Here is a 72,089-nt window from a genome sequence, read left to right as displayed (position 1 = left end):
TGAACCTCCAAATCAGCTCCTGGCCGGAATACATTATCTGCAAATTATTCATGTCCTCCCTGTGTCTTCATAGATTTTCATTAGACCTTTGGTTTATTCTCACATCCCAAAGACATGCTGCTAGGCTTAAATGGTGACCCTGCAAACTGCCCCTACGTGTGGCTGTGGTATGAGAATGTGTGCACCCTGTGTTGGTTACCAGTTCATCTAGAATTAGTTTGACTGCTTATATCGCTTGCCTAGCAGGATAGGCAGCATATTTCCTGTAGCCCTGAAGAAGATAAATTAGATAATGAAAAATGAATGACAGTAAACTTTAAATAACCAGTGAACAAGGTATTCACACAAGTACTTCAAAGCAATCCTCTCTAGCTATGAGGCATGTACTTTGCTCATAACACATAAGTCAGGTATATGAGCTGATATCAAATGCACATTTCAGAGATGTTTTACTTGCTGTTTTGTTAGCCCATGGTTTGCTCCCATACATTTATATGCAATGGTTAGATAGCAATTTTGTGTTCCACATTTGTTTATTTGGTATCTGGTATTTGAAAAGCAGAAACAGTATTTGTTACCTAACTACAGTTTCCATTGTATTATTTAGCAGAAACATATCTGCTATTAGAAAGGAGAAACATACAGTTTGTTTATTTGGTATCTGAAAAACAGAAACAGTGTTCGTTGCAAACTCTAATATGCATTTCATCTAACTACAGTTCTAACTGGTTTATAAGCAGAAACATACTTGGTATTTGTAAGCAGAAACATACAGTTGTTTGTTTGGTATTTGAAAAGCTGAAACACAGCATTTGTCACACATTCTAACCAGTGTCTTACCTAACTATGGTGCTATTTTAACATATTAATCTTAATACGTTGTTAAAGTTGTCTGTAATGATCTGCCTAGACACTGTTTCCTATTCTTTATGATTCTTTACTCCTCCCCGGACATTTATCTATGTACCTACATATTGTACCATTTCTTGTACCAACTCTCTGTCTTCTGATAATCCTTCCATCACTCTCTGACTAATATCCTCTACTCTCCTAATTGTCTCCATTTCTCCTAGAACTGTACTATTCACTTTCTGCTCACACTCTATTTTTTCTCTTTGCAGTTTGCTCGGGGCATCCACAAGCCTCAAGATTGCGCACAACCCCCACCTTTGGTTCTGAAGACAATTTTCAGCAAAAGCTCAAATCAGCCCCAGGAAATCTCAACTTTTAAACACAAGCCTTCCAGTAGAATTAATTATTAGTCGAATGTCATTAAACTGTTTTTAACAATTTTCTCTTACTTGTGACCATCATTGTGAGGTGAGCACAGCTGCACTGAGCTCCACTCAGCTTCTAACTTGGAGAGCTTTAATGAATTTGGCCACTAGCTAGGAACATACTCTACTAATTGTACAAGTTCCTTATTCCCTCTGTATACAAACAGGTGAGCTCCAGAGTCTAAAACAAACCTTTAGTTCAGTCCCAGTTCCCTTAAAGAGCTTGCTAGCAACATATGGTTTCTGTAAGCTGAAAAGCTCTAGCATAGTGTATTGTCTTACTTACATTTCCTGGCTCCTGATTGTTTTTTTTCTTTTCTATTTGGAATCCCTCCTGCTGGGGTTGCTCTACACACTCTGTTCGCCCTTCCGGCTCACTCTGCTCCCCTACCCTGACCCCATCTCTCACCCACCCCCAGTGCTTCTTCTCTTGAGCACTAGGCAGACACCCCTTCATTCTATCCATCCAATTAGACACACTTCCTGTTATCCTGTTTCCTCCTCCTAAATGTATACCATGCTCGTACTTCACCTATCACTTCTTACTACACTTACATTACTATCTCACCTCACCACTTATCACCACAACACATTCCAGACATCCACTTTTCATCACGTCACAAACCTACCTTACCATACTACTGCATGTACATATCTCACCATCAGTCCTACACTTGACAATATTACTAGCCTCCAATATTTTCCATTTAAATTAATACGTACTAAAGATACTCACTATAATTCTCAGTTATTCAACAATGAACTTATCAAATGATTGAAACTACTTACCAACATTGCCTCTAGGCTACTGTTTAGTGATGACATCCACCCAAACCCTGGACCACTCTCAAATAACACCAACCCATGTAATCATTCTAGTCTCAACACCCCCATACATCCAATCCTAAACAGAAAAAAATCAGACCTATTGCTAATGAACATTAATATTAGAAGTATAGCCAACAAAATGGACATCCTCCATGCCACTCTAGCTACATACTCCCCAGACATAGTCATAATCACTGAAACATGGTTAAAACCAAATACAAAGGATAATGAAATACTACCCCCAGGTTACTACATACTATGGGTGGATAGACTCAACAAAAGATGAGGTAGAGTTGCTGTCCTCTTTAAAGACCATCTCACTTTAACTTTTCTTGAATGCAAAACCCCACAACTGGACAGTGCAGGTATCATCTATCCCACACTAACCATAAATTCAAGAAAACACTTAATATAATTGGCTGCTATATCCCAAGTGGAAATAATGTCCCAGTCATAGAATGTCTATTGCACTGGGCAAGTAATACCCTTAGTCAGGAGACATTCATACTGGGTGATTTTAATTTAGACTGGTTTGCATGTGATACAGATCACCCCATCCATCACATAAACTTGCATGGTTTTACACAAACTATTCAAGAACCTACCAAATAGATAAAGCTAGTAAAAAGCAATCAGCCTTGGACTGGATATTACTAAATAACTCCTCTCACTCATTCCAATCAGGTTGCCTTCCTGATGGTCTGAGTGACCACCTACCCACATTTCTTATGACAACACATATTCCCACCAAAACCTACTATGTTTAAACAGCTTAGAAAAAAACATAACTTTAATCTTGACAACTTCCTAGCTGACCTACAAAGGTGCAATTGGACTCCACTCAAATACCTTGACCTAGATGATGCAGTGAACCACTTTAATAAATCTTTTTTAGATATATTAAATGCACATGCCCCTGTTAGAACCATCAGAGTAAAATCAAACTATGCCCCCTGGCTAAGCACCAACACTAGGGCCCTTCTGAAAACTAGAGATAAAGCCTGGGAAATATGGTGTGACTAACACAGTAATTTCTAAACAACAGTACCAAGAACTTAGAAATAAGGCAAAAAAACAAATAAAACAGGATAAAATAAATTTCTGTCATAACATTCAAAACACATATAAAAAAACCCTTAAAAATTCTGTCCAGCTATTAACTCCGTCTTTCACCCAGGAAAATCTATTACACCAATGCCAAACATCCACAACAATTCCGATAGCATAGCTACCATTTTTAACAAACATTTTACTGAAGCTATAATTGCCCTTTCCAAACAGCAAACCCCTACTCCTGATACCAAATCAGCAAAGTCTACAACTAGCAATGCTTCATTCTCTTTCTCCCCAGTTCCTACAGCGTCTATAAAAAAACTACTACAGAAACTAAAACTACAACACTTGCCATATATAACTTACCCAGTAAATACCTCAAAACTGCAACTGAATCTCTAGCCTTCCCAGTATCAATCCTTATAAATAGATCCATTCTCAAAAACAAGGTCCCTCAACTGTGCAAAATTTCCCATGTAATCCCACTTCATAAAGGGGGACCTTCCACAGAACTGAAAAACTATCAGCCAATTGCTATTCTTTCACCTCTTTCCAAGCTACTCGAAAGGTGTATTCATCTTCAGGTCATGAAATTCCCAGGTCATGGAATTCTTACTAACAAATAACCTTCTCACAAACACTCAGCATGGGTTTTACCCATCACATAGTACCACTACACCTCTCTTATCCTTCACTAATACAGTAACCATCATAGGAATAACAACGACATTGTATCTGCCATCTTTCTAGACCTATCAAAAGCTTTTGATATGGTCTCCCATTCCAAACTAATAGATGTACTAACTGAACTATCCTTCTCACTATCTGCCACAGTTCGTTTATCTATCTTGGACCCTCTCCTTTTCTCCCTCTTCACTAATCTACACACAGCTACTCCACACGGTTCTATAATACAGTATGCAGATGATTCAACACTTATCTGTGCTGCCACTTCTCTATCAACTCTTCATTCTCAAACACAGGAATCTTTCTCTTCTGTTGAAACATGGTTAGCCAATGCCGATCTAATCCTGAACCCAAACAAAACTAAATTATTACTCTTCCAACTTAACAAGGCATCTATCTCATGCCCAACATTTAACATAATAGCCAAAGACAATACTGTGATCTCCCAGACAACCCATACAAAGCTTCTTGGAGTGGAAATAGACAATACCCTAAAATTTGACGTGCATGTCTCCCTAACTATAAAAAAAAGTCCATAAGAAACTTGGAAGTCTATATAGGCACAAAAGGTTCCTGACCACAATGGCCAAAATTACATTAGCGCAAACCGATCTGCTCTCCACTTTACTATATGCCTCTCCAATTTTAACTAATCTAAGGAAAACTGACTCATCTAAGCTAGAAGCATGTTATAATAAAATTGCTAAGTTTGCATCTGACTGCCCATATAGAACACATCATTGTACAGCTTTAAGGATACTAGACTGGCTTGAGCTTCCCAACATTATTCTTTACAACCAACTGTCTCTAACTCACAAAATTGTAACACAACCAACTAGAACCCCTGCACTACAAAATCTCATCCTTCCTTACAGTTCCAGCAGACAACTTCGCTCTAACAACAAGAACTTACTCACCATCTCCAAGGCCAACAACACTGCAGGAGAATTTTTATTTTCCAAATATATATCTCGTATATGGAACTCCCTTCCTAACTCCATTCTCTCAGTCTCATCCACTAACCACTTTAAGCCATCACTTAAAGCTTATCTAAAAAATAAATGGCTATGTTGCTGTACTAACCCCTCATGAGTGCTCTGATACATCACAGTATACCCAAAACATATCCAACTTCTCCCCCGGTGTTTAATCCTTTGTTCCTACCAACCTGTTTTAACTTTATCTTGACATGTCATACCTACAAATAGTATTATTTATGTTCAAAGCCTAGGTTTTGTTGCCAAGATGTAACAAATTTGTATGTTATGTATACTATATTTTGTTTACTTTATACTTTATTGATTATTGTAATGTGTGCATGAAAATTTACTGTTACTCATGGAGCTTTTCTCCCCGGGCCTCTGCTGAAAAAGGACCTTGCACCAGTCAGACTTTCCCGGTAAACCGATGTTAAACAAAAATAAATAAATAAATAAATGTCCTAAGGTGAACCTCTATTAAAGGAGCAATACAAGATTCAGTGATAACTAGTAAACTCCAGCAAACCTCCAGTGCCATCCTCTACCTCATCTGTGAATGAAGCTTCTTCCAGTCACCCATAAAGCATTCGTCCTAGACAGCATTGCCCACAGAATCATCTAAAGGTACAAAATAACCAGGTCCCACATAAATAATCTAGTCAGCTGGATAGTTAATAATGGAACAAGATGGCAACTATTCCTGAGGCAGCATACTTTAACCAGCTGAAACTGACTTACACAAACTGATAACAGGCAAGAACTGAAACCCGACATGAATCTGCAAAGCCAAAGCAAAAGCCACATGCAGTGACAGGACTTGTACTCACTGCACAAGACTGGACAGTGGCAGCAGAATAAGAAACAATGCAGCTGTGCAGGTCTAAGCTTTCATGTGGATTATCAGATAACCCTGCCACAGAAGCTGCAATATTTAAATGCCCAGTTATTTGATAGAAACAATGTAAACATTTGCAGACTACATGAGAACATGCACATCAAGGCTTGCTAGCAGGTTTATCGACAATGTATTAAAATGTCCCTGAGCCCCCAGATAGTTAACCTTTCATGCCGGATTAGCACACTTAAGTCTTATCCAAAAGCAAACCAATTCAAATTTTAGGATATGATACAGTATTCTTCATCTCTAATTTGGAAAGATGAATAAAATCACACTAAAATCTTGGGATCTGGGGGAAGAAAATTATCAGTTCTAATTATGTATCATATTTTCTCTGGGAGTTTCTGTTAGAAATTATCAGACTTAGTTTGTTGATGTGCCCCTTAACTATAAAGCATACACTTCAACTTGCAGACAAAAATAGGGACAAAGGTTCTTAAAAGTAGGAACATCCAGCCAAAAATCTAGACATATATTTTGAATACCAAATGACACAACTCTTCCTGCTTCCAGTAAGAATGTGGGATACTTCTCAGAAACACGTTTAAAAGAGTGACAAAATGATGGAAAAATATAAGCACATTATCAAACAGTTTAAAATCTCTATACTTTTATGAACCGTATTGCAAATTCTACCATACAAGCTCATTCATTTTTGATAATAGAAAAGAGATGTGTCCTCTTTCTTAAAATTATTTATGCCCCTAGTATGCTGGTCATGTAGTGTGGTTTTCTGTGTACTAGATAGCTTCAAAAATCACGTGTGATGGGGGGATTTAAACTATTGCATGAAAGGGAAAATCAAGCCTGAAAACAGAGGCATACCTCAAAAAAATAGGTATATCATATGCTGGGTAAATCAGGCCTGAAAATAAGAACATCATTCCAAAAAATGGAAAGCTGAGAGGGATATTTCAAACCCTACATTCAGAAAAACTGAGAATTCAATAATTTGAGTGACTTAGAATCATCAATGCTGTACCACATTTTAGGCATATTAGGTCACTTGAGTCATGATATGCAATCAGAACTGCAACCACTGAAACTGCAGTACTGCCATATCTATTAAACAGGTGATGGTTCAAAAACAATAAGAGGAATTATTTCTCCACAGAGTACTAGGCACGTGTAACAACCTTCCTTAGTAAGAAGTTCAAAAATGGAGGAATAAACACTGTATAAAACAGACTTAAAGATACTGTGGGAATGAGACATTGAATATAACTGTCTAGGGTTGACAGCATTTCCATGAAGACAGGAATATGAGCAGCTGGGTAGTCCAAGTGGTTGTTTTCTGCCATTAAAGGCTGCATGCCAGCTGGGACACTTGCATAAGAGTTTTGCTCAAAAATGCACTATTAACAAAATGGGCTCAATAAATCAAAGAATCAGATGGTCAACAAAAGGGATGGTGTGGTCACTAATAAGCTGTTTTATCTCAGGAGATGAGGCAAGGTGTGAGATCTCATATTACAATGCCTACATATAAACAAAGGCAGATGTTATCAGAGGTACAGATATGGAACAGGGAGGTTACTCTGTAGTTATTGTGTCGCTGTATGTCCTGTGTGTACTAATTAAACAGTTAAGTGGAAGCACTGTAAAATCTCTGGTTGACGCAGCTATGGCTGACAGCTGTCACCTTCTATCACCTCCACTAAAGTCATTATTGCCTTTAGAGATCCATCACTACCTCGGGTGATGATCTACATAAGTGGTTAAAGGGAGAGTGGAATCAGTGAGATGGCAGAGGACAGGTACAATAGTGACCAGGTGTTATAAAATGCAGAACATGATGAGAATAAACTTTTTTTATTAAAAATTAAACTCAATTTGTCTTTCTTTATCTGAGATGGATATCAAGATACTTTCAGCATCATGAAAACACAAAGGAAGAACATCCCGAGCCACAAAACAAGATAGCCTGGACATCCTACATTCAGTCAGATGTTTCACAGCTTTCTATGACTCCAAGCCATGAAAAACATTTTTATTGCAATATTCAGAAGCATGGACTCATTAGCAAATAACTACAAAATTAAGCAAGTGATAATTACCAGGAAGAGGGAAAGCAATCCACTATGGAAGAAAATCTTCTGGGCCACTGATTACTTAGTGACTGGCATTTATATGTCTTAAGGTATACAAACAGACCAATGAGAACAGAGATGTAGCAACAAATTTATATTTATTTATTTACATTTTAACTATTTATTGTTTACCAGGTAAGTAAGATAATTTTCCAGACCACTTTTCACCCCTTACCAAGGCACATTATGGGCAACATATGAACATTTTCCACCACCAACACAATACACAGGTATTCACAGAGGTGGGGGAAGAGAGAATACATCAACAGACATCATCAATTTCCCTGAACCAGAACTCAGATACAATACTGTACCAATTAGAAACTTTCTAGAAGCAGAGGCCCTGATTATAGTCGAGAAGCACAACACTAAAGAAGCAAGTGATTTTCTGGGACTTAAACTCACACTCTTCAGACCACCAGTCTGGATGTGCTACCATTAAGCTTCTGTAGCTGCTACAAGGTATTCCTTACAACTGCTGTGAATTTGCCTGGGCCCATAATCTATCAGGATCTTGCAGCAGTGCACATTGTTGTGTCGCTATGACAGGCCGAGGACCTTTTCCATCAGTAGTTTGAACTCCAAGAATCTTACAGCCAGTCCTGGAGTCTCAAAGCAGTTGTGACTCCCTACCATTTAACATGCAGCAACACTGGTATTGAGGAGGGCTATTCTTCTAAATTGTCTTGCATTAGCAAAGGTTCTCTTTTTAGTTAGAGAGAGGGGTACAAACTCCTGATATATACATACATTATGTCCTTCCAGTTGAAATTCTTTACCTTCTCTCATAAAGAGTACAATCTACAGTCATCCTGCAGTCTCTCATCTGTAATGCAATATGCAGATGACTCTACTTTCATCTATCTGCAATACTACCTCTGAACTACACACACTAACGCAGAATTCCTTTATCTCTATTGAAAAATGGCTCAGAAACAATCAACTAATCCTTAACCCTAATAAAACTCAGCTCCTTCACTTCCTACCTCAGACACTCTCTCACTTTAAATCAAATGTTTCTCTTTCCTCCCTAGATGGCAACACTATCTCCGCTGCCTCACACACCAAACTCCTTGGGGTAATAATTGATGACTGACTAAAATTTGACTTGCACATACAACAGGCCATCAAAAAAAAAAAACACACACAAAAAACTTGGACTACTTTATAGGAACAAAAAATTCCTCACTACTGTCACTAAACACACTCTTGCGCAGGCATTTCTCTTACCTAGTCTTCTATACACTTCCCCCATCCTTACCAATATCCAAACTACCTCAATGCAGAAACTGGAACAAACATACAACAAAATTGCCAGATTTATTCTAAAGCAACCACTCTCTTCACATCATTGCCTCTCACTAAACAAACTTCAGTGGCAGGAATTTCCTCACCTTCTCCTACGATCACAACTCCACACTACCTTTTTCATACTCAACAACCCCTCTTCCTGCCCTGCTCTTGCCTCCCATGTTACTCTCTACTTCCCCCCGGCCTCTCCAGAGTGCTGATCAGCATCTTCTCTCAGTTTATAAACCCAAAAATAATATTGGCAAACTACTTTACAAACACTCTGTCTCACTAAATTGGAACAAACTCCCTCTCCATATTAGATCCAACCTTTTCTTTCCCTGTTTTAAAAAGGAGCTTAAATCCACCCTACTAAACTTGAAAATGATGCTATTGCCTTGACAACACAGTCTTAGTCTGACCTACTGCATAACTTGTTGCATCTCCTTTCTTTCTTTGTTAGTAACTTCTGCTTAATCTAACCTCCTAAACCTTCAGCTCTACTAATATAGCCCCCTCCTTTCTCCCCCCTCCCATTCTCCACACTGTTTATCTTTTATCCCCCACTTCCTGTCAGTGCCTGTACATTGTCCTTCTTTTGAACAACAATGATCTTTTTGTTTGTACTCTAATATGTAGCAAAGTTTAGACCACTGTTATGAGTGCAACAATTAATGTTCATAATTTTTTCTTTTGTTTTTTTTTTCTCTTTATAATTAATTTTGTATTTGCATTGTTATTTTTAAAAGTTTTTGCCCTGTAAGTTTATCTTTGCTTATGTTTTCTGGGGCTCTTTCCCCTTGGGTCTCTACTGAAAATGTGTTGCTTACTATCAATGCATTGCAAATAGTTAATAAACCTTTTTCTTTTTACAATTATTTTGTATTGTGATTGTTATTTAATATTTGTATATTGTCACTTTATGTTTGCTGGGGCTTTTCCCCCCCGGATCTCCACTGAAAATAGATTTGTTTGTAAACTCAGTTGGACTAACCCGGTTAACAAATGTGAAATAAATAAATAAATTATGTTTCTCAAAAAAATTTAAAAATTCAGAGATTAGAGTCCTGTATGATTTATGCTTCTCTGGGACAGATTTCAGTGATTAATGTGCTATTTCATAGGTTCATAGGTTCATAGGTTCATAGGTTGGTACTAGGCTATCAGCCCTAGGGCCTATACAAGCCTAGCCATAACAATTCCCTGGCTATTTCTTCCCACATTATTTACTTTCCTGGACCCCTGTCTAGCAGGGTGACTGACGTGATCCCTGGGGTGAATTTCCTTTCTCCCATCCAAACGTCAAGGTTCCTCTTGAAGAGGTCCAAAGAGGCACTCTGCTTGACATGTAGAGTCTGGGGAGTCTCTGGGTCAGGAACCTATCCCTCCAGCATGTTTTGTTTATTGTGATGACAAGGTTTAGATCCCTGGAGCGTGTAGCTCTGAGGGATTGGGATTTCTTTAAGTGTAGCATGTCCAACAGCTCTGGGTTTGACATGGCCTTGTATGTTAAGCAGAGATCGCCTCTGAGTAGACGATATGCGACAGAGTATAGCTGGAGTTTTTTAAGGCGGTCAGCGTAGGGCATCTGCTTTAGGCCTGTGATTCTTTTAGTGAGGTATTTCTGAGGCCTTTCCAGTTGTTGCAGATGTCTTGAGAGGTACATACCAAATGGAGCGTTGTATTCTATAATGGGTCTAATGAGGGATGAGTACAGCGGGACAATGACCTCCTTTTTTCTGGATGAAAAGCCCTTCATGATGAGGTATGCCACATAGAAGGATTTCCTGACTGTTGTGGTGATGTGGTTATCGGAGGTGAGACCACTGTCCACCTGTGTCCCTAAGTCTCTTATCACACTTTCTGTGTTTAGTGTACTGCCACCTATATGGTAATTCATGGATACATGTTTTTTTCCAAAGGGGATAACAATACATTTCTTGGCATTGAGCTTGAGCCCATGGCTCTGGCACCATGCATCTGTTTCTGTAAGGCCCTTTTGTAGAGTATCCACATCATTTGGGGATTCAATAATTGCTCCCAGTTTGCAGTCATCTGCAAACTTTGTTAGCCAGAGTCCCTTAGTGTTGACATGTACTTCAGAGAAGTAGATGCCAAACAAGAGTGGCCCCAGGACTGAACCCTGAGGTCACTTGTCTGGAGCTGGATTTGGAGTCGGCTACTTTTACAGTGTGGGTTCTATCAGTAAGCCATTTAGCAACCCATTGGGTGACATAGGGATTAATACCCAACTTAGTAAGTTTATCTATGATTCCAGAGTGGGGGATGGTGTCAAAGGCCTTGGCAAGGTCTAGATAGGCTGTGTGGACCACCTTACCCTTGTCCATGGCTCTGGAGACTGATTCAAAGAAGTCATTCAGGTTCAGGAGACAAGATCGGCCCTTCACAAACCCAAACTGGGTGGGGTCCAGTGGTTGCCAATGTCTTTGTTTATAAGTTCCATAATAATACGCTCCATGGCCTTGCAGATAAGGCTTGTCAGACTGATGGGACGGTAGTTTCCGGGATCCAAGGTGGATCCCCCCTTGTGGATTGGGATAACTGTAGCTCTGCGCCACTCAGTGGGCATGAAACCTGAGGTGAGGCTATGATTAAACATGACACTTAGGTGAGGTGCCAGTTCATGTTGTAGTTCATGTAGTACACAGCCCGGGATGTCATCTGGTCCCATGGATGCTGTATTCTTGGCTTTAGAGAGTGCGTTTTCTACCTGTGTGGCCGTTATTACTGGAATTTGGCAATCTTCTGGTATTGAGATGGGCCATTTAGGGGGTGAGAGGGGGGTGAAGTTGGCACTGAATCGATCTGCCAGGATATTGGCAATATCCTTTGGATCAGTATATTTATTGCCATTCTGTTTTAGCTCAGAGCAGATCTGAGCATTGCCATTTAGATTCTTGACATAGTTATAGAATGCTTTGTGGTTGCCTTTGGAATCTTTGGCAATTTTATTTTCATAACTAGCTTTGGAGGATTTTATGAGGCATCTCAGTTTCTTACTGAGGCTAGTAAAGGAGTTTTTTGCATCCTGGGATTTTCCTCTTTTCTGCAAAAGTTTCTTCCTTTTGTTGTAAAGTTTGTTTATGGCAGGGGACCACCAGATTGGCTTCCTTTTTTTGGATGAGAGCATTTTGATTCTATTTGGGATGGCACGATTCATGCATGAGTGGATGTGCTCGTACAGTGCCTTAGTGTAGGATTCAGCAGTTGAACTTTCAGTTCCCGTCTGCATGGGTGTCATGAAGTTTGTCACTTCTGACTTGAGTAGCATGAAGTTGGCTTTGGAGAAGTTTTTTATGGTGGTTTCTTTACTGGGGGGTGGGGGTGGGATGTGGATGTTAAGGGTGATTAGCTTATGGTCAGACCTGACTAACGAGGGGGTGACCATAGGTATGGAGCATTGATTTGCCATGTTGGTAATGACCAGGTCTAGGATATTTCAGTTGCAACTGACCAGGAACTTACAGTGCCTTAACCAATGCCTACACAAAATACTGGCGCGCATTCCTTTCTCACCCTTCCCTGAGGCCAACTAGACTCAGATCACTTCACTCCCATCTGTTCTCAGTATCCTTTACTTTACTCTAAAGGGTCAGAATTCGTCTTTTGCAACCCCCAGCTCAGTCCTGGCATCCCATAGCTGACTGACCTGCATTGATATAGAGGATTTAGCAGAACTGATTTCCCTGCCAGATGTCAATGTCCACGTTTATTGGTGAAGCTCATGTTACTCACTTCTGTTGTGTTGTTTAAAAGTTGTGAAGTTAGTCTGGTTAGATTGTCTGGCTTAATATCAGTTCTGAGAGCATCCTATGTGACTTCAGGGTGGCCACAGCCACCACACTTTCCACGACCCTATTTGGGTGGTCTCTCTTTGTACACAGAGTCCAAATAACACTCACTCAGATACCAGTTACAGTCCTATAAGATTATTTGAGATTTGACATTTAAATATATAAAGCTTACTGCAGACTGGTTCACTGAATTTAAACGTGTCCCATGGCATGAAGCTAACATTAGATTGCTGTTGCCACATGGATGACACACTCTGTATCACTAAGCTACAAACAAGCATGATAAGGCTGCTTTATTACCTAAAACTTTTTGGACCATAGTCTGCATTTCTGTAGTCTAGGGAATCAAGCAAAATTAATTATTTTCAGCAATGGTACAAGTAAATATACATTAACTATTGAAAAATAATATTACTTAGACATCTAACCTGTTAAATGTCTAATGATTCAAATTTTAGCTACAGCCATCACATTAACTGTAGGAAAAAAGTAATAATGTAGTGACGCTGTAATCTGTACCAAAAAAAAAAAATCATTTTCCTTCATTACTCTTATGGGTATAACTGGATCCATGGAGATGAGAACAAGTAAATCCATCTGGAGAAAAAAGATCCAAATCCTCAGTGCACAGAACATCATGCAAGTTCTGATGACTGCTGTCAAAAAGAGAAATGAGCACTGGTTTTAAAGGTGCAGTTCTGTCACATCACAACCTTTTTTCTTTAAAGGGAAACTGTTTTTATGTTAAAAGGAGAGGATAAAAGAAAGCCTTATGAGATTTTAATGTATTAATATTAACTGACATACCTGCAGAAACTAGGACACCTGAGCTCTTACCCATATGGCAGGTAGTCTGTAGTAGTGAAAGGAATGCATGGTAGCTAGCAGTAAATGGTGCCTGCAGCTGAGCACACGGTAAGACTGCATGTTGCTTTAAATAAGTAGATTTCAGTTTACATTTTTTGTAGTGTATGGAGCACTGCAAATACACTCCGAAATCAGAAAAAAGATAAGTAAGCTTATTAAGCACCCCTCAGTCCTGTTAAGCACTAGCCTTGCACTAAAACATTAACAGTGCTAAGCAACAACAGAAGAGCGGTAGGAAGCTGTTAAGCACTTCATTCAGACGTGTTTTTCTGGTTTTCCAATTCTCTTCTTTGGTGGCCTTGGGTGCTCCCTGTGCTGCAGTCTGCTGCTGGTGTGTTGCAGCTTTCCAACTTGTAAAACATTTACCATTAGTACCATTTTTTCCTCTAAGTTTGGCAGCACATGAGAACTGGTAAAGTTCCATGCACTACAAAAAATTATGAATGGATCTCCCCAATCATAATCCAGAATATTATGTGTTCTCAAAATGGATGCCAAGGTTCACCTTAAGAGTGAATTTCTTGACTTTCATGTCTTGAACATATAAGATCTTGGTTAAGATCAGAGACACAATAATAATCCTCCGTATTGAAATGCTGTTACATTCACATCCACAGAATGGGTTGAAAAGACAACTATAGCAGGACCATTCTTTACTATCTATCTTTAACATGCTATTTCAGGTGCTCTGATATTCTGTATTAATTCCTCCTGTAGTAGTTCACCACCTAAGGTTTGGTAAACTTTACAAACAATGTTACCCTAAACAAAAAAAAAGTTTTTTTAATCCTTTTACTCAAAATTTTTAACTTATTTAGTCAGGTATGTTGGTATGTTACTGTAACAGTACTATATAAATGTTCCTGTATTTGAAATGTTTTACCTGTCTGACATTACCTGTATTGTATATGTTCAAGATTTCTGTCTTGTAAATTGTCTTAATGTGGAGCTTTTCTCCCTGGGCCTCCGCTGAAAATGGACATACATCCAGTCGGGCTATCCCAGTCAACAAATGTACAATAAATAAAATAAATAAATATATTTAAAAAAAAAAAACTTGTCATAAACATCCCCATAAATTCAGAGTTCAAAAAAACTGTGATTGGCAAAATGTTTTTGATTAAACCTAGTAGCAGCAAACCTAAACTGCTGCTTTAAAATAAACTATGCAGTTGTTTAAAGGCATTGATGCAAACTTCAGAAACAGAAAATATAATTGTACATGTTACTTAATGTAAAGGCCCCCAAAGCCAACTTTCCCCCTCTCTCTCCCCCAAGGAAGCAGTCACAATACCAGTAGATTGCCAGGCAACCAGTATTACTGCTGCACAGGTTAAAACAGCACTGTCCAAGGCCAAGAATATAGCTTCTGTGGGACTTGACAGTATCCCTGGCTGTTTTCTACATGAACTACAGAGTAAAGTGTCACCTCACCTGTGTGCCCTGTTCAATCACAGCCTCACCTCAGGCTTTGTCCCTACCAAATGGCGCACTGCTACAGTCACCCCTCTCCACAAAGGAGGAGCAACTACAGACCCTGGGAACTATTGCCCCATTAGCCTGACGAGTCTGATATGCAAAGCTATGGAACGCATCATCATGGACCTAATAAACAAGGATATAGAGAATATCCAAACTCTGGATCCCACACAGTTTGGTTTTGTGAAGGGTAGATCATGCCTGCTCAACTTGGTCAACTTCTTTGAGTCAGTCACCAGAGCTGTAGATGACCTTGATCTGGCCAAGACCTTTGATACCATTCCCCACTCAGGAATCATAGGAAAAACTTACTAAGCTAGGCATCAACCCATATATCACTAGGTGGGTTGCAAACTGGCTCACAGGTAGAACCCACAGTGTAAAAGTAGCTGACTCCAAGTCAGACAGCTAACCAGTCATGAGTGGAGTCCCACAGGGTTCAGTCCTGGGTCCTCTCCTGTTTTGGTATCTACATCTCTGACGTCCAGGCCAACACAAAAGGACTCTGGCTGACAAAGTTCACAGATGATTGCAAGTTGGGAGCTATTATTAACTCCTCGAGTGATGTTGACATTGTACAAAACCCAGTTCCCATGAATTACCACATCGATGGTAGTCCATTGCATACAGAAGGGATTATAAGAGATCTGGGAACACAGGCTGACAGCAACCTCTCTTTTGACCACGACATTGCCACTGTGGTCAGAAAGTCCTATGTGGCACATCTCATTACTAAGGGTTTTGCATCCAGGAAGAAAGATGTCATTGTCTCCCTCTACTCTTCCCTCATTAGGCCAATCATTGAGTGCACATGCCCCATTTGGCATGTACCTCACTAAACACCTGCAACAACTGGAGAGGCTGTAAAGGTACCTCACAAAGAGGATCCTAGGCCTTAAACATTTGTCCTATATGGACAGACTAAAAAAACTCCAACTATTCTCTGTCTCATATCGCCTACTTAGAGGAAATCTGTGCTTGACTTACAAAGCCATGTCTGACCTAGCTCTATTAGAAATGCTACATCTAAAGAAATCCCAATCCCTCCAGACCCCACACTCCAGAGACCTCAACCTCATTACCACAATCAATAGAACATGCTGGAGGGACAGGTTCATAACTCAGAGACTGCCCATGCTATGGAATAGACTTCCTATACATGTCAAGCAGGGCACCTCACTGGCCCTCTTCAAGAGAAATCTTGAGTGGATGGGAAATAGAAAATTCATCCCAGGGATCACTCCAGTGGCTTTACTCGACAGAGGCACTGGGAACTAAGGTCGGGTGGCACAATGTCAGGGTAATCCTATGGGCTAGGCTTGTAAAGGCTCCAGGGCCATTAGCCTAGTACACACCTATGAAGAATATGGCAACACTATATGCTTTACTTCTCTACAGGCTGAAGTCAGAAAAAAATCTTACACCAAGCCATGATTTAGCTACAAATAAGTTGTGTGTGTGTCTGTGTTTATATGCATCTGTGCATCCTGTGCATCTTGTCTGAGTGTGTCTGTGTGCACATGCAGAGGGAGTACAACTGTAAAGGCCCAACAGTATATTGGTAAGAGAAAACAGGAAATAGCAGGAAATAAGGCCCCTGAGCAATGAGAGGAAAAATATGATGAGATTCACAAAAAAGCAAAATGAAAGTAGTGATGGTATATTTAGAGGGCTATAAAAGGAAGGTAGATGATGGATAAAGATAGTGAAAGGAGGACAGATAAGGCAAGACCATCAAAGAAGGAAAAGCCAAAAGAAGCTCCTTTAACTGTATAGCAAAGAAGTAAGAAACCGGCATGCTTTGCCATGTTGAGTTATTTTGTGGTCATTTGAATTCTGTCATTTGTTGAAGTTAAGGCTAGAGAACTGAGAATAGAATATTCCATGAAAATATGAGAGCATCCACCTAGCCTGGCTCTGTGGAAAAGGGGACAAGTTCCCCAGTGCATCCCAGTAAATCAGGAGTCAACTGGCATCCTCATAACTAGATGAGTGAGGCAGGGTGGGAGGAGTGAAGGGGCACGGCCCTTCTCTTCTCCAGAGGGGAGTAGGATTGCAAGCACTCAGGATCACACTGGGTGGTATTAACTTCTTAGTGGAGACCAGGAAGCTCACCCCTCATACCTCAGGAAGGCAGGGATGCCTAGAGGGAATGCCTTTTGTGAAAATGAGGGGATTTCCACTGCTGTCACTCCTATTGCACACCCTCACCTATGCTTTGCAGGGTGTATACATTGGGGATGGAGAAGCAAAAGAAGAAAACCTCAAATCAGCCCTGATGGTTGTCTGAATGATAGCCCCGCCCAGTCAACCCTCACCCTTGTGATGGGGAACAAATGCACTGATTGACCATGGGGAGGAGCTGATGATCGACAGACGATGACAGCAAAGAGTGAAAAAAATTATGAGAGCACCTGAAGAAAGAAAAGGTAATTAAGTGTCACTTATGGTACATATCTGGCAAGTGGCTAAAACAGTGGAAAGATAGTTGCTACATTCCTCTTTCAAAGGCCAATTCTGCATTCTGCCATACCTACAAATTGAAGCAAAATGAAAATTAAGTTTTTAATGAAGTTCAAACTAATATTTTCAGTGAATTGAGACATCTAGTTTCTGATTACCTATGATAGAAAGCAGACTGCATATGAAGTCAAGCAACAAAGTAAGAGCAAAGGATTTATACAAGGTTGGTCTGTGTGCTTTAATCATTGTACACCAACTGAAATATGCTTACTTGACTAAGGTGTCCCCAGTAGATGGAGGTTATTATCTCATGACACCCTTCCTTTTACATACAACACCAAAAGGCAAAATCAAGAGATGTTTGTTATTTCAGAAGATACTGTATGGATGGAAGATACGTACTTACCAAAATGATAGGTCTGTACAGTTGGCTACAACTCCTTCACTTCCAGGACTTTCACCAATGGTACTAAGTCAGCTCTGCCTCTATAACTTTCACAGGCTATTTAAGTCTTCTCCCTTTCTCATAGTCCCCATGCTCAATCTCCCAACCTTAAAGAAAACCAAGAGACTCTCTCATTAAAAGTTGTTGCTTCAAGACAGAATAATGAAAAAAGAATAATAATAAAAGCAAACAACCAAAAGGCTGATATAAAAACCTTTTAATAAAACAACAAACAAATGGTGAGTGCTTTTGAGTCTAGGCCCTTCTTCAGATAAAATAAAATCCATACAGCTCAGTACTTATACATCAAGTTAAAAACATCCTGACCAATGATAAACTAATATTTAACTCTCCGCCTTTTCAGTGCTGGTTTCAAGGGTACAACTCCATTAAGGTCAGATGCTTTGTCAGCACCTAGTTCTATAATCCATTTTAACTCGTATTCTATAAGATTCACAACATCTCCACCTCTAGTACTAGGTTTGACTAAATATAAAAGTACGGCTCTTACAATGGGCTATATGTTGATATAAAGCATTATAAATATTTTTTAGCCTAACAGCTGAGAGATGCTTCAGAATTCTGTCTTTTAACTTACAATTACTTTTGCCCACATAAAAACATGAGCATTGTCGACATTGGGCTAAATAAATGAGATTGCTTGTATTGCAGTCTGCAGATTCATGCATCAATATGCTTAGACCCAAAAGCACTCATCTATGGCACCTATCATACTTTTAATCTTTGGCATGAAAAGCCAGCCACCAATGAGTCCAATTGTGGATGCCAGAATTTCAATAACACACTCCTGTGCCAAATTCCGTCATGAAAAATTAAAACATCTACTTACTAGATTTGTAAAGACTCTTGGGACATTTTGGGAAAAATAAATCAACTTGAGCTTAATGAAAATTATTTATTCATTACTGCTGACATCAAGGACTTATATATACTGTTATCCCCCACAAGCAAGGTATTGAATGTTTTTTTAGAATATTAACACTGAAGGGTGTAAGTCAGGATAATGTAAACACTTAACAAAATTTTAATTGAAATTGTGTTAAAAAATAACTATATATTTGAACATGAGTACTATAACCAAGTTACAGGTGTAGCAATGGGCTTTGTATGTGGTGGGCTCTTTGCTAACATAGTAGCAACATGGGAAAACAAATTTGTATTTAATTCAGAATTTATGAAAGATTGTATGTTGTGTATATATGTGTTTTTGGATGATATTTTTATTGTATGGAATGATGACCTTGAAAAATTTAATAAGTTTTTAGACTATATTAATGCAACAACAAACTTTTTAAAGTTTACTTTTTTGGCCAGTACATTTAGTATTGCATACCTAGACATACTTCTATCTAAAGACAATGAGAGAGCTGAAATTTCTGCACAGATTTATCAAAAGCCCGCCTTTTCAAATAGCTACTTGCATTTTTCATGCTCATATCCCCCCACCAAAAACGTGCTGTAGTCAAAGGTCAGTTCGTAAGTGCAGTATGGATGGTGTCAGAGTTTGATAACTTTTTAGATGAATGTGAGACAATAAAGGGTATGTTTCTGCCTTGAGGGTATGGTAAATCAATTAATGTGTGTTAGTGACCACTCCTTAACTTTTATAACAAGAGAAAAAACTGACTGTCCAAATCCCCACACTACTAGAAAAATACGCACCATCAAACATTTTAATCCTGACCTATTTCAAGCCGAACTCAGCGCGTGTAACTGGAACCCACTAAAAACACTTCCTCTTGAAGATGCAGTACTACATTTTAACAAAATATTTCTATCCATTCTTGACACACATGCACCAGAACGTGCTATTAGAATAAAATCCAATACAGCCCCTTGGCTCTCCCATGAAACTAAAAATCTTATTCTCGCTAGGAATAAAGTCTGGGCCATCTGGAGATCCCACAGAAATAAAACAGATCTCCAACTCTTTAGACAGCATAGAAATCTAACTAAAAAAGCAGTCATAGCTGATAAAAGAAATTCTACATTGACCTTCAACAAACCCATCTTAACAATTCTAAACTTTTCTGGTCCTCAATCAATAAACTCCTCTCACCAGGAACTTCCAAAACACCTTCCCCACTAAATGCAGACCCTGATACCCCACAGCAGACTGCAGATGCTCTTAACTCATTCTTCACTGAAACTATCCAAGCACTAGCTAAACAACTTAATGCTAACAACTTCTGTCCTCTGAGTAAACCAACCAACTCCTCTTTTAACTTTTCCCTACAGCCTATCCCCACTTCACATATTCTCAGACTACTTCTTAAGCTAAAACCTTGTACCCCCTCTGCTGATAAACTCCCTTCCCTTTTTCTTCAAAAGGCTGCTAAGGTTGTTGCATATCCCATATCTATTCTTATAAATAGGACAATTAGTGAAGGAATCATCCCCGAAGTATGGAAGGTATCTCATATAATCCCTCTTCACAAAGGTGGAAACTCAACCGACTACTCCAACTATAGGCCCATCGCCCTCCTCTCACCACTGTCCAGAATTATGGAAAAATGTATCCACCTTCAACTCGTACAATATCTCTCAAAACATAACATAATAGCTAACTGCCAACATGGCTTTAGACCACATCACAGTACTACCACTGCCCTACTTTCCTTTGTAGAGACTATAAACCAGAACCGTAACAACAACCTACTCTCTTCGGCCCTCTTCATTGACCTCTCCAAAGCATTCGATATGGTAAACCACCCCTTATTACTTAATACTCTCGAATCCATCTCATTTGATCCCCCAGCTATTAAATGGTTTAAATCTTACCTCACTGACAGAAAACAAGCTGTTCTCTGGGACAATCACATCTCATCTCTACTGCCTGTTTCCATTGGGGTTCCTCAAGGCTCTATCCTCGGCCCACTTCTTTTTCCATCTTCATTAATGATCTTCAAACTACAATCCCTCAAGCAACCTGCATTCAATATGCAGATGATTCAACACTCATTTGCTCAGCTCCTTCTACCCCAGAACTAACCTCTCTCACCCAAAAGTATTCACTACAGTAGAAACATGGTTCTCTAATCGCTTCCTCTTACTAAATGCCAAAAAAACCAAACTTCTTCTTTTTTCTCCCACAGCTAGAACCTCCCCTTTAAATTTCTCCATCTCTTGAACAGCGCCACTGTTATCTTACCCGACACTTCAACTAAATTATTAGGCATTACAATTGACAATAAACTCTCTTTCGACCTACACATTAACAACTCCATAAAGTTAGTTAACAGAAAGATAGGATCCTTATATCGAATCAGACCTTTTCTTACACCACCTACCAGAACAAGGATTGCTCACTCTCATCTTATATCAACTCTTCTATATGCTGCCTATCTTCACTAACCTCAAAAAAACCAGCCTTAGCAAACTGACAAACTGCTATAATAACATTGCCCGCTTTGCTACTGGTAATCCCTATAGAACTCATCACTGCCTCAACTTACAACTTCTAGGCTGGCCTGAGTTTCAAAACTATCTTTTAATCCATCAACTCTGCATTGCCCATAAAATACTATACCAACCTAATAACACCGCCATACTCTCTCAACTCATAACCCCATATAAAAATCTCAACTCTCTCCGCTCATCCAGCAAACTTTGACAAGTTCAACAAAGTCTAATAATAATGCTGGTGACTCTCTATTTACCAATGCTATTGGGTCAAAATGGAATTTGTTACCCACTAGCTTAACAAAGATAACTTCATTGCCCTCTTCAAACAAAACATTAAAAGGCATTTCCAAAATCACTGGCTTTGCTCCTGTCATAAACCTGATTAGTCTATCTCTATTACTACCCAACAAAACCCTTATTCCCATCCTCATTATTTCCCTTACCCTTGCCTTTCCATATAAATCCAATCAATTCTTTTGTCACTACTTGTTAATTGAGAATTGAACTGTATGGAGTAGTCATAGTAACTAACTCCTGTACTAGTATTTTACACATAAGAGTGTTATCTTTTATTTTTATTTTTATTTTTATATGTTTTTACTTGCTAACTCTATTACTAACTCTTAGATGTTCATTATTATTCGTACTGTTAGTACATTTTATATAACAATTTGTGTGTGTAAACTTTTTTACTTCTTCTTAGAATGTATCTCACTTTGTGGAGCTTTTCTCCCCGGGCCTCTACTGAAAATGGAAATTCTTCCAGCTAGACTAGCCCGGTCAACAAATGTAAAATAAAAAATAAAATAAATAAAAATAAATAATGTACAAAGTAATAAAGAAAAGAGAAGGGGGCTTTTTAATTCCAATTTTAGGTCATAGTGAAAGACCAAGACCTGAAATTTATGTATCAGCAAGTGATTTTATGGTTAACAATATTGCCACTTCTAGTGAACTTAACACCCCTGCACCCATACATAATCCAGTACAAATTCAATCTTTGCTAGATCTTTTATCACAACTTATAATGCTGACAGTGCAACTATTAGGAGCATTATCCACAAGAATTTGGCTATTCTAAGGGAAGACGGACATATTATTGAGAAAGTGGAGGATACACTGCACATAAAATACAGAAGGGGTTGTAATTTTAAAAACATTGTGGAACATTTTAACAGAACACCCGCATATAGGAGTAACAATTTATTGTATTTCTAAATGTGGAAGTTGTTCCATCTGCACCTATATTTTGATGGGTGAACAGTTTATTATAAAGAACTTTACATTTTTCATAAAAGGAGTATTTAACTGTTTGACAGGAGCGGTAGTATATGCTGCACTCTGTCAATGGGTTCCTATTAAATGATCAAAGACGCATTCTTTCGAATGCGTCTTGATCAAACTTGAAAACAAGAAAAGGTAAAATAGCGAAACTGCATATAAGCAAATTCTTTCCCTGGGAAAGAAATCACTTGGTCGCTTCCGTTACTTTGCTGCTGTCGTGATTGTAGTGCAATCTCAGAGTTGGTATATTTAAGTAGGGGGGTGAAGCCCCCCACTTTATATAATGTTTTACACTTTTTTTTTGTGAAGCAGCGATTTTTTTTCCCTTGGAAAAAAATCGCTGTTCTAAGCATTTGAGATTGTAAGCTTTCGCTTACATGGGTTCGATAAATCATTGTTCACTTTTTTAAGTGTTCGATGATTTAATATAGACCCTTTGTCAACACTGCCCTGTTTTCTACATCGGCAAAACTGAGTCTAAGTGCAAAGAAAGAATTACTGAACATATATACTACATTAAGAAAAGGAAAACAAACAATGCCCTAGCCAGACACTTAATGGAATGGCCAGACCACAGTTTTAAATTTGCAATTATGGAAAAGGTAAACCCTAGTGAATGTGGCCGCCCATGGCAACTTAAGCTGGAAGAACTTGAGTTATATTGGCAGCTTACATTTAATTTAGGTTCTTGGCCAAGGATTAATGACCAAATTGATATTAGCTGTCTTTTAAAACTAAGAGCTTTAGAAAGATAATAACGCTACCTTTTTTATCAGACAGATTTTCTGAGTACAGCATTTACTATTTAATGCTTGCTATCACATAAAACTATTTGTTGTTGTATGGTAAAATAAAGTTTATATGTTTATGTATTCAGATATTCAGCCACTGATTTTTGTTTACTTCAAGTTTTAACTTACTGAATATGTTGCCTTAATGCATGATTTGTTCAGGGTATTCGGTTGTCACATGATTTAAAGTTGATCACATGATTTTAACAGTTTTTGGCTGCCCCATGATTTTAATAAAAGTTGTTACATGAGCTTTTAGAATTGTATTTAAATACTGTGTGTTCAGTTCACTTCATCTGAAGAAGTTTTATTATAAAATAAAATGAAAGCACTAATATTACGTTTCAAGTTACTTGAGCTGGATTTGTCGGAATGTCTGTGGCCTTGCATGAGTCTCTGACCTAGCCCTGATGGAAATGCTACACATTTGTAAATCAAACTGCAGGAGGGTCACTCCCTCCAAGGATCTTAACCTAGCTTCTGACATGAACAGGTTATGCTGGAGAGATAGATACATCTCCCAGAGATTGCCATTTCCCTGGAACAAGCTTCCAATTCATGTGAAACAGAGCCTCTCCCCGACCCTCTTCAAGTGCAACCTAGATAAATGGATGGATGTCCTCAAATTCACCCCTGCGGTGGTATCCCTGTTCCTCCTGGACAGAGAAATTCAGTATTAACTACCATAGACCCATACCTCTGCGAACTTCACACATCTAACCAGCGACAATTGGGGCAACTTGGGATAAATATGGCTAGGATTATAAGGGCTCTAGTGCCGTTAGCCGAGTAACCTCCTATAGGCTCATAGGTTCATACTAGGCTATCTGCCCTAGGGCATTTATAAGCCTAGCCAGAGTGTGTGTGGCTTTCACCACCCCTTAGGATGAGAATACTATACCCATTAGTTTGCTGTGCCTCTGTCCAGCAGTGACACAGAGATGATTCCCGGGGTAAACCTACGATCTCCCATCCACTCGTCAAGATTTCTCTTGAGCAGAGTCAGTGAGGGGCTCTGCCTCACATGGACTGGGATTCTGTTCCATAGTGTAGGGAGTCTCTGGGTGATGAATCTGTCCCTCCAGCATGTCCTATTTATATCCGTGTTGAGGTTTAAGTCTCTTGCTCTCGTGGCTCTGGTGGATTTGGATTTTTAGAGGTGGAGCATGTCCATTAATTCCGGGTTGGACATGGCCTTGTATGTCAGGCACAGATCACCTCTGAGCAGACGGTATGCGACTGAATAGAGCTGGAGTTTCTTCAGTCGGGCAGTGTATGACATATGTTTGAGCCCCTTTATCCTTTTGGTGAGGAACTTTTGGGGTCTTTCCAACTGCTGCAGGTGTCGGGTAAGGTACATTCCGACTGGGGCGTTGTACTCAATCATTGGTCTGATAAGTGAAGAGTACAGGGGTACAATGACCTCTCCTGATCTGGATGTGAATCCCTTCATGATCAGGTGGGCAATGTAGAAGGTCTTCCTAACCACTTTGGCAATGTGAGTGTCAAAAGAGAGGTTACTGTCAACTTGGGTCCCCAGGTCCCTGATAACTTCTTCCGTGTTTAATGGATTACCACCTATGTGGTAATTAGGGGTTACCTTGTTTTTCCCAAAGGGTATGACTATACATTTTTTGGCATTTAGCTTAAGGCCATGGCTCTGGCACCAGTTATCCATTTCTATGAGACCTCTCTGGAGGATGTCTGTGTCTGATGGAGTGTCAATTATGATGCCCAGTTTGCAGTCATCTGCAAATTTTGTCAGCCACAATCCCCCTATGTTTGCCTGCACTTCAGAAAAATAAATGCCGAACAAGAGGGGGCCCAGGACTGAGCCCTGTGGGACACCGCTCGTGACTGGCTTAGAGTCTGACATGGCACCAGCAACTCTAACCATGTGGGTTCTGTCCTTGAGCCAGTTTGCAACCCATCTTGTGACATATGGGTTTACATCTAAGCTGGTGAGCTTTTCTATGATGCCCAAGTGGGGTATTGTGTCGAACGCTTTTGCTAGGTCAAGGTAGGCTGTGTGAACTGCCTTACCCTCGTCAATGGCCTTAGTGACTGTTTCGAAAAAGTCGACCAAGTTCAAGAGGCAGGATCTGCCCTTGACAAAGCCAAATTGGGTAGGATCCAGTGTCTGTAGGTCCCCAATGTCTTTATTTATGAGTTCCATTATGATCCTCTCCATAGCTTTGCAGACAAGGCTCGTCAAGCTTATGGGGCGGTAATTTCCAGGGTCCGTAGAAGCACCGCCTTTGTGGAGTGGGACCACAGTTGCTGTACGCCATTCTTTGGGTATGTATCCTGTAGTAAGGCTAAGATTAAACAGCAGCCTTATGTGTGGGTTTAGTTCCTCATTGAGTTTGTGTAGCACACAGCCAGGGACACCGTCCGGTCTCATTGATGCTGTGTTTTTTGCTTTAGAGAGAGCAGCTCTCACCTGGGCATCTGAGATGTTTGGGAGGCTAGACTCTGGTGGGATAGATATTTCTCCTTTTGGGAGAAATTTGCACTGAACCTGTCTGCCAGTATGTTGGCAATGTCTGTGGGTTCAGTGATTTTTGTATCATTTTGGACTAATTCTGAGCATATCTGGGAGTTTCCACCCAGGTTTCTAACATAGCTAAAAAAGCCTTATGATTGTCTTTTGTGTCATTAGCGATTTTTCTCTCAAAGTTGGCCTTGGATGATTTTATGAGTGATCGTAGTTTTTTGCTAGTAGTGATCAGAGATGCCTTCCCTTTTAGGGATTTTGCTCTGTCATGTAGTAGCTTTCTCCTCTTATTGTAGAGTTTGTTTATGGCTGGGGTCCACCAGACCGGGCGCCTGCCTTTGGTGGAAAGGGTCTTGATTTTATTAGGGATTGCTTGATCCATACATTCCTGGAGGTGCTCGTAGAAGGCATTTGTAAGGGTTTCAGCAGCGTGGGTTGTGGTTTACACTGGCTCGGGGGCCTTGAAGGATACCACTCCAGTCTTAAGAAGTGTGAAGTTTGCTTTTGAGAAGTTCTTCACTGTGGTCTTTTTTGCTGGGGTTGGGGGCGGGATGTGGATCTCCAGTGAGATTAATTTATGGTCTGATCTCACCAATGAGGATATACTTCGGTGTGGAGCATTTTGTCCCCATGTTTGTGATGATCAGGTCTAGTATATTTTCTCCTCTTGTGGGAATGGTGACTAGTTGTTCCATAGCATTTGAGTTTATGAACTCCAGGAACCTTTGGGCTAGGGTGTTGGAGCTTGAGTAATGTTCCCAGTCTATGTTTGGGTAGTTGAAGTCACCCAATATGATGGTGTTTGGAGAGACATTCATACTCTCCAGTGTCTTCAGGAAGGCTGTGTGGGTTTCCTGAGTTTGAGAGGGTGGTCTGTAGCATGTATGAACCATGAATACACAAGTAGCTGTACACAACCCAAACTACTATGTAATGCTCATGTTAAAGGCAACACACAGGTGTAGGTATATATGTATAACTGTCAGTGGCCTGAATGGAACAAGCATGAAAGCAATGTCAATACACATACACACATCAATGACATGAAAGAATATTTGCAAATATCTAACACTACAGATTTCAAAAATCACGTTGCGCACATGAATTTCAACAATGTACACTGTTAAACACAGAAGTATAACAAGAACATGATTTATGGCAAGCAGTAGCCATCAATTTGTGTGCTGATGTCCTGCATCTGTAAAATGGCCATACATTTGGCACATGTTCACCTTGTCAGCAATATAATACATGACAATGGTTAATAATTGCAACAAAGGAAAACATGCCTGCAAAATATATTATGTAAAAATGAAGCTGAAGGTGAGGTGGAATGCTTGGGCCCACATCAAGGAAAAGCAGAACAAGGTAAGGTTACACATTGCAGAATGCTGTGGAAGCCAACCCAAAATACATTTAAGTAAATGGCAAATGTATGTCACATGGGCAGATTTTATTTCTGATATCCATAAAAATGGGCATGTATAAATCACACATATATAGTAATGTGCAGTCATGTAACATGAGAAGGCATAGGGAAGCAAGCTAAGAATTTCACATACACATATCCTGTCATGCCAATGTTGAATAAATAACTGCAGGTGTATGCCACACACCATTCTCATTACTTGAGCAGAGGACACTCCTGGTAGCATCATTACAGCAAATCGATGATTAGTCAGTGAATGCTCATGTCAAATGTACAATAGTGTGTCAGCATGGACTGGTGTATATGCAGAGACATGTACAATCATCACGTAATGTGTACAAATATTGCTGGAAGGTGTGAACTTATGTGACTAAGGAATGGATGTGGAAATGTAACATACAGCAAACATGGCATAACGTACCTTTACTAAATAAATTATCCTTACCACAGTGTATGCATTAATGGTAAACATTGGTGTTTAATGCAGTTAGAATAGGAGGAATGCCCATAATTACAACATACCTTTATATGACTATACATGGCATCAGCAATGGGAACACATGGCACACAACATAGCATGACAGCATGACAATTTTTATCAGAAACACATAGTTAATGATATAACCTTCTGTTGTACATACACGATATGGCAATAAACAATTCCTAAACCTACCACAGTAGTAGTAGTAGTGCTGGACTATGACCACATCTGCTGTCTGTCAGTTTCCCCTCAGTAAAACACATTTACAGCATAATTGTTGCAGCACTAGCTGCATGTTAACTGCCACAATACATGGACATCTGAATGTAGGTGGAATGTGTAATGTGTTAATGTGTGTCATGCACACATTAAAACATAATTAAATGTTACATAATGATATCTGCATGTCATGTTTGCACATGTAACACACAAGCATGGCAGCTACAAGGTATGAATAAACAGTGCATATACAGTCCAATCAATTATATGGCAATCAGTATGTTGGCAGCATAAAACAATTGGAGCATACAGACAATACTTACAGACCTAAATGACCAGCCTGATGAGGATGAGTCTCAAGAATGATCTCCAAAGCTATCTCCCTGAATGAGTCATGCATAGCCCGTGCCATACCCTGGAAAAAATTCTGCATCATGTCCTTCATCTGTGTTCAAAACACATCAGTCACACCCTCTCGACTCTCCTCCCACTAATCATCTCTGTGTTAGTTCTAGCGTCTTTTTCTCCAGGGTGCAGCAGGTGTGACGGCTCATGTAGGTGTGGGTCCAGCTTCCTTGTCATCATCGTTGTCATTGTCATCATCATCTGAGGACTCCGGCAGTGTCCTGGCATGTGCTCATCATCTGTGCCTGATTAGCGATTGTCCACAGGTCCCATGCTCTGTCAAGATGAATTGCAAAATACAACAAAAATTATGTATGCATATGAAATACTACCTGTCTGCATAACATACCCACTGTGACACAATGAACAGGCAGAAAACAGTCCTCATGAAATGTTAAAATACATTATGACCATAGTCCACTGTACCACCATAACCGATGTATGTCAGTAGTCAAAACCATAACAATGTAAAGCAAATGTCTACGATGCCACACATTCTCATGAAGATCATAACTAACTTAAAAATGAAACTGATATGCACATCTGAAATCTAACACACACTAATTTCCCATCCATTTGTGAGTTCTGCAAATACAAATGTGAGTCCAAAGCGTAGTAGCATACATCAAAGTTCTTATTTAAAACACAGTTCAGTTTGAATTGGTGCAAATATTAGCAAGTAGCACAACTATAATCAACACAATTGCTGTAAGTGAATGTCTCCTAATGCACAAAACACCTTTCCTATGTCATTTTATCTATAGTTATGGGCATGTCCAGTAACCGAACATGCCAGGGAGAATGTATCCATCACTAATGTGAGAAGTTCAATCAAGGTAGTGTAATGGCATGCATAACGCAGCTTACCAGTGTAAATCGTGACATAACCTGAACATTTTCTTATTGGCCAGCATGAAGCATGGCAAGCATATGCAAAGCAAGCACATGCAACATATCCTGACATTTGAATGGAATCATGCCCCATACTTCCTCGTGCATAATTACTGAAAGCTAACATAATAAATGCTTGTAAACATCATGATAACATAATTATTGGAACCTGCTCTGTTTAATAATGTTGTTTGCCTCAGTAAACTGTCCAGCTGAGTGTCTGATAGCATATAATTTACATTCTTTTTCCCTTGCCCGTGTTCCCTGAGAAGTTATATCTGTCTGTGAATGTATATTGTAGTCTCTGCATGTAATGAGTCATACGAACAACCACCAAGTGGCATTATTAAAATGAAGACAAATTGAGTTGACAATATTGTAGAAACTAGGCATGCCATGTGACAAACATCTGAGCCAGGCAGAATGGTAATTGGCTAACCCTGAATACAACAGTAATACACAGTTATAATGTTCCATCATCACATGAGAATCTAGTACATGTTGTTCAAACAGTGTTGTATGTCTACAGCTGTAAGCATGACCTACCTACAATTAGTAGCAATCACTAACTGGAAAAATCCAAACTTCCTGATAATGTTTGCTGATTATGAAATGTTGCAAAGTAATGCCTATCTGCACAAGTATCCACAAACACAGGATACAAGTATATTGTAACAAAAACACCCAAGGTACTGTAGGCAGATGCAATACCAATGATGAATTGAAGAGCATGCCACATAGTCTGCAAACAGTGTGAACACTGAAACAGCAGACACACATTCAGTCTGCAAATAGGTGGGCTATTCACAGCAGATTGATCACTGGAAAACATATCCATACAAACAAGTGTGCCAACACATGCATTATAAGCAGCAATCAAAGCACTATATACTTGTATGTAAAACATCCACCTCAAAATATGAGTGACAGATGCACAATCTGACTGTCATCTAGGCCGTGTCCTACATTTCAAAAACTAACTTCGGAAAACATGGCATGATGCTAAATGATCTTTCAACATATTTGTATTTCAATCAGACTTTTAAGCACAGGTGTAGTGTGATTATTGCATTTACCTTACTGATGCATGACAGGTATTCAGGCATTCTATGCAATATACATGGTAACCTAAAATAAATTGACCTGTAGCATGGATCAAATGCATTTTACTTAGCAAAACAGAAAAATTGAGCAACATACCTTTCTTCCTCCACTGCTCCTCTAGCCTGTGCATCTGCTCAATGCACAGAGCATGATTATGGGTCCTGTCCTCATCGCGTGAAAAAAGAAAAGAGTAACTATGAGTGATGTAGTCCTCAAATAATAAAGATATACATTGCTCAGATCAGGTTCTAAAAGATTTCTTCTGAAGAACATTAGATAATCATCATACACATTTTGCAATGTTACACGCAGGCTTTTATATCTTTGAACACAGATTTGAGAACATGAGATTCAAACCTGCAATGCTAATGTACGTCCAAACTCTATCCTTGACACCTACCTGCGTAACTAATACATCTTGACTGAGAGTGTGTGTTGTGAATGCAGTGAAAATACATTGGGTTATGACTTCACCTGGATGGGGATGAGCTACCAATATGGATCATGTCTTAGGATTTCAAAAAAAGGAACATGTGCTTGGCATGTATGGAAATAATTAGCAAGAATGAATTCATGTCAGTACTGTGATCACAACCAGTAACAGCAACAGAAAACATGTATCCATCAGACAGTGGGACAGTGTTATGTATCACATAGCTTCTGTTAACAGAGACATGAAAGGTGCTGTAGATCAGAGACACAGTAAGGTATGTGGGAGGACTACATTTAAAGATATTCCTTGGCAAACTGCACATCACAAATCAAATGCATATATCACTGTATCTGCATGTTCTCATGCTGCGGTGGTGGTGCTGCGGTAGCATTGTCGCCTCATAGCAAGACATTGTCCCGTTCGATTCTCAGCTAGAGTGTCTTCTGTGTGGAGGCATACATGAATGGGGCATGCCTTCGTTGAAGGTTGTGCATCAGGGCTGGTAACCCAGTATGTAAAAATCCGCTACCAATCATTAGCAGACCGGAGTTCCACTGTGGCGACCCCTAACCGGGAAAAGCCAAAAGACACAAACAAACTGTATCTCCATGTTCTGCATTTCATCTGTAACTCTGACCATCTGACTCCCTCAAAAGATAAGGATGAAGTGATTTTTTAAGTGAATTTAATAATGAATGACAAAACAACACTTGATAGCACTTTTGAAAATAATACCATATTGCACAAATCTTTGTCAGACATATAACAGTCTGTTGCAAGCTTTACACATAACCCTACACTTAAAGAGATGCTGTTAACAGAACATTATGGACTATGAATATATTCATAGGAATTCAATGAATAACTGAGTTATTCATAAACATGCACAAAATTAATGATAATAACAATAAGCAATTACGCAGAGAAGAAAGTTAAACTATATGGGAAATAAACCAAGATAAAAATATAATGATATGCTTCCCCTATGTGGATTTGAACAGGCCAAGCTAACGGGCAACACACATTTCTTTTTAACAAACAGGTAATGCTTGTGTTTCTCTATATTCCTGCAAATAACTGACGAATATGGAAACTTCAGACATTTATTGTCCACTTTAATCTAAAGAAACAACAGGTATCAATACATAACTGAAAACATATGCATAATCAGTTGGACAGGCATTTCTCTTGGCTTAAACAAACAGGACTGAATTAAGAATGTTCACTTTATTAGGAGGAATGAAGTAAAGAACTAATTTATGAATTACTATTCACACATATACAGCTAGATTAAGTGATACTGTTGTAGTATAATGGATAACTATGAAATGTGTATTCATCAGTGGTCTAGGCACTATAGCTGTTGATGATAAGCAAATATAATGGATGTGTGAAATTATGTTGTATCTTGGAAAACAGATGTACATCTAAAAAGTTCACAGTTATGTATATTGTAAACATTAGTAAATAATTTTAACAGCATGGGAATAGAACCTATACTTACATGGAGAGCAGTCACCATGTCTTCTTAATTATCCAGAACAGCTACTTAAGGGTTATAAAAGCCATGTATCTGATATATGTGAGACACAGCTATAGCTCTAAATTCCATAGGAATGCACAGCTATAAGTAGAATTAGGATGCTTACTGGAGGGATCCACTGGCTGTGCCTGCACTTGTGACCCTCCATTGAAGCTCCTCTGTGTCCCTCTAATGTAGATCATCATAGCAGTGGTGAACCTGCACTCCAATCTGGTAGATCCCCATATGTCATTGATGCTCCCTTGCAATCCGGTTCCAAATGTCAATCGTGACAAAGTTCCTTAGCCTGGCTCTCATCCAATGCTCCACTCCAGCATAGATGGTCAGAATCTGTGTGGTCTCCTCCTCAGTCCAACTGGGTGCCCTGACATGTTGAAGCCTCCTGGAAGTAGCCATCTCAGTACTCCAATGGAAAATATAGTAAAAATGGAAAAATGTGCACTGAGGTCCCACTCAGTTCACAGGTAGCCATGGCCTGATCTGTAAATGTATCAAAAATCAATATTTAAAAGTAGTGCTTTTGTCATGTATCAGATCATTGGAACGTAACAGATATGTGCTACACATGGTACCGTTTATCAATACCTACTGGGTGCTTGCATGCAGCACCTTCCCATTACACTGAGCTATTGGTTAATGCACCAGATTTCAAGAACTTACATGGATGTGGAAAAATGGGATTCTAAAACCTGGAACTCTAATCCTCTTCTTTCGGCTTTTCCCAGTTAGGGGTCACCACATTGGATCACCTGTCCGCTCATGATTGAGCCTCATTAATTATGTATGGTTCAAATGGTACTTAAAGATGAATGCACATTAGGTGCACTTACTTTCAGTAATACCTGAGTCATAGGTAGCTGATAAAGTAGCATTTGGGTTTTGGGGAATATTACCTCTGTTAGCATTATTCATTCTTGAATGTACCTGTTTAGATCTCTTTTTATTGAAAATGTGTGCATACCTTTCAACTGCCCAGATTTTCACAGAATGTCCACATTTTTCCCTCATATTTTTGGTCTGGTCCTCATAAAATTTGTAGTTTTCTAGATTTTGTAGCACATCAGTGAAGATTAATTTCACTACATTTGAGTTTTAGACTTCATATCCTTCAGAAAAATGTATGGTAGTACAAGACCTTTTATTCTAGCAATGTTCTAACTTTAAAGAGCAATGTTTAAAATGTGTCCCTATTTTTGGGGCTTTATCCCCCCATTATTTTTGGCTTTGCCCAAAATTTTTGTACTAAGAGGTTGACAGCTTTGAATGTGTGCTTTAAGACAAATTCTTATAACTTACTGGATTGCTGTTTGATTTACCTTTATGTGTACAGATGTTGCCATCTGTATTAAGGACATTCATTAATTTCCTATATGCAGTTATACAGACAGATTTACATAGCGAAAGTGAACATTACATAAGTTCATAGGCAGGTACTAGGCTATCTGCCCAAATGCATTTATAAACCTAGCCAGAATGTGTTGGCTTTTGCCACTCCCTTAGATTAGTTCCCTGTGCTTCTGTCCAGCAGAGCCACTGAAGTGATCCCCAGGGTAAACTTTCTGTTTCCCATCCACTCGTCAAGGTTCCTCTTGAAGAGTGTTAGTGAGGAGCTCTGCCTAATGTAGATTGGAATCTTGTTCCAAAACATGGGAAGTCTCTGGGACAGGAATATATCCCTCCAGTATGTCCTATTTATTGTTGTGGTGAGGTTTAGATCCCTAGAGTGTATGGCTTGAGGGGATAAGGTTTTCTTTAGGTGGAGCATGTCTATCAGTTCTGGGTTGGACATGGCCTTGTATGTCAGGCAGAGATCACTTCTGAGTAGGCGGTATGCAACCAAGTACAGCTGGAGTTTCTTCAGTCGAGCTACATAGGGCATCTGTTTGAGGCCAGTGATCCTCTTGGTGAGGCACTTCTGTGGTCTTTCCATCTGTTGCAGGTGTCTTGTAAGGTACATCCCAAATGGAGTGTTGTACTCTATGATGGGTCTGATGAGTGATGAGTAGTGGGGTACAATGACCTCTTTTGATTTAGATGTGAACCCTTTTGTGATTAGGTGGGCCACATAGAAGGATTTTCTAACCACATAAAGATGAATTTACATATTATCCATATGTCTTATGGGTGACTCCATATACTCTGTGGTGTACATTCAGAAACCTAAGGATTCTGACATTATCCACATGACTATGTCCTTTTGCTATTACGGATCTTTATTCACTGATGGTTCTTAACATAAGTGTTATAACAACTGATTCAATATAAAAAGAATCCATACTTTCTGTGGCCTAATTACAGATACTGAGGTTTTCCAACACTTTCCGTAAGTTGTTCAATTGATAATCTATGTAGTATTTGAATGTGAAATGCACGCAGGCTCCTGTGGCACTATGCTGTTGTTTTTGGACCTCCATTCAATGGATATGTAGAGTTAGGGGTATGAATCCCACAGACCTCTACAGATATCCCACGTTATGCTGATTTTACAAGTGCTATGTATGCAGGCATCTTTGCGACTTTTTATATGTCATATTACTATATGACACAGTGAGTGTTTCATATACTTTTTCATTGCACAGGAATGCATGCTGCTTATGGTGACATAAGCTGTCCATATAGTCATCTACATAACTGAGCCCACACATGAATATGAACATGTGCATATCACTATCTTTCAGATGGCAAACAGAACTAGAATGGCAATTTCCCCCCACAGAAAATGACATCATAATAGATGCTCTGTGACAACATGGACAGAGACTTCTTGAGCATGCAGAGAATACAATATGGAGGAATGAAGTATGGGCTGACATCACCAACATAATTAATGCAGTTGAAGGTCGTAATAGATCCCATGAGGCCTGTCACCAATGCTGCACCTGTCACCGATGCTGCTCTGACATGATCACCCATGCAGCCAAGAGGCTACAATAGTAGGAGAGATTGAGTGATGTCACCTGTGGTGGCCCGTCATTGAGCCCACAATGAGATCACAATATTTCTTGCCTCCCTACATACAGCAAGTGGAGAGTGATGCATACCCAGGGGAGGTATAGAAACAGGAGTTCCAGACCAAAAAATGTATATCTTACTTTGCATGACATGGATGACAATACAATAAATCATCTCATATTGCCATTGCATGCATATTCATATACTGTTATTTTGGATTTACAGCAGCAAAACTGAATCTTGCACACAGATCCACACAGGGTGGTGATAATGAACGTAAATGTAATGACATGTACATACAGAACAGTGCAACCAACATGTGTAATGCCATCTGCATTAATATTCACAGGTCCATCTACTTCTGGGTAACAGCAAGGAATGGCAGGTGAGTGTCTCCACACAGTGTTACTGTGACCACTGCCTGTTATTGCCTCATCCTCATGTTATGGCACTGCTGTTTACTGTTATATTGATATTTCCCTAACATTGTACATTACAGGTACATCTAGTAGATGCCAAAGCCATGCAGGTGCAAGTACAGACAGACCAGGTATGTTACCAAAACAGGTTCAAAGTTTGTAGCGATGTGTAGCAGACCTGTGATACATGACATTAATGTCACTGTTTTTTCTGCACAGGGACATCTGGCCAACAGGTGCAACATCAGTCGTGTGAGTATCCACAGCCCCTGTTACTGTGTTGTACATGTCATGCTGTTAGTATTCTGTTGCCTGCATTCATGTGTGTGCTGTCTTTTTCGTTACCCACTACAAGATCTTCAGTACAACAAACAAATTCACAACAGCTGGAGGCTGTAAGTGGTATGCCACTACCTATCTTTCATACATGTCATAGCTGTTACTCCTGTTGTTGTCCTCCATTAATACCACAGTATGTCCTTCTTCCCATTCATAAGACAGACTGCATCAAGTGCACAAACGAGTGGTATGTCTATGTAAAACCTTCTGCATGGTTTAATGCTGTTTCAGTGGTTAATGTTGGCAATGATCCGATTAATAACGCTGACTTTATTTCCCTACAATAGTTGAAGGGCATCCCTCTTCTACTGTATCATCTTCCCATGAGGACTTATCAGGTATGTTATGTTTGTATTCCTCACATATGTCATCTATGTTGGATATATAACCTAATTGTCAACTCCATGTTATGTAGATTCCGTGACCCATATACAGTCAAGACCTAATGATAAGTCAGTATTATCTGTAACATTGTAGTGCTATATATGTGTCACATGTCTTTAACTCATTCCCTCTAACAGAACTCTGGAAATTTGCACTGTAACTTCCAACAGGTGGAGCCTAAGCTTTTAAGATAAAATCAAATGATGTCCTCACTTTTCAAACAAATGTTCTTATCTCTGAGACCATAGGGGTTTCTAAAGAAATGTCCAACTCTTCAGCACAAACTTTTTTATATAGTTGTAGCATTCTTTAGATTCTAGGTCTTAAAATGGATTTTATAAGCCACAGCAAACACATTAACTATTAAATGTATAATATTTTGTAAGCAACTTACAATATCTCAGCAACCACTCAGACTCAGACACTGTCAGCAGCATTTTGTTCATCTATCTGAGAGCTTTCATATGAGGATGAGCAGTTCTGTCTGTCCAACTTGTTTGCCAAGATATTTTGAGAAACATGAAATTACAACAATTAATATCCCTTTACCTAGTCTAGATAGAGGTCAGATATCAATGCAGTTGTGTTTGCCATTGTATAAGCAATAAGAAGAAATATTTTAATACATTGTATGCAGCATTGTTTTGGAAGTATTAATGTAAACATGAACAAGCAATATTTGATGCCTAGAGGCATCAGTAGTTATAAGTGCAGAAACACCCTGGGGGCATCACTAGGGTATAATGAGTTTGATATCCAGCATGTGATGTAAGCACATTGTCCTCATTTGTGTTATTTGTCTCTTCTTTCAGTATATCAACCTGTTTCCTCCATTAGCCCATCCAGTGATCATGATGTGGGATATGATGTGTCTCAGTATGGTAGCAGGGCCCCTGGCACACAGGACAGTGACATGGTGATACAGTCTAGCCAAGATGGTGACAGTCAAGTGGATGCAGCTGTAGCCTCAGATGTGGAGGGAAACTTGTCCAGCCATTCTGACAATGAGGGGACATTGGATGGTGGACAGGATGAGGCCTGTGAACAATAGACAAAAGCCGAGATTGCCACTGATGTTATAATTTCCCCACAACACATTGTACTGGCCATCACAGCAGATTTAGGTATGCAGCATAGACAGCTGTCAGACAGTGTCTGCCTACTCCTAAAGGCAAATGAACATTCCCAGCAACGTCATGGATTTGACATCTGTGCACTTGTACATTGGTGTGCTGCATGAAGGACAGGAGCTCAGACTTGATGAGCTAATGGTGTCATTGGCTGCTCAGCATGAAAGTATGTTATCTTTGACATGGTCAGTAGAATCTCTGGAAATAGTATAAGCAGGGTTCTGGGTGCCCTGACTGTGCTTAGTCAGTTGTCACATGAGGATGACAGGCCCCCTCTTAGCAGAACCAACCTTGCCTATCGGGTATCAGTGTCTATGCTCCAGTGTGCACACACTTCCAGTTCTGGCCCATTTGCTGTGGACCTGTCAGTCATGACCAGACAGTCAAGTTGCAGTCATGCTCCTTCAACTCCACATGATGGTGTTACCCCCATCAATCTCCTCTGTGCAGCAAGCTGGGCCAAGTTTTTCCACACATGGAAGGGGCAGACCAGACTGTCATGTGAGTGCCATCAGCATGGGCACCCTAGATTGCACTAGAGTAACACAGACAGCTGAACCACTCTGTCCAGTAGTGTCATTCTCACCAAGTGAAGATGATGATTGCTGATTGGTGTGCAGAGCAATCAGAATGTCATCTGTGTTCGTTGACAAGTCTGATGCCACAGGAGTCATAGCTGGCTCCATTTGTTACATTACTTTATCCATATTTTACAGTGATATATTTGGCTTGTGATATTAACAACAGTTCAGCATCATGTCCTGCATTGTTTACCTGATTGCAGCGTTTTATACTGGAGAGATAGGAATGTGTTGCACTGATGCGTGTCCCTTATTATGTGTCATACATATATAAAACAATGAGCCTGAATGTATACCTGTGTCATTTGTGTCCTGAGTTGATGATCCCTGTTGTGATAGATTTGTTTATGTTCATAATGTTATGTTATGATGTTATGTCTGATGCTCAGTGTGTACATCAAGTGGGTAATTGCCCTTAGATGCAATTCATGCTGTTGTGGTGTGCCAACACCTGAGCATCAGAGTTTAATCTGTTTATTTATGTATGTGTAATAAAGAAACAAAAAACAAACTTCAAAAAGAACAAAAATGCAAGGAGGCTAGATCCAATCCACAACGATTTATTCACAGATTAATGTAAGCGCTTTCGGTTGACAAAATATACAACCTTCCTCAGACAAATCATTCACAAAGTGGTAAGGATTTAAATGTAAAAGCATGGTGACATCATCATATCCTAATCATGAAGTTAAAGCAACAGTCATCATATAAAATGTATTAAATGTGTAAAAATATACATGTATACATGAATAAATACGAACATTGCACCAAATTAAGGCTATTTATCAAGTTAGAAACTTTTAAAACATGTTAAGTATAAAACCTATTGCTATATTTAAAATCTATATATATGTGTATATATATATATATATATATATATATATATATATATATATATATATATATATATATATATATATATATATATATATATATATATATATATATGGGTCTACTTTAAATAACCGAACCGACACTTCACCGACACACAAAACACCAACCCCAAATAACCGAAAATACACAACACCGACAACTCACAAAACCGAACACCATTACACCGACACAAAAAACGTAAACTACACATTACACACAATGACATATCCACTAACCTTAACCCAAACCCTAACCCTAAGGTCCGACACTACCGCACACTTACCCTACCCGCACCCTAACCCTAACTCACTTAACCCACCCCTAAACCTAAAGACTGTCACTATCGCACACTTAACCTACCTGCACCCTAACCCTAACTCACTTAACCCACCCTAAAACATAAAGCCCGTCACTATCGCAAACTCACCCTACCCGCACTCTAAACCTAACTCACTTAACCCGTCCCTAAACTACAGTCCGTCACTATCACACACTTACCTTACCCGAACCCTAACTCCGACACTACCGCACACTCACCTTTCCCACACCCTAACCCAAAATCCCTAACTCCGACACTACCGCACACTCACCTTTCCCACACCCTAACCCAAAATCCCTCAATATCGCACACTTACCTGACCGCTCCTAAATCCGTCACTATCGCACACTTACCGAGTCGCGCTCACACATTGCCCTTGTCGGTCTTTCGGCTGTCGGCAAATCACCTTTTCGATCAACTTGCTTTTCGGTCCTTTCGTCTCGGTCTTCTGCGTGTCGGTGAAGTGTCGGTTCGGTTATTTAAAGTAGACCCATATATATATATATATATATATATATATATATATATATATATATATATATATATACATTAACTTCTCTCCAAAGATTTAAGCTTAAGTAAGCATTTCAAAGAGCAGATTTCATTAAGTCCAGGAAACATGTGAGCATTCGTTAATAATTGCCACCGGAGCTCTCTGTATTCAAGCATTAAAGACCAAGAGGCACCTCTAGGGTTAATCTTAACCTGCTTAATCACTAGAAATAGAAAATAAATATCATTATACTGATTAATATGCCTTGCCAAGGCATTCATACAATCATTCCTAGAGATACAATACTGATGTTCATAAATTCTCTGTTTCATGTGGCGCTCAGTCTTACCAATATAAAATTGGGGACAACGTTGGCATTCAGCTAAATATACAACCCCAGTGCTATTACAATTACATCTATCTTTAATAGAATAGGTGATAGACCTAATAGAAAATTTATTTGAAACTTTAACATGCTTGCACTGGGGACAGCAAGAATATGGTTGAGAGAAAACACCCCTTTATTTCTAGACCAGGAGGGATATTTAAATGTGGGTGCTGTGAATGATTGTACGAATGCCTTAGCAAGGCATATTAATCAATATAATGATATTTTTTTCTATTTCTAGTGATTGAGCAAGTTAAGATTAACCCAAGATGTGGCCCTTGGTCTTTAATGCTTGAATACAGAGAGCTCCGGTGGCAATTATTAACGAATGCTCACGTTTCCTGGACTTAATGAAATTTGCTCTTTGAAATGCTTACTTAAGCTTAAATCTTTGGAGAGACGTTAATGTATATATAATATATATATATATATATATATATATATATATATATATATATATATATACACATATAGATTTTAAATATAGCAATAGGTTTTATATTTAACATGTTTTAAAAGTTTCTAACTTGATAAATAGCCTTAATTTGGTGTAATGTTCATATTTATTCATGTATACATGTACATTTTTACACATTTAATATATTTTATATGATGACTGTTGCTTTAACTTCATGATTAGGATGTGATGATGTTACCATGCTTTTACATTTAAATTCTTACCACTTTTTGAATGATTTGTCTGAGGAAGGTTGTATATTTTGTCAACCGAAAGCACTTACATTGTGAATAAATCGTTGTGGATTGGATCTAGCCTCCTTGCCTTTTTGCTCTTTTTGATATTTATGTATGTGTGACTTGTCATGACTCAAAGTTGTAGGTCATTCGTTACCGTGTTGCCTAGGCCTGCACTTGTGGTTGCACTATATGTTGTGTATTCCTGTGTCCTCTGCCCCACGTCCTCCAGCTCCTCCTCTGATACCTACAGGATGTCATTTTCAGACACCTGGGGTTCTTGATGTGGTTCACCCACTCCTGTATCTGGAAGCCTGACATATGCTCTAGTTAGCATGTCGTATATCATGGTGCACACCATTATCATCTAGGCTGCCTTCTCAGGAGTGGGTTGCAGTGCATCCCCGTATGTCTCCAGACATCTGGACCTAGCTTTCAGTACACCGAACACATTCTCTATGGTATTTTGGGTTGTTGCATACACTCTATTGTAGGCCCCCTCTACAGGGTTGGATGGCTCATGGTATCATGTGGATAACCACAGTCACCTGTTGTGAGGAGTAAATGCACATGCTGTCAGCATGGCTATTATTGGGAGGGGGTATCCTAGCTGTGTTCATGTGCTTACCCAAGAAAAGCTCCTCAGGTATTTCATATTGCTGGAATGCAGCCTTCAGTCTACTTTCCCTCCATATGGCAACATCATGGCCGTTTCCAGGATGTTTTGCCATGAGGTTTGTTATGCTGTCATCTGATGCACACACAAACTGGTAGGTCAGGGATGGCCAGCCCTTTCTGTTTATATATTGGTCTGCTTCAGGATGCACTGATGTCACAATAGGTATGTGTGTGCAATCTATTACACAGAGTACATGGGGGAAGTTTGCAATGTTGTAGAACAGGTGCATTACAGTTCTCCGCTCCATGGGGGTGGATGGAAAGTGGATGCAGTCATCCACATTGCTGCTCATTGCTGCCAGGAATTTTGTGAGGATACGACTGGCAACTGACTGTCATCCTACCACAGCATCCTCCATCTGTCTCTGGAATGTCCCAGATGCAAGTACACCCAGGATGAAACACACTTTGGTTTCAAGAGGATGGGGTTTCCTCGCAGGATCCACACAGACATGTGTGGGGCACACATGCTGCAGACAACCTGTACCAGCTGTATGTCTGTGCATTACCTGTCTATTATTTGCTGGTCTGACAACTGGTTTAGTTGCAGCCTTGCTCTGACTCTAGCTGGTTGCCTTCTAGGGCACACAGCCACATCCCATTTATGGCTTGTATCACTGTAGCCTGTTGCAGTTCATTAATTGGAAGGCTGCATTTTTCTTTTATTTTTTTTTTCAGTTTTCTTATGGAATATGGCAGAATCATTAGTAGTAGCTTCCTATCCAGACCATTATAGCACATGCTGAGGATTTTGGAAACAGAGTTGTGCTGCAGTTTGTTGCATTTAAGTTGGGTTGGGCATGTGCAATGTGTTTTGGAATCCAACTGGTGTACACAGAGTCTGTAATTATCTTGGACTAAGTAGCTAAGTACTCAGACTGTGTTGAGCATGCCTTCTGAAATTGCATCCGCAGCTGGTATGCTGAAGTCTTCTTTTGGAGTACTGCATTGTCTACAATAGCTTTTGGAATCCAGTCCAAGATATATATGATTCTTAAATGTAAGTTCAGAACCAATTATTGTAACCAAGTCTTTAATATAATCAGTTATTTCCAGTTCCTGTTGACCTATTATAATAATAATGATATCAGTATTTAGCCAATATAATACCATCTTACATTTTGTGATGACAAAACATAGACCCATAGCCTCAGACCATGTATAAAATAAATCGAGGTAAAAATCTAGATCCTCTAGTTTTGTAATTTCTTCCCATATTTTGCAGTCACCTGCATATTTGCAGATACAGAATTTTGGTGACATAGGGAAATCAGGGAGAACTATATTAAAATGTATGAGTCACAGTATCGAATCCTGAGGGATTCCTGCATTAATTCTTCTCCATAAAGAGCTGATACCATGGATTAGTAATTATCAGTTGCCTAGATGTCCACCAGATTTTATCCTTCAAACTCTGTAGAGGTTGATACCTAATTCATATAATATTAATACAATTTGGTCATGAGACAGTGTATCAAAGACCTTTATCATTGATCACATAGGCTCAATCTTCTCTCATAAAACTTGATTTGACATATTAAAGTTGTATGTCCTTTTATAAATCCATATTGTATTTTGTTCAGTTCTGGGCCATAAAGCTTTATCTTTATGAGTTGTTTAAGTAGACAGAAGTCAAAGCACTTGACTATAATTGAGATAAGACTGACAGGTCTATAACTAGGGATTCACTTTAGAACATCGAAAGCCCATAACACTGAAATTCAAAACATTGAGACCAAAATCTTCAAAATTCATAACACTGAAAACTGAAAACATTGAATCCCATAGCACTGAAAACATAGAAAAGCAACATGTACTATATTCCAGCACAACTACTTATACAAACAACTAAAAAACAAACCATATTACACTTCTCCAAATATAAGCAGGGGGCAAGCCCCCCTGCATGCCCCATTTGGGGGGGCAGCATCCCCCACTCCCCCTGCTACTTAAATATATCAACACCGAGATCGCACTACACTACACTAAGATGTGTTATGTTGTATAGCAAGTAAGAAGGGAACATGACTGAGGTTACCTATGAAACCCCGGTAAGTATCGTAGAGATATATAATAATGTGTAATGTTTTAACAGTGAAGTAGTGTTTCTAAGAGAAGGTTGAGGATACTTTTTTACAATTTAAACAGGTAGTCATGAAGCATGGAATGGTATGTTTGCTGTTTTGTTCTGTGTAGTACAATCTCAGAGTTGATATATTTAATTAGCAGGGGGTGTGGGGGTGCAGGGGGGCTTGCCCTCCTGCTTATATTTGGAGAAGAGCAATATGGTTTATTTTTTAGTTGTTTGTGTAAGTAGTTGTGCTGGAATATAGTACATGTTGCTTTCCTATGTTTTTTCAATGTTATGGGATTCAATGTTTTGAGTTTTCACTGTTTTGAATTTTCAAGATTTTGGTCTCAATGTTTTGAATTTCAATGTTATGGGCTTTCAATGTTCTAAAGTGAATCCATAGCTAGATATGTCCTGCTTGTTACAACCCTTGTAAATAGGGGCATGTGGTATGTCACTGGGAACAGCACTTCTTTGGATTTCATTAAACACAGGATGATAACTTACTTACAAAGTCTTGAGAGATAATATGTATCAATTGACCAGGGATCATACCTCTCAACTATCCAGATTTTTGCAGAATGTCCAAATTTTTGCCCCATATTTTTTGGTCTACTCCTCATAAAATTTATGTTTTCTAGCAAATCATTGAGGATTTAAATCACTACAAAATGGCAAACATTTGAGTTCCACACTTCATATCCTTCACAAAATTCATGCTAATGGAATACCTGCTATTCTAGCAACATTCTAAGTTTATAAGAACAATATTTAAAATGTGTACTTCTTCTGGGACCTTTGTCCACCCATTATTTTTGCCTTTGTCCACATTTAGTCAGCTATGAGGTTGAGAGGTATGCCAGGGATTTCATGTGGTCCTATAGAGCACATTATTTCTGTTCTATTGCTACTTGAACATACAAATGTAAGATGACTGGGCAGGGATTGGGGAGGGGGGCTATTTCAATAGCGTGATCAGTCACTTCACTATTACCTCTTCCATTTCCAACAAAAAGCTTGTGAACTATTTTGACCATGTCATAGGCTGAATCTATTATTGATCACATTATAGTAACCTATTGTTAGAGAAGTCTTCCTTAATTGGTTAATACACCTATAAAATTATTTACCATTATCTTTAATATTTAACAATGACATTTTATATATCTTCTTTTTAGCCTACAATTCTCTCTTCAAATCTTTGGTAACCACATTTAACCTTTCTTTGAAATAGGTCAACCAAAATCATCTGTATATCTTCTGTATTCTTTTCTCTTTGTTAACCGGTTTCTTTAGTTTATTGCCCTAACAAGGGTTGCCTTTCATACTATCCTTATTCTTTGAAGATTTCATTTTATGTATGTATTCATTACATTTGTTTTTAAAAATGTCCCATCCGGAATAGGGCTGTTCCACCCATGAGTCATTGTAGCATGGATACCCAATTAGATCTCTTAAAAGTCCCCCCACCATCCAATTTGTTCATGTTAGTTCTGAAAGACACCTTTTTCCTGTGGATGATCAGATATGGTGAATAATCACTTAATGCCTACAATTTTGACACTCTTTGTATGCAAATTATAGCTACTACAAATACGTTTTTGCTTGTAACAATTTTTAATTCTGCTAAAAATGCTGGGTCAGATGGAGGCAAATTAAGCTTTTCTAGCAAATGGCAGATATCCCAAGGGGGAACAATGAGTCTGACATCAAGATAGAGAAGAATTGCCTTTCTCAAGAATGTCTTGCATACTTTTAAGGAGACCACAGAAAGTGCATTACTGGGGCTGAAAGGGCACTATTAGGATGAATTCGGCATTGCATGTGTTGGTTGTCTGAATGACTTTCTGGATAAGAGGAAATGGCAGAAAACTGTAAATAAAACCCAACAACCATGTCTAGAACTAGAGCATCTCTGAGGAATCTTTCTGAAGGAAGAATAATTGAAAAAAAACTATATCTGGCATTAGCTGAAGATCTAAAGAGGTCACATCAAGATTTTCTCAATAATGAAATATTGTTTCAGCTGTTTTTGGCTTGAGAAACCACTTGTACGGCATCAAGAGAAATTGACTGAGCCTATCCATGAAGAGACTGGTCTGATCAGAGATATGAACAGCTACCAGGTAGATGCATTTGCTATCACAGTCATGCAGGAATCAGAACATGAAAGGATCTGCTCAGGGACAGGCTGGATAGCTCTGCCCACCAAAGATGACATTCCTTGCACTTTATGGACATCCAAATAGAAATATCTAGAGCGTATGTCAACTGGTACCACTAAAGTTTGTGGGTGCACTGCAGGACTCTCATGAAAAATTGGGCACCAAAAAAAGTCTAGTTGCCATTAGACCCATGCACATAGGCAAAGAGATTCTGGACCTGAATTGTTACAGAGTTTGTGAAAAACTGTTTCCTTGATTAGAAGTATCTTGTGTGAAGGTAGAAAGGCTGTTCAGAAAAGGGTGTCCAGAGCACAGCATATGAAAGGTATTGACTGAAATGGCATCAGCTGGAATTGTGAAGGTTGGCAGTGATGCCCAAGGACTGAACAACTTTAAAAGGAAATCCCTGGAGGCAACTAGACTCTGTAGTTATAAGGCTGCCAGTGACCAGTCATCCAGGTATTTAAAGACCCTGGGGTCTTGAAGTTGCAGGGCCATTGTGACTATGGACATATACTTGATGAACACTCCGGAAACTGTGGGACCAAAGGTTACTGTCCTGAACTGATAATGAATGGATGCAAAGTGAAAGCAAAGGAATTGACTGCACTCCTTATCTATTCTGAAGTGAATGCAGGCATTATGGAGGTCCAGAAAGCACAATCAGTCTCCTTTAGAGCTACAAGAAAGGATGAACTGCACCATGACCATAAGAAAGGGTGTTTTGACAGTGTGAAAATTTAGACCATTGAAACTGAGAATGGGCCGGAGATCGAAGAACCTTGAATAATTCCATGGATATCTCATCTGAAGGGACCACTTGGTCTGTTTGACAAAAGGACTTCAATAATTTCCATTGATACAGAACTTTAATGGAGCAAGGGGTCTATGTTTAATCATCAAATGGTATGTTCATCTAATGGCCTTTCATCGAACACTAATTATTGAAGCTTGCTTTAATCAAAAGGCCATATCATGGTAAAGATTTACATCGAATGATGATAGTTGGCCAACATAAAGGAAGTGTAACGTAGTCCTGACTTATCAGAAAGTTAGCTATAAGGAACCCGCCCTTCCTCCAACTGTAGTGCGATCTCAGAGTTGGTATATTTAATTAGCGGGGTGGGGTGCAGCCCTCCACAAGAGGAGGATTCGGTGAACACTGGACACTCCTTATGTGGGGGGCTGTGCCCCAACACCCCTACTAATTATATATATCAATTCTCTCTGAATGGGTTAGCTATGGGAGAACAGGCTTAGGAGTTAATGATTCCTGAGCCACCCAAAACTGTTTAGCAGTAATATGATTATAATTAGAGATAAAAAATCATGAATTTAGATTTTTAAAACACCTGGTTACTGTTGATTTTTTTTTTCTGGAGGATAATACAGAAGTGGAGGGAGAAGCTTTCAGATCTGCCTCTGGGTAGACTTGAGCTTGTTATACTCTAACCTGTTTTGTCTTTCTTTTAGAGTATCCAACTTGAAAGCTGCAAAGATATTGCATTGCTTTTCAATCATTTGCTATGTTTGCCTTTTGGGGGTCTCTGACCCCACAAGAAAAGAGTTTAAAAGAATTTTCCTTAAATTTTTCCACAGCAACAATGGAAAAATGAACAAAAACATTCCTTTTTTTATATGGAAACATCAACTGTATATGAAAACTAAAACAAAAGAGTAAGTTTTAAACACATATACTAACATCAGTACCATCAAGAAATGTGCTAGTGAGTGAGGGAGGGAAGCCTGTCACAGCTTTGATGATAAATTAGAAAATAATTAAAATATTCATTAGAAAGAAAATGGAAAGACAGATGTAACCTTAGACTAGAAGAAACTGGTAAGACTTTTTATTCAGACCTAGCAAGTTTAAAAAGTAGCCTGGAACCTCTGAAATGAATGGCTTCAACAGCAGCTGAAGTGATCTGGGGGTTGGGACCTAGGGCTCAGAGGATCACGGCAAAAAGGAAGGGAATTAAATAGTAGGGAAAGTTTTAGTGGCCAAGCTTATTTAGTGCTATCAGCCTAGCCCCTGAAAATGAAATAGTTGTAATGCCCTATACATCAGACAGACAGACACCCTTCCTGTGAAAGCAAAAATCTATGACATAAAGGAACATTATTCAGTCCTCCCCATGTGTACATTGTAACAAGAACTGCAACTGTTAATGCATTAATCATACATAACATGATTAAACCACACCAAACCAACCAGCCAAAAACATGCTGACAAATCAAGACTTCTCTGTGATTTTTAACACATGGAAAAGTAATCTCAAAACTGAAGAAAAACTTATAAAGCAGTTCTGCAATAGTTATAAAACTATAGAGCTCGTGCAAAAGTAACTTGCTCCCAAAGGGGGAAAAGACTGTCTTAATGAAACACAAGCAGGTAAAATAAGACAACCATTTAAAATATCCTTTAGCAAAAGCACATGTAGGATTACAGGCATGTTGTTTATAAATAGCTTCAGCAGCTTAACATTCTTGTGATTACATGCTCTTCCCATCAAGGCGCAACTGACAGTGTGCTGTTCTACAGGTGTTGTAGGATGAATGAGAAGAACCAGCAATCTACAAACTCCTTAACTCTGAGCAGCAGTGCTTCTATGGGAGTCTTGAAAATGTCTACTTTCATGCAGGACCAGATGCAGCACTAGGTAACCCAGGCAGCTTCCTTGGGCATGGTGCTGCCTAGAGGGCCTGGCCATGATGTTAAATGTATTCATTTTTTTCCCTGCTCATAGTACTGTTGCTTTCAAACAAGATTTCCTGCCTTGCCTATGTCCACTACATAAAGTACACTGCTTAAAAAAAAAATAAATAAGAAAAGTTTTCCATGTACTACTTCCAGCCAGTGAGACAGGAGCAAGCCAAGTACACACAGAGATGGCATTTGGGATTTAATTTATCAGCAGAACACACCAGAGACTGTACCATTCAAATTTCAAAACAGGAGAGAGACGATCATGCATACAGAGATGGTGAGTAAGATTTAATTTTGCATCAGAGCACACTAGAGAGTGCAGTATTTGGATTTCACAGGACAGTTTTTTTTCCTAGCAGATACAAACAAACTACTTTTTAGGAGTGCAGCAGAGTGTTCACTATTTTCCTAGCAGGTACAAACAAACTACTTTTTAGGAGTCCAGCAGAGTGTTCACTATTTCAATCAAGTTTAGTGCTGGTTCTGACTTGGGGGCATGGTTGAAAGTTCTTATGACCCTATACATGCATTATAGTATGCTTTAAAGGAATTTAACAGTGGTAACATGGCTATCCATCAGCTTCAGATCACCAAGGTTCTCAACCTTTTCTCTTGACCTTGGAAATAAGTCCTAATGGCAATCAATGTGTTTACCAGGATCATAGTAAAGAATGCCAATAAATCAGGTATAGCGCATTGTAAGGAACAAGTGGTGACAATTACAGTATAAGACCAATTGCAGTTGGAATGCTAATTTGTGGAAACTGGCCCTGATGCCTCATTGTATTTCTATAGCCATTCTGATTTTGGATTATGGCTTTTTTTCTATAACAAGGGTTATTAATATTAAAAAGTACTTTAAATTGAGATGATTTACTATAGAACTGCCACAAGCATGGCAACTTGTTTCCCAGGAGTGTGTCATTGCTCATCACATCTTGATGATGTAACTAAGTGGAAAAAAAATCTCAGTGTGGTCAAGTGATATTTCTCAAGAATTTCTCTCAGTGATGCAGTTAGCCAACAGGTAACTCATAGGTTCATAGGTAGGTACCAGGCTATTGACCCTAGGGCCTATATAAGCCTAGCCAAATGGTACCCTGGCTTTCGCCACCCAAGAAAATTATTTTCCTATGCCCCTGTTGAGCAGAGCCACAAAAGTGATCCCCAGGGTGAATTTCCAATTTCCCATCCGATCATCAAGATTTTTCTTGAAGAGTGCTAATGAGGAGCTTTGTTTGATATAGATAGGTAGTTTGTTCCTGAGTATGGGAAGTCTCTGGGACAGGAATCTATCCCTCCAGCATGTTCTGTTTATTGTGGTGACAAGGTTTAGGTCCCTAAAGTATGTAGCCTGGAGGGATTGGGATTTCTTTAAGTGGAGCATGTCCAACAGCACTGGGCTTGACATAGCTTTGTATGTTAGGCAGAGATCACCTTTGACTAGGCAATATGCGACAGAGTAAAGCTGGAGTTTTTTGAGACAGTCTGCGCAGGGCATTTGAGGATGGTAATCCTGTTTGTGAGGTATTTCTGTGGCCTTTCCAGTTGTTGTAGATGTCTTGTGAGGTACATACCAAAAGGGGCATTGTACTCTATAATGGGTCTAATGAGTGATGAGTAGAGGGGAACAATTACCTCCTCTTTCCTGGATGAGAAACTTTTTGTGATGAGGTGTGCCACATAGAAGGATTTCCTGACTACTGTGGCGATGTGATTATCAAAGGAGAGACTACTGTCCACCTATGTCCCAAGGTCTATTATCACACTTTCGGTGTTAAGTAGACTACCACCTATGTGGTAGTTCATGGGTACAGAGTTTTTACCAAAAGGGATGACAATGCACTTTTTGGCACTGACCTTGAGGCTATGGCTTTGACACCAGGCATCTGTCTCAGTGAGGCCCTCTTGTAGGATGTCCACATCGTTATGAGTTTTGATTATGGCTCCTAGTTTGCAGTCATCTGCAAACTTCATTAGCCAAAGACCTTCTGTGTTAGCCTGTGCTTCAGAGAAGTAGATACCAAAGGTGTGGATATCCTTAAAGAATATGGACACGCCTCTGCCTTGAGTGTTTCGGTCCAGGTTAGGTGGCCAAAAGGTGTGGTAAGAATTATAGTCTGGTAATGCAGGGGTGCTCTCTGGAGCCTTGAACCAGGTCTCTGCAACTGCACAGATGTCAATGTTCTCCATTTTAAGGAGTGCCTCGAGTGAGTGCATTTTGAGGTTTAGACTTCTAGCATTGAGTAGCATTACCCTTAGATTTTGCTTGCTTGTACCTGTTACGGTGGTGAATTTGTCATTTGAACCTTGCCTAGAAAAGGCACTATAGGGGTGGCAAGAACCTTAACCAGTATCCAGAATCCCAAGGGTGACAGGTGCAGGCCATCTCTGGCAAAGCATCGTGGTATGCAGATCACGTCACCCCAGGAGACAGATACTGGATCCCCTTAGAATGACACCAAAAGCTTAGCCAAATGTTGAAGTCAATCATGTTGTCCTTGTCCTTGTACTGTGGTATCATTCTGGGTGATGGCAGGATGCTCCTCAGGGATAGGGTCATACCTGCCAGGGCTACAAGATCAGAGATGTCAATGTCTCTTTTCACGTAGTCCAGAGAGATATGTCTCAGGTCATTCACACCAACATGGACAATGACAGAGTCATATTTGTACTTGTTGTGGAGTGACCTGAGTGCATGCATTATGTGGCGGATCCTGGCAACTGACAGGCAGCTTACAGTAACTTTCTCCTTGTTTAGCCTGGTGAGTGGAACATCAGTAAGCCTGACTATAGAGTCACCTATGACTAGAGTGCTGGGTACATTGTTATGCCTTATGGGCTGTGGTTGGGTGGCTATGTATCATTTGGGTTGTGTTGGGGGGGTGGAGGTTGCTTGTGTTTCTGCTTTGGAGGTCTCTGTTGCTTGGGCAGATTTTTATTGTGAGCCTCTGTGAATGTAGGTGTGTGTTTTGTGTTTCTATGTGTGTGTTTTGGTGGTGTAGGTTTTGAGGGACTGTGTGATAAATGTGGTGTGATGCAAGTGTTTACCCTCTCCTCTTGACTGTCTAGTCCAGTCTTGGGTGAAGAGAGCTTTGCTTCCAGTTTGGCTATATAAGTGCATCTCTCACAGGTTTTAGTGTTGGGTGGTAGGAGGAGAGGGTTGTCTGTGTACATGAGGCAATTTCTGCATTGCCCCAAGATGACCAGATTCATCAGGTAGACAGAAGAAAACACTGGGAGCTGACCCATAGACATGCCTGGATAGGTGCTTATTTATTAAGTACTAAAAATTGTTTTCCTCTAGACAAGTGAGGAAAGTTGAGTGCTGTAGTAATTTGTAGCTTATTTAGTGCTTACAATGAGTTCTGAACAAGTGCTGAGCTCAAAAAAAAAAAAAAAACAGATTTGAGAGCAAAAACTAAAAAACTGGCTAGTTCTAAGGGAAAATTTGAAGGGCAGACTTTATGGCGCCGGGAATATTTTAACCCTAGCTAAGCAACGATGCATAAATTTTATTTATTTATTTTTTAATATAACAGTAGCAAATGAGCTAACTGATTTAAAGAAATTAATGAATTAACCAATAAAAAGCTAAAAATTGAGCCCCATTCCAGCAGTCTTCAATCAGACAAGTTCTAACTGCACATTCCTGCCACTAGGGTGCAGGGGAACCTTCTCCAAAAAAAGATGGTCTGGATTAATGCTCAAGTTATACAAACAAAGCTAGATTCATCAGGTCTGAATCTAGTCTTGTGCTACAGCAAACAATGCATACCAATTTCAGAAAGAAACAGTTCAAATAAGCAGGCACAATAAGCCTTTAACAAGAAACTCCCAGCTCAGAAGGGCAGAATCTACCCTCTCTTCCCACAAGAGTGCAGATCACACCTTCTTAATGTAAAATAACTGGCCCTAAGCTCAAGTGCTTAAACCAGAACTAATACACTTTTAGAATAACAGACACTAAGCCTTCAATCAGCAACTCCCAACTTAGAAGGATGTAAGCTACCTATTCTGCCACAACAGTGCAGACCATAAACCTTTTTAATGTAAAACAACTGGTCTGAAGCCCAGGTGTTTAAACCAAAGGCTTAGAATAACAGTTACAATCTAATCAGGCTACTAACAAGCAGTAATAAATGCAGCAGAATAAATGCAGTTAAGTACTTTTAAGAACAGGCAGCAAAAGCAAAAAAAAGTAATAAAGTAGGAAGAAACACAAATACAGCAAAAGCAGATGAATAAGGTGCAATTTGTTTTATAATAATAGAAAATGAGCAAACTGATTTAAACAAATTACCCAATTAACCAGTACAAAAGCTCAAAACTGAGCACTGTTCCAGCAGTCTTCAATCAGACAAGTTCTAACTGCACACTCCTGCCACTAGGATGCAGGGGAACCTTCTCCAAAAAAAGATGGCCTGGATTAGTGCTCAAGTTATACAAACAAAGCTGGATTCAGCAGGCCTGAATATAATCTATGCTACAGCAAACAAGGCGCACCAATTTCAGAAAGAAGCAGTTCAAATAAGCAGGCACAATAAACCTTTAACCAGAAATTCCCAACTCAGAAGGGCATAATCTACCCTCTCCTCCCACACGAGTGCAGACCACAAACCTTCTTAATGTAAAATAACTGACCTAAAGCTCAAGTGCTTAAACCAGAACTAATACACTTTTAGAATAACAGACACTGAGCCTTCAATCAACAATTCCCAACTTAGAAGGATGTAAGCTAACTGTCCTGGCACAACAGTGCAGATCACAAACCTTCTTAATGTAAAACAAATGGTCTGAAGCCCAAGTGCTTAAACTGCTTAGAATAACAGTTACAATTTAATCAGGCTACTACCACGCAGTAATAAATGCAGCAGAATAAATACAATTGAGTACTTTTAAGAAGAGGTAAAAGCCAAATAAGGTAATAAAGTAGGAAGAAACACAAATACAGTAAAAGCAGATGAATAAAGTGCAATTGTTTTTGTAGTAAAGTGCTAGGAGAGGAAGTGGTTTGGCCTTCTCAAATGTTCTCTCTGTATTAAGTAGAGTGAACACTAGACTGGGAGGGGTGTCCCAGATCAAATTTACAGTAGGGGCTAAGGTTGCCACCCATCCCGTTGTCAGCAGGACACTCACGGGTTGAGCTGCCTCATTCCTTTGCCCGCTGTGCAAAGTAGTGGGACTTGAAAAGTCCCACTTTTCAATCACACTAAATTGCCATGGAAAAGCTACAATTACTTCCGGCTTTTCCACAGCAATTCAGTTACATCACCAACCCGGACCTGCAGGCAAAGCTGCTGCCTGTTAGGTCTGGGTGCTTTAATTCGTGCAGCAATTGGTTGCAAGTCTTGAAAGGGGTGGGGATTGGGGCAGGAAGACCCCTGCAAACATCATGGCTGTAGGAGCGTTTTGTTTTAAGCACTTCTACAGCCTCAACAAAAAAGACCGAGATTTGATTTTTTGGTTTCTAACGAGCCATCCATCCAGCCATCCATCCAGCCAGCCAACCATTCAGCTAGCCAGCCATCCAGCCAGCCAGCCATTCATGCAGCCAGCCATCCATTCATTCATGCAGCCAGCCAGCCAGCCATTCATTCATGCAGCCATCCATCCATCCATTCATGCAGCCAGCCATCCATCCAGCCAGGCATCCATTCATTCAGCCATCCATCCATCAAGCCATCCATCCAGTCATTCATCCATCCAGCTGCTACTCCCACCAACCAGCTAGCTACTCCAGCAGCCAGCCAGCCCGTCAGATAGCCACTCCAGCAGCCATCCAGCTAGCCACTCCAGCAGCCAGCCAACCAGCCACTCCAGCAGCCAGCTAGCCAGCTAGCTAGCCACTCCAGCAGTCATCCGTCGTACCCATAACAGCATCTCCTTCACCGCTCCTGTGGTGATGTCATGGTTGAGGGTGTGGCCAGTGTCATATTGGCCACACCCCCATCTCCCACTTTGGCCCGCTTAAAAGGTGGCAATCCTAGTAGGGGCGGGCAACTGCAAAGCCACCAACTATAACAACACCACAAGAATAGGGTGTGAGGGAGGGGGAAAAAACAGTTTCAGGACAGATGAGAACAGAAGGCAATGCCAGAAAATATATACAATAATTCAGTCAGGCAAAAAAATATTTCAGTCAGGCAAAATTAAGTTAAACAATTAAATAGACAGAAAAATAAAATACAGTACTATCTTTAAAACTGCAAGTTTGTACTTAACTTCAGCTTCTAATACAGTTGATTGTAGCCAGCCAAACTACTCAGATATTGAGCAGAAAATAAATTCCCAGCTATGTGGTAAGCAGAGAGAAACCCTCTAGGCTAAGAGTTAAATATCGAATAACAAAGAGGTGAGAACAGCAATAACCCCTTCTAACTGCAGAGTGACAGACAGACCACAATATTCAGTGAAACAATTAAATAGAAAAATAAAATACAGTACTATCTTTAAAAATGCAAGTTTGTACTTAACTTCAGCTTCTAATACAGTTGATTGCAGCCAGCGAAACCACTCAGATATTGAGCAGAAAATAAATTCCCAGCTATGTGGCTAACACTTAAAGCAGAGAGAAACCCTCTAGGCTAACAGTTAAATATTGAATAACAAAGAGGTGAGAACAGCAATAACCCCCTCATAATTTTAAATGTCTGTCAGCAAAAAAAAAAAAAAAAAAAACATTTTTCCTTTTTTTGTAGAGTGGCATCCCAAAATGTACAGTAATTTCAGGAACTTCAGTCCATGAGTCTGCTGTGTTGTGGTGTTTTACTGTTAATTTACTTCCTTCAAATGCATCTTTTATAGGCTACCTACTTGAATGCATTCTATCTACTGTTTGGAAATTCAACCCTTTGTATGTAAATCAAATTTATCTTTGTATTTTATTTGTACTTCTTATTTGTATAATCATTATGTCTTGTAACATTGTACTATGAAGCTTTTCTCCCCGGGCCTCCACTGAAAATGGGCTCTTTAGCCTAGTGGACCTCCCCGGTCACCAAACTGGAATAAATAAATAAATAAAAATAAATAACAGTAATTCCTATATCATGTCCACAATGGGAAAAAAAAAGAAAGAAAAAGTCTGTGGTTAAAAGTGTTGTTTTGAATATACGATTTGGGTCAGCAAGCCACTCATTCATGTCAGCACAGTGGATGTACTCAGTATTTCTGCCCACAAGATCTATACAAATCAGGAGACAATAGCTCTGACATTACAGCTTTTCAAAACTATATATTTTTTCATATTTTGAAGGTTGTTGCATGGTCACTGCACAGAGTGGTTGTCCATTAAAGAAGGATTGTGTATAATGGCTAAAACAGAAGTACTACACTTAAACTTCCACTTCAGCTATCTGCATATTATCTTTTAGCTGTTAAAGTGTGAGAATGGAGAAATGATTCTTTGCTTTATTAAAGGATATCTTACCATGATTTTGGCTGTAGTTAAAAGCTGAAAATAAAGTTCTACAAAATACAGCATGATGTTCACTTTTTGTTGTAGCATCACATGGAACGTTTCAAACTTAAATTATTTTTAGATAAAGTATTTTCTGGAAACATTTTACACCTGTGACACCTGTTTTTGACACCTTTCACAATCAGGGACAGAATAAACATTTTGTAAAGGATTACATATTCATTTTTTCCTAATGGTTGAGTGAGTTGTTTTAATGCTTCTGAGGTAGATGTGTGTTTGTGTGCAAATCCCTAATTAGGGCGGACAGATTAAGTCACTTGTTCAATCTCAATTACTGTACCTTGGCTACAGGAGGCAAGAACCTTAATCCTCTATACTAACTGCCATTAGCTTTGAGAATTACAGTCAGTATCAGTTATTAGAGTTTTACATTTTTTTAATGCAAAACCTCATCTGATAACTTTTTAAGCGATTTAGCATAGTTTTTATTTGTCTTTAGTTCTGCAGACATCTCAGATTTTTGCCTCATATTTATACCCTGTCCCTGAGCAAGTCATTTAGCTAAACAGTGCTTTGGGGCAACTGGAAAGTTGGGCTAGACTCCTCAATGGTCCTCTGGATTACAAGTTTAGTAACTAGTATCTATGAACCAGATTAGTTAATGGTGTAAAGGAAGGAAATAGATTGTAATAAACAGGAGTGTCGAACCATGTGCTTTGGATGTGATCCCTGGTTTCTTTAACATTGACACTGTTTTTTATTATTCACATCTAAATTAATTGGGCAGTATGAAGTCTATGAGTTTAATGTTAACACTTTAACATTTTTAATTTATCCTGTTTTTTGCAGGCTCGCAGGCATGATATGCACTGTGTTTGGGCTACACTTAGTACAGATAAGTAAGGTTATGAGCTGTTGAAGAGTTGTTTCCTGTAAGTACATGGTTTGCTTCCCTCAGCTTTCTTCTTTTGTCTTCTGTGACATTGCCAAGTTATTTTATCAGACAGTATTCCTAGGCTGCTTCTGAAGAGGGACACTTCTAGTGGGCTGTCCCTGGCTGTTAGCAAACACTTTACACATTTGTCTTTGAATGTCTGCACCCTTCACATAGGTGTTAATTGTACTTCACTATATGCTATTTAAATATGAATCCCAGCATGTCTCTTTTAGTTTAATTGGTTACCAAATGCATTTTCACTTACGTGTGAGTTTCAAGGAAACAGAAGTTTACTGTTTCTCATGCTAATTTTGTTTTCAATGTGAGAGTGTTTTGATTTGTTTAGAAATTGGCTTTTAGTGGGTTTTTTTCTGTAAAAAAATTAAATAGTTTTAAATGAAATACAAATCCTTGTGATAACTGTACAAGTGAAAATAGTATGTACACTGACAGGTCTGAACGGTGTTTATGGTAATTGGGGAGACACAGCCAAGTAATGAGATACTGGTATGGCTGGCAGACACCCGATTGATTACCATGCACAAGGCCTCATTTGTCCACTCTCTGGCTCTGCTGACTTTGTAGGTTAGCCATTCAAGTAGTTCAGACCTGTCCCGATCAATGACAGAAGACATAGCTATTCCTGATGACAGAGAAGACACAGGGAAGTCAAAAATGAGCTGTATGTGTTCTGCCAGCATGTAAGACCCCCCCCCCAAAAAAACACAGTATTCCATATTCTGTAATATTCTGACTTTTGTATGACTTGTGGGTTGTAGAATAAAAACTGATGTAGTATTTGTATTGTCTGTAATTATTTTTCTTTATCCATTCCACTAAAGAACAAATTAATTCATTAATAGGCCTGGAATGTGTAATATAGTCTAACCATGTCGCATTTTAGTACTATATTTTTGCAGTACCTTCTTTACAGCCTCCAACAAATGCAAATGGGTTGACATTTGTCAGATCATATAGAGTGCATTATTTGTAATGATGATCAGAACTATCTGATCCTCAGAATTCATAATGTAGTCACTGCTGCATGTTACTATGATATAGTCTTCTCTACAAGATCAGATTGTAAAGGACTTATGTATTTAATTGCAAACTGTTACTCTGGCACATAGTGCAGACAACTAAAGCCACACCTTGTTAATGAGGTGCTTCTTATGACAAAGGTGCACAGTTTGAATCTCTACACTGCCATTTACCTACTGAGTGACATTTAGCAAGTCACCTAACCAGACAGTGCACTGCAGCAAATGGGAATTTGGGCTAAGATCCTTTCTGGTATTCTGGACTGTATGACTAGTGTCTATGAACATGCTGTCATTGTTTGCCTCTATTGCATAGCTGATCTAGTTAAGGAAATGTTATGACAACTTTACCAACACATCATTTTTGATGCAACATAGGAAATGTATTCTTCAAGGGGAGTAGGTACTGCATTTGTAGGCGAAGCACTGACATGCAAAGTTGTTAGCCAGCAGCAACTTCTGCATTAGTAATAGTGCTCTTTGATATAACATTATTCATTTTACTCCTGCAGAGATTCTGCATATTGACTTAGCATGTTATTGGGTGGTTCATATTTGTTATGCTCTCATAAATATTCATCTATTTAAACTGTGCTACACTTGACTGGATCTCATGGTATGATGCTGATGATCTTTATAAAGTTATGCTCTCATAAATATTCATCTATTTAAACTGTGCTACACTTGACTGGATCTCATGGTATGATGCTGGTGATCTTTATAAAGTTTAATGTAGTCCACTTAAAGCTACTAATAGATGTCATTTATTTCTTCATAGCAATAAGGGGTGTACAATCAAGAAAATGGCTATAACTGTTGGTGGGAGTGGTGGGGCTCTGTGGATAAAAGTAATTGCTGTTCTTATCTGGTCATTTTAAACAGTCTTTAATCTGACTTTGCAGGACTAGTGTGTGTGTGTGTGTGTGTGTGTGTGTGTGTGTGTGTGTGTGTGTGTGTGTGTGTGTGTGCGTGCGTGTGTGCATGTGAGTGCATGTCTGTGCGTGTGTGTGTGTGTGTGTGTGTGTGTGTGTGTGTGTGTGTGTGTGTGTCTGTGAATTAATCGGAGTATTTTGGCTACTGTGTATTTGCGTGAAACAATTTGAAATATGTGACTTTGGTCATCATTATTATTTTTTGACACAGTCATCTAGGAAGGATGCACTCAATAATGCTGCTATAATTGTTGCATTTGGGGTATATCTGTAGATAAAAATGACTAACCCTGCTGAGCTGATAAAGTTAAAAATGCAGTCTGTCTTTGTAAGACTAGTGTGCATTTGTGTAAAGCAAATTGGAGTACATCACTGTGGCCATTTTTTAAATCACAACCAGACAGTGATGTGTAGACAGTCAATTTTGTGGTTGTAATTGCTGACTACAGATTTTGGAGAATTATAATGACGGTAGTTTGGCTGGCCTTTTATGGTTGAAATGTTCTGAAATAGATACTTTTTGTCATTATTTGTTCATTTTATTTCACTACTTATTGGAAAAAATGTTAAAAACTGCAAATGTAAAATGCACTCTAACAAATATTGCTGTATTAAACAAGAAATATAATTTAAAGTAGTCAGGAAGGTGAAATCAAAAAATGATATACACTTTGCATGGTACTAAAAATGCAGGTAGAGGGTTATGGTTTGAAAACAGCCTGGGGACCATACACTTAATCTACCATTAGCCAGATGTATTTTCAATGAATGTGACCTTCAAGGGAAAATAAGTTTACTGTTGTCCCTGCTTAAGTCTGTTTTCAAGAGAGGTTTACTGTTGTTCATGCTAAGTCTGTTTTCAATATGCATTTGTTTTGTTTTGTTTAGCAAAAGGCCAAGAGTGTTTGTGCTATAAAATTTAAAATAAAAAATTAAATTTAAATCCACATCTCTGTAATCATTTAAAAGTGAAGAAGAAAATAGAGTGCACACTCACAGTTTTGAACAGTGTTTATGTTAAAGGGGGAAGGAAACCAAGTAGTAGGACTTTGGAATGGCTGGGGGGACTGGTCCATTACCCTGCCTAGGGTCATGTTTGACCATGATCAAGCTTTGCATTCATGTTTGCTAATGGCAAAACAGCATGCAGTGTTGAATGCCCTACTGTAAGTAAAAATGGGTCTAATGACTGATTGCAATATCTGCTGTTCAGAATGATTTAATATTCTGTTCCTCTTTCTGGGATGCTTGAGTATATTACAAACTTTTTTGATTAGAATGTATTTTACAAGTAAAAATCTGAACCTTGGATTAAAGTGTCCCCTATATTAAGGTTAAAAACATTTTGGTTAGATGTATTGGATTTTTTGTTATTAATATGGATATCAGACGCTGTGGATGTAGTACAGTGACCAAGTTATAAGCTTGTTGTAGGTGTCACTGCAGAGGTTTAATAATGTAGAGATGTACTTCAACAAAACCATTGGGAGCTTAGTATAATACTGAGTCATGTCTTCCATGGGCGCAACTAACAGACCCCTAAACCCAGATTTGAACAAGTAGGGTACTACTGTATGCAGCACTGTTGAGGCAGAAAACAGCTCTGTAAATGAGTATTACCTAACACTAGCACATAAATAACAAACACCAGCACAGAACTAACACTAGCACAGAACAAACACCTGCACAGAAGGGATAACAAAGCCTCTACACAGTCAGACAACAAAGCGAGAAAAGAGTTTGGGGTAGGGAAACTTAACAAACAGAAAGCCAATTAACAACACTTTAAATTAAGCAGATTTAACTACTTTCTTTATAAACTGTACAAAATATCATTTTTACATTGTTTATCATTGTATAATAATAATAATAATAATAACAATAATTGGTTGTCTAAAGCTTGAGAATGTAGATGACGTTTTGCAGAAGCTGCATTAACTTTGACCATTTTTATGTTTTTCCTAATAAATAGGATGAACACCGAACAATGGTTCTCAGTGGGAGTAATTCATTTCTACTGTAAAATTGATCATTCAGGCTTTGCCTCATTACCAGACCACAACATAATACATACATTGGCTAAGTATTATTGCTGTAATAACCTTTATTCAAATAAAATGCATAACATGCTATGTCTCCCAGAGACTGCCGCTCCACTGGAATAAGCTCCTACTTCATGCGAGACAAAGCTCCTCAATGACCCTATTTAAGTGTCACCTGACAATTGGATGGGTAACTGTAAATTCACCCAGGGGTGGCACTTATGCTGATCATAGCATCGCACTGCAAACAACGATCATCTGACTATGGTCAATTAGAGTACATATTTCTTTTTTTTACATGGCTAGGCTTGTAAAGGCCCTTGGCCATTAGCCTAGTAACCACCTATGAAGCTATGGTCACAATCAAATGGAATATTTGCAAGAATCATCTACATGCTAATGCTTTAAACAACCTCCTATTACATAATTCATCATAACTTTAGTCCCCGTTCTCACGCACAGTACTTTTAATATAAACACTATATGCAAGCCACTGCCTTAACTTTTGTAAATATTGTGAAAATTGGAAATACGCAGTGATGTAATGAATGTTTTATTATAATTTCATCTGTTATTCATACCCACCTGTACTCTAATATATATTGTATTTTGATGTGGATAATTTTCTGTGTGTTTGTATTGTTTCTGTTTTTTTGTCATATGTATATTATTATTGTCCATTTTGATTGTGGCTGAAATGGGTCCTGTTGGATCAGTCATTTTAACAAACTTACACACACACACACACACACACACACACACACACACACACACACACACACACACACACACACACACACGTTCCAGGACAAATGGATATTGTTTCATGCATGAAAGGCTAAAGTCTTTTGATCATATTACCTGCTGTACCACTTTCAAACAGAGTTCCATGTTCACTAGAGACACTGATTTCTAATTTATCTTGCTCATATATTACAGTTAGAATGAGTATTAAAACACACTGGAGTGAAAAGAGTGGGAGTGGAAGAGAATTACAGGAAGACAATAGGAACAAGTAAGCACTGTCTCTTTAGAGTTGCTTTATAGTACTCATTTAGGCCCAGATAAATATTGTTTCTTCTGAAACAATAGTTATTTATATTCAAATTTAAATTAAAAAGGTAAACTGTATTAGTTTATTGTGGAAATTTTTGAAACATTCCAGACAATATTGCACTTTATAGTATAGTATTCTGTATTTTCCATTTCTCAGACTAGTCATTTAATCAGTAGTCAAATATATTGTTTTTTTCTTCCTTTTTAATTAGTTAAGTTTTGTCATTTACATGATTGTTCTTTTACTACTGCTTGCAAGCATGCAGCTCGAATTCCCCCATCTCTGAAGCTACATTTATGTTGTTTATCAGTTATGAACAGATAGTAATTTCAAGTGTTATTTTGATTTTGTCCTGTAATTTTATAATTGTTGGCATTATACTTTATTAAGCTTGCCATAACAGAGTGATCCATGTGTCTGAGAAGCACAGACTAGTTCTTATTTGATAGAAAAGGCAGTAGAATATGCAAAGTGACTAGTCACTATTATAACAGAGGAAAATTCTAATAACGTGTCTTATTTTCTTTCATAGCCTGCTTAGTTTTACTTTAGCTGCAAACAATACTGTTACTATACTAATGGAATAAAGGAATAATTAAAAGATCCCTTTGGACATAATAAGCATCTTCATTTTATCCTAAGAAATTGCACACATTTTAGAAGGAAAGAACATGAAGGCTTGCTATATCTGTAATATAAGTACAGGTGTTTCACTTTCACAACACTGGAAAATACTGAAATATTTATTATTAGAGTTATTAGAGTTATCTCAGTACAAACTGGAATAAAGGCAGTTTACTGAAAACACCATTTATTTAAAACAAGCTAACTATCTGTTTCAGTTCTCTTCATTAAGAAACCATGTGCTTTCTTAATTGTCACATTCCAGTTTGTATGAGGGAGTAGGTGATTAATTTTACTGCCTAGAAAGTATATTACTTGAAATTAATCATGACATTAACTAAACAGCTAAAATGCTCATATCTTATGCTTTTTACTATGTCTTTAAACTGTTACTAAAAGGATTAGGTTCATAGGTTCATAGGTTCATACTAGGCTATCTGCTCAAGGGCATTTATAAGCCTAGCCCAGAGTTTTTGTGGCTTTCGTCACCCCTTTAGTTTGAAGAAAACTATGCCCATTATTTTGCTGTGCCTCTGTCAAGCAGAGACACTGGGGTAATCCCTGGGGTATATCTGCGATCTCCCATCCATTGGTCAAGATTTCTCTTGAACACGGCCAGCAAGGTGCTCTGCCTCACATGTACCGGGATTTTGTTCCACAGCATAGGGAGTCTTTGGGTGATGAATCTGTCCCTCCAGCACGTCCTATTAATAACCGTGTTAAGGTTTAAGTCTCCCGCCCTTGTAGTTCTGAGGGATCTAGATTTTTTGAGGTGAAGCATGTTCATCAAATCTGGGTTTGACATGGCCTTGTATGTCAGGCACAGGTCACCTCTGAGCAAGCGGTAAGCGACTGAATAGAGCTGAAGTTCTTTCAGTCAGGCAGCATAAGACATATTTTTGAGACCCTTTATCCTTTAGGTGAGGAACTTTTGGGGCCTTTTCAGCTGCTGCAGGTGTCGGGTCAGATACATTCCGAATGGGGCATTGTACTCAATCATTGGTCTGATGAGTGATGAGTACAGGGGGACGATGACCTCCCTTGATCTAGATGTGAATCCCTTCATGATCAGGTGGGCAATGTAGAAGGTCTTCCTAACTACTTTAGCAACGTGAGTGTCAAACGAAAGGTTACTGTCAACCTGAGTCCCCAGATCCCTGATAACTTCTTCTGTGCTCAGTGGATTGCCACCTATATGGTAGCTAGGGGTAACCTTGTTTTTCCCGAAGGGTATGACTATGCATTTCTTGGCGTTTAACTTTAGGCCATGGCTCTGGCACCAGTTATCCATTTCTGTGAGACCCTTCTGAAGGGTATCTGTGTCAGATGTGTTTTCGACTATGGCGCCCAGTTTGCAGTCATCTGCAAACTTTGTCAGCCATAACCCTCCTGTGTTTGCTTGTACTTCAGAAAAGTAGATGCCGAACAAGAGTGGGCCCAGGACTGAGCCCTGTGGGACCCCACTTGTGACAGGCTTTGAGTCTGACATGGTGCCAGCAACTCTGACCCTGTGGGTTCTGTCACTTAGCCAGTTTGCAACCCATCTTGTGATGTATGGGTTTACATTTAAGCTGATGAGTTTTTCAATAATACCTGAGTGGGGTATTGTGTTGAAAGCCTTTGCCAGGTCGAGGTAGGCTGTATGGACTGCCTTTCCCTCATCAATGGCCTTGGAGACTGTTTCAAAAAAGTCGACCAAGTTTAAAAGGCATGATCTGCCTTTGACAAAGCCAAACTGGGTTGGATCCAAAGTCTGCAAGTTCCCTATGTCTTTATTTATGAGTTCCATTATGATCCTCTCCATGGCTTTGCAGATCAGGCTTGTCAAGCTGATGGGACGGTAATTTCCAGGGTCGGTGGAGGCACCGCCTTTGTGAAGTGGGACCACAGTTGCTGTGCGCCACTCCTTGGGTACGTATCCTGAGGTGAGGCTAAGATTAAACAGCTGTCCTAACTGCAGGTTTAATTCCTCATTGAGTTCGTGGAGCACACAGCCAGGGACACCATCCGGTCCCATGGATGCTGTGTTTTTCGCCTTAGAGAGAGCAGTTCTCACCTGGGCGTTAGAGATGTTTGGGGGGCTACAATCCTCTGGTATAGATATCTCTCCTTTTGGGCGGGGGAGAAGTTTGCACTGAACCTGTGAGCCAGTATATTGGCAATGTCTGTAGGTTCAGTAATTTTCACATCATTTTGAACTAATTCTGAGCATATCTGGGAGTTTCCTCCCAGGTTTCTAACATAGCTAAAGAAGGCCTTATGATTGTCTTTTGAGTCCTTAGCAATTTTTCTCTCAAAATTTGCCTTGGATGATTTTATGAGAGCTCTTAGTGTTTTACTTATAATGATCAAAGGTGTCTTACCTTTTAAGGATTTTGCTCTATCTTGTAGTAGCTTTCTCCTTTTGTTGTAGAGCTTGTTTATGGCTGGGTCCACCAGACTGGACGCTTGCCTTTGGTACAAAGAGTCTTTGTTTTGTTTGGGATTGCCTGATCCATGCAGTCCTGTAGGTGCTGGTAGAAGGCATTTGTAAGTGATTCAGCGGCTTGAGTAATGTTTACCGCCAGCTCGGGGGCCTTAAAAGAGACCACACTAGTCTTTAGAAGTGTGAAGTTGGCTTTTGAGAAGTTCTTCACTGTGGTCTTTTTTATCTCAGGTGGGGGCGGGATGAGGACCTCCAGTGAGATTAGTTTATGATCTGATCTCACCAGTGAGGGGTATACTTCCGGTGTTGAACATTGTGATCCCATGTTCGTGATGATGAGGTCGAGTATGTTTTCACCTCTTGTGGGGATGGTGACTAGTTGTTCCATGGCATTTGAGTTTATGAACTCCAGGAACCTTTGGGCTAGAGTGTTTGGGCTTGAGTAGTGATCCCAGTCTATATTAGGGTAGTTGAAGTCACCTAGTATGATGGTGTTTGGAGATACATTTATCCCCTCCACAAGGAAAGCTATGTGAGTTTCCTGAGTTTGAGAGGGTGGCCTGTAACATGCTACAAATTGCAGAGCAGTTTTGCCTATGGTTAATTGCACCTGGATGGTCTCCGATGCATCGTGCGTTGCCACCAACCTTGAGGTGTGGGTGTCCTTGATGAATATGGACACCCCCCCTCCTTTCTTGGTGTTGTCCGGATTTTGGGGCCGGAATGCATGGTATGAGGTAAAACCTGATAGTGCTGGGGTGCTCTCAGGAGCCTTGAACCAGGTTTCAGTCACAGCACAGACATCAATGTTCTCCATACTGAGAAGGGCCTCGAGTGCGTGCATCTTGAGGTTGAGACTTCTGGCATTGAGCAGCATTACCCTTAGTTTTTCCTTTTTGTGTTCTAGGGTGGTAGGTTTAGAATTTGAGCCTTGCCTAAAAAAGGCACTATGGGGGTGGCAAGAGCCTTTGCCAATATCTGGAAGCCCAGGGGTGACAGGTGCAAGCCATCCCTTGCGAAGCAGCGTGGCTTGTCCAGCATGTCATCCCAGGCAGACAGACATTGGATCCCCTTTGAATGACACCAGAGTTTAAGCCAATTATTAAAGCTGATCATCTTATCTCTGTATTGTGGCATCATTCTTGGTGAAGGTAGGATACTGCTCAAGGTCAGGGTCATACCTGCCTGGGCTACATAATCAGAGAGCTCCTCAATGTCTCTTTTCATGTAGTCCAAGGAGGTATGTCTCAGGTCGTTTACACCAGCGTGGACAATGACTGAGTCGTACTTGTACCTGCTGTTGAGAGACCTGAGTGCTTGCGTTATGTGGCGGATTCTAGCGCCCGACAGGCAGCTTACTGTGACCTTCTCCTTACTCAATCTGGTGAGCGGGACATCAGTGTGTCTGACTATGGAGTCACCAATGACTAGTGTGTCTGGCATTGTGTTTGGCCTTAAGGGCTGTGACTGTTTGGCACACTGACTGTGTGGTCTATGTGTTGCATGTGTTGTGTCCTGAGGTGGTAGTTGTTTGGGTGTCTGCTTTGGTGGCCTCTGCTGTTTTGGTAGATTTTTGATCAGAGCCTCTGAGTATGTCTTTGTGTGTTTATGTGTATGATTTGAAGTTGTGATAGTACTATGTGAGACTGGGTGTGTGGTGTGTGTGGTACCCTTCTCCTCCTGTCTGGTCTTGCCAGTCTTATGTTGAGAGAGCTCGGCCTCCAGTTTGGCTGTATAGTTGCATCTCTCGCATGTATTTGTGTTTTGTGGGAGAAGGAGAGGGTTGTCTGTGTACATGAGGCAATTGTAACATTGCCTCAATATTCCCAGGTTCACCAGCTGAGCAGGAGAGGACACTAGGATGTACTATATTGTCATTAAATAATCATAGTGAACTTTGATAATCAAAAGATCAGTTCTGTTGCCCTTTGTATTTTAAGCACCCGTGGCATTGCTAAGATCAGCAAATCTTTGCATACCACAGAAGTACATACTAATATTTTTTATTTGCTGTATAAGAACATTTGTAAATTCCAAAACATCAAATTATTCTAAGCATTTTGATGTCAAATATAATAAGCTTCTGCTTCAGAAAATGTTAACCCAAATGTTGCAAAACCTTTCTTCTAAGAAATGAAACAGAATGTAATACTTTCAAGAGTATTTGGGTTTATACAACTTAGTCATAATTTTGCCCTAGCCACGGTGGTGCAGTGGTAGCATTATCGACACACAGCAAGAGGTTATCCAGCCCGATTCTCAGCTGGAGCGCCTTCTGTGTGGAGTCTGCATGTCCTCCCCGAGGTAGAGTGGTGTTTGAAAGACATGTGTGAATGGGCATGCCTTCGTTGAAGGTTGGGCATCTTGACACCATAAAAATCTACTGCCAATCATTGGCGGACCAGAGTTCTGCTGTGGCGTCCCCTAACCGGGAAAAGCCGAAATAAAAAGAAGTCGTAATTTTGCCCTGTGCTCAGTCTAGCCTGCATCATATTCCCAATAAATTTCACAGCTTGGATAGAGGGTCCTCTATATCCTAATAAATCCAAAGGGCGTACACAGATTTGGAGTACCAAACAGCTTTAATCCTGGCACCTCGGCATTTCTCCTTCAAAAGATATCAACATATCAAACTCTAAAGCTTAAATATGCTAAACAATTAAACAGTTGTGTTTCAAAATTTCTCTATACATCCGACTTTTAAAGTGACCAGTCCACATTATACATAAACACATGCCTTAGTCATAAAAAAACTACTACATTTCCAATAGAACTTCAGCAGCAGCAAAATTAGAACAACAAAATTACAAGGAATACTGCAGCAACAACATCATCAAAAAGATTCAACCAAGCTTACATAAAAAATACACCACCTTCTCATAATGTGTGTATGTACTCATATGAAAAACACACACACACACACACACACACACACATATATACATATATGGACATATTGTCAATGAAATTTCATCAAAAAGTTAACAACACCTCCTGATTTGAGATGGTTTATAGAGAGAAATCTCTGGCTGAAGTAGAGGAGAGATTATTAGCCAGAGGGTATTCTAGATCTATTCTTAATGAAGCAAAGAATACCTTATGTATAATGTGCACTGGTCACTTTAAAAAGTGGGATGCATAGACAAATTTTGAAACACAATCATTTAATTGTTTAATTGTTTAGTATATTTAAGCTTTAAAATTTGATATGTGGATATCCCTTGAAGGTGAAATGCCGAGGTACCAGGATTAAAGCTGTTTGGTACTCCAAAGCTGTGTACACCCTTTGGAGTTATTAGGTTTTGTGTTTCCTCTGTATCCTGTCAGAGCAGGTTCAATCTAATGTGATTGCATTAGGAATTCTATTTAGAATACATCACATTTGGAGCAAATGAGTCAATGCTTAATAAATCAGCCTAAACTTTCATGTCAAACCAGTGTAGAGGGATAAAGGCCTAGCTGTGACCCAGATGATCCTAACAGTCAGATACTTGGACAATAGTTGACGCTGTCAGAGGAAGAGTGGCTCACTTTCCTCTGGGAGGGCAGAGGGGAGGGTCATGTGCTCATGGGCATGAGGAGATGGTCATGTGCTCATGGGCATGCTCTCCATGGTAGAATCTTTGGGAGTAGCTGAGGATCACATGGAGGTGTTTGTCTATAAGGTGGGTCAAGGCCAAATTATCATTTCACAGAGGGGTGTGGCATGTATAGCAAGGACCCAGTTCATATCAACCCCCTTAAATGATAATAAGCAAGGTTGGGGGTGGGGTAGTCATTTAAAGAAAAAACTCAGCCCTACTCAGAAAAAATGGTGCTTCTCCAAGTATGCTAACTCCTCATCTCCAATACAGCTCTTGCCCAGGGGGAAAGAATGGATTAGTATAGCAGGCAGGTAGGTACGCTTGAAGGTCAGAGAAGGACCCGAGCAAAAGAAAACAATATTTCACTGATCATTAACACATTAAAATGTTAGGTTATGGTAGAGCACACTTTTAATATGTGTTTGGGGGGCTCTGATATCTGATTCTATTGTTAGTAAGTATATTTTCTGTAGTTAGACAGGACTGGACACTTAGCAATATTTTAGGTTACCTAGTTAACAGTATTTGCTGTTACCTTTGTAAAGATGACAAGTCTGCACAATTGTAATATAATTCTATATTTTTTCTTTATACTGCATTGGGCTCAAGGAGGTGATAACATTTGTTGATAAAGTAAAATTTAGTGTATATATAGTAAACCTGATTATAATTGATAGGGATTAAGCAAACTCTAAAATATGTGTATTGGCAGTCACAGATAAAACAGTATTAGATTAAGCTATTTTATTATTCTACCATTACAAGGAATCACAGCCAGAATGAGTTGAATGTTTCAGATCAACAACAGAAACACTGGCTACTCCAGGCAGCTCTCTCAATAAAAATACACAAAATATTTAATACTTAAAGAGAACTTTATTATGAAATTTTGAAACAGCAATATTATGAGAAAATGTATTTTATTTTTAATGCAAACTACAACAAAATAAATTTATGGCAATCATTCACATGAATGATCATTATTTGCTTCTTTTAAATGCCTTCCCCAAGCGTATAATTCAGTTATTACACTTTTGACTAGGTCGGTCCTGATGGGGAACATCTATTTTCAGAGGGAGGAAAACTCCTCAGTAAAAAATATACAGCTCAATGACATTAATCAATCTGAATTTATATCAATTGAACTAGAGAAAAAAAAGAAAGTAAAAAAATTTAATTTTAATTAAAAATCACCAAAACTGATATGAATGACAGACTGGAAGGAAAGAGAAAAAAGGTCAATTGTGATAATTACATCTAAGGAAGTGGAATGGATCCATGGAAGAAAGAAAGAAATGATTTGTAAGGTATTGGTTTAAGAAATTATGATTTGATTAATAGACAGGAAGTGAGGAAAAGGACACTGAAGTAGTACAGAGACAGAACTAGTGGAATGGAAATAAAAAAGGCCCTGGGTGATGTGATATAGATCCTGCTATTGAACTAGTTATCGGGAAGGGGTTAAGAACGTTTGGAGCATTTGTAGAATTCAAAAAAGTCTGAACTTAAAGAAACAAAGCTCTCATTTTACTTTTTTTAAACAAGAAGCATCTTTATTACATTATCGTGTATGACATAGACCATGTTATATTTATATAAATGACAATAAACCATAGTGACACAATCTCAGTTGCAAACATTATGCATTCCAAACTGTGCCAATACAACTGTAGCTGCAAACATTATACATCACTTTTAACATATTCAGTTATTGTTAGTCAACCATTACATAGCTCATTCAAATCCTGCCTACTTTTAACCCTCATTCCCCCTCTGCATGTATTGATCCTACATTTCCCATTTTTTCTATGTAATCTGCTTCTACTCTTTTCTAAAGGTCCCAATTCCAGTTGTTTTATCTCTGTTATTATCTTCACTACTTCTAGTAAAGTTGCTTTAGACTTTGATTTCCATTTTCCAGTAATTGCTTTTCTGGCAGCCATCATAATTAGACTTAGCAAGGCCTTACTATGTCTAGGCTATTCCAAGTTTGTATCATAGCTCAAAAAAAAATTTCCATAGTCACTCCAACTTGCTCACCCAGCAACTCCGACAGAGCAGTCTGCGGGGAATCTTTAAAATTTATCAACTCACTACACTCCCAGAAAATATATTTCCAGTTACCTCTTTCTGCCCCATCACACCTATTTTGGGAAATATGCATATATCCTCCCCCCCCCTTGTTTCTTTGTGAATTGTTTATCTAATCTCTCTACCCAGTCCTTCATAACCTCCTCTGATTGATTGTTATAGTTATCATGCAATATTTTATATGCTGTACTAATTATTCCTTTCTTAATGGCAACTTCTTTTCCAGACTGTACTAAAACCTCTACCAGTACTGGTCTTTCATTTAAGACTCCCCTGTTTTGTTTCTCTTTGCCTATACTCTGATATCAATCCTTGATATGGAAGGTAATCTTTAGCCTGCAGTCCAAATAAATTCTTGGCCTCTTCCCATTCTATTATCTTTCCCTCTCTAGTTATTTGCTCCCAATACCTTGGTTCCTTTGCCAGTTTTAGACAATATATTCCCACCCCTCTTGCCTATTGTCTGTATCCCTAATTGCAGTCATCCCTATCAGCAGAATCTCCTTTCTCCAGTCCCACGTTGGCTTCGTTCTTAGAAGACATTCTGCTACTTTAAGAATATAATATTCTGTATAATTACTAAAGGTCCGTATCCAAAATCCCAGTCTCTCCCTGATACTTGATCTTCCCCCATTTCATCCTCAGCTTTTTCCACTCTGAATTATAGTTTTCTGCTTGTGCTATGTATAGGAGCCTTAACTGTGTTTCTCTGACATTCCTGTTCAACTTGGGTAATCTCGATCTGCCTTGTTCCATTGGAAGAATCAGCTTATCCCACTTGACTCTTGCCATCTTCTCCTCCCAGATAAAATCCTTCAGCTCTTTATTAATTGCTATCCACAACCTCTCCTCTACTTCATAAAAAATATGTATGACCAGTGTATAAGACTAAAGGGACAAAAAACATTTAACTGCTTGTTTCTTACTATCAATATCCATATAACAGAGCATTTTCTCAGTTTTTGTATTATCTTTTGTTTAGTCTGTATGTACTCCTTACTGTAGCCTGCTCACTTCTAGATAATTAGCAGTGTGCATACCTTGTTTTTACACCCCTTACACCCATT

This window comes from Protopterus annectens, chromosome 1.part0, assembly GCF_019279795.1.
Source record: "Protopterus annectens isolate FY-2018-M chromosome 1.part0, PAN1.0, whole genome shotgun sequence".
In the NCBI taxonomy this organism is placed as follows: Eukaryota; Metazoa; Chordata; order Ceratodontiformes; family Protopteridae; genus Protopterus; species Protopterus annectens.
Note: the sequence above shows the minus strand (reverse complement) of the source record.